Source organism: Macaca fascicularis, chromosome 1 (genome assembly GCF_037993035.2).
Source record: "Macaca fascicularis isolate 582-1 chromosome 1, T2T-MFA8v1.1".
In the NCBI taxonomy this organism is placed as follows: Eukaryota; Metazoa; Chordata; class Mammalia; order Primates; family Cercopithecidae; genus Macaca; species Macaca fascicularis.
In genome coordinates this window covers 108,779,182-108,837,321 of record NC_088375.1, presented here as the reverse complement: position 1 = coordinate 108,837,321, position 58,140 = coordinate 108,779,182, and the positions used below count along the sequence as shown (strand labels likewise).

The 58,140-nt window shown below is 39.8% G+C and overlaps 1 protein-coding gene and 2 long non-coding RNA genes across 3 annotated transcripts; 2 read left to right on the top strand and 1 right to left on the bottom strand.

Moving 5' to 3' along the window:
- The first annotated feature begins 2,647 nt into the window (after window positions 1-2,647).
- On the top strand, window positions 2,648-13,731 carry LOC135971056 (uncharacterized). The gene is made up of 2 exons (XR_010587120.2): window positions 2,648-4,752; window positions 6,644-13,731. It is a non-coding gene; the product is annotated as an uncharacterized lncRNA (long non-coding RNA).
- A 2,725-nt stretch (window positions 13,732-16,456) lies between these two features.
- Window positions 16,457-46,677, top strand: LOC123567167 (uncharacterized). The gene is made up of 3 exons (XR_006689969.3): window positions 16,457-16,577; window positions 42,271-42,344; window positions 45,002-46,677. It is a non-coding gene; the product is annotated as an uncharacterized lncRNA (long non-coding RNA).
- Window positions 30,558-40,977, bottom strand: FLG2 (filaggrin 2). The gene is made up of 2 exons (XM_074028291.1): window positions 34,541-40,977; window positions 30,558-34,452 (listed from the first exon to the last, which is right to left on the bottom strand). Exons 1-2 carry the CDS (start codon window positions 38,461-38,463, stop codon window positions 30,558-30,560), a joined length of 7,818 nt encoding a protein of 2,605 aa, XP_073884392.1. The 5' UTR covers window positions 38,464-40,977.
- Window positions 46,678-58,140: the final 11,463 nt, after the last annotated feature.

Sequence of the window (58,140 nt, the reverse complement as noted above, 5' to 3'; positions counted from 1 at the left end):
TAATACATTTGTAAGAACTTGAAATTCAATTTATGATAGGAAAACATCACAAGCATCTATATATATGTTCCTTTTTAATCTATGAATTCCATCTTTGGGTACTGAAAGAACTTGCCATGAGATGAATGCTATCTTCTAGAAATTATGGTCAGTAGATGATAGGCAAATTTAATTTTAATTTTTCAAAGCAGAGCAAGAATGTGAACAATTGAGTTAGAAGTGGTGATCACTAGGAGCATGAGTTTATTAGGCAAGACTCATTAGTGTAATTTTACTTTGTTTTCAAGGTTATTACATCGAGGCATCAGAGACATGTTCCACATACTCTTCCTACTTAAACCATGAATTTTCTCATTTACTGCCACAAATATACAGGGAACTCCTATCCCTGGTCTGTCTTATGATATACACACTGTTATGTTGAGCAGATTGCATCTCCATGTGGATGTCCCATGGTTATCTCAATCCAGTGTTGAAAACTAAACTTACATTTTGCCTCCTACCAAAATATACTATCCTCCAGAAGTCCATATATTGGTAATGATGCCCCCACACACTGCTTGTCTCAAGCTAGACACAGTCATTTTCATTTTTCCTTTTCCTTAATCCCTCATGCTCATGTCACATCATATCAATTCTATTCAGACTTATATTTTGTTATGTAGGCCTATTCTTTACCTCCAGTGCTATAATTTTAGTTCTGGACCTGACCATCTTTCAACTGGGTATTGGTAAAGAAAAAAAAAAGTGTCGTAACTAGCCTCTCTTTCTACTATTAAGCTGGCTAATTCATCTTACCATCTTATGTCATTTGCTGTGCTGGTTTCTTCCTGCCTGCAGAATTCCAAATTTCTTTACTTGACACACATGCCCCTTTACAATAGGCATGGATCTTTCTCCTTTCAATTGTCCCCTTATTACCTGTGTCTCATGGAAAAGTCACTCTAGAGTGAGCAATATTTCTTGGATGAGCCTGTATTTGTCCACTACTGTTTCAAATCTTTGCGTGCTATCCTCCACTACCTTAACTTGAGAGACCCTCAACCTTAACTTCTCTTTATCTTTTAAGATTCTTCAAAATTACCAACTCCTGCATAAAGTCTTACCTGACATCTCCAGATTTATCACTGTTCCCTCACATACTCTGTATTTACCTCTCGATAGCACTGGTGATATTTTAAATTAATTACTTATTAATATGTGTGCCCCCTGCCCCCTGGTGCCTTGAATCCTGTGTTTCTTCTCACCCTAGCATTGACTGGGTCTGAGTTATCCTTTGTGTCCTTGGGCCCTATAGCAATGCCTGGAACATGATCAAATAAGAGATGCAAGGGTGTGCCAATCTTGTTCAGAGTCAAAGAGATAAAAATACGCCCGAGTTTTTAAAACTGTGTTTAATGTCCTCATTCTTAACCTTATTAGACCATTGATTCTTTCTTTTGTGGAGTATCAGTTAACACCTATAGAACACAGATATTCATTTTCTCCTTTTTTCTTCTTGGGTTTAATTTTTTTTTTTACCAGTAGTTATTGCACTTTTGTCTCTACCGTGATGTAATAATGATAGTAATCTATATTGTATACTCATTATGTGCTAGGAATGTGCTAAGATTTTGCATGTATTAATTTTAATCATCAGGACAACACTTTGAGGTCATTATTATTCCTCTATTTTAGAGATGAGGGAGTTGATACTGATAAGGCACCCAAGGTCACTAAGCAAATAAGTTACAGAACTAGGATTTAATCTGAGGTTATTCAGACTCCAACTCCCACATTATTTCCACCATGGCATATTGTTCTGGGTGTGAATTTTATCCTTTTTTGTTAGCCTTATTTATATTTTTAATGTTTTAAACAGTGATTTCTTTCAAAGTACCCATGTCTTGGATAAACTTAACTGTGGAAATCATTGCATGACAGCAGAAAGACTAGACCACGGACTATGAGTGAGTGAAGAAGGTAGAATCGAGAGAGCGTCAAGAATGAGGCAATCTTGGATATGACCTTTTAATGGCCAGAAGACCCCAAATCTTGCAGAATTATGTCAGTATGGAGGGCAGTGTTTAGTGGTCTTCTCTAGGACTTTTTTCCTGACCATGTTATGCTCATTGTATTTTATCAATAACTTGGGTGAAAATTTGGATGGGTGGCAAATATTTTTAGGATAGACTGAGGATTCAAGAATATTTTACCATGTTGCATCAATGGCTGAAATCTGATAAATGAATATTATTGAAAAAGTAAAATTCTGACTCCAGTTCCAAATTACACTTTACAAGGCTAGGGTAGAAGACATGAATAAAAGAAGCAGTATTGTGGCAGTGGCAGAGTGATGCCATAGCCAAAAAGGTAATGCGATATTAGACTGCATTAAAAGAAACACATTAGCTGGAACAAAATAGTTGGTGATGTACTTCGCTCAGCATTTATCAGACTATTTCTGTAGTTCTTTGTTCAGTTCTGATGACCATTTTTCGTTTTTTTTTTTTTTTTTTTTTTTTGAGACGGAGTCTCGCCCTGTCGCCCGGGCTGGAGTGCAGTGGCCGGATCTCAGCTCACTGCAAGCTCCGCCTCCGGGGTTTACGCCATTCTCCTGCCTCAGCCTCCCGAGTAGCCGGGACTACAGGCGCCCGCCATCTCGCCCGGCTAGTTTTTTGTATTTTTTAGTAGAGACGGGGTTTCACTGTGTTCGCCAGGATGGTCTCGATCTCCTGACCTCGTGATCCGCCCGTCTCGGCCTCCCAAAGTGCTGGGATTACAGGCTTGAGCCACCGCGCCCGGCCTGATGACCATTTTTCAATAAGGATATGGACAAATTGCTATGTGTTCTGAGTAAAGTAGATAGAATGATTGTCTAGATGAGTGGCAAACAACTCAGTGGGATGGATGGATGGATGGATGGATGGATGGATGGATGGATGGATGGATGGCTGGCTGGCTGGCTGGGAATGCAATATCTGACTATATGAGTGGCTGTTATACAGAAGAGGGGTTACACTTGACTATATAATCTCAAGGCAGGTAGAACTCAGATAAATATTTAGAAACTATAAGAAACCATGTTTTGGCTTTATATAAAGTAAGGACTTTTTAATAGAATTGTTCAAACATGCAAATAATTATTTTTGGAGATAGTGAGTTCCCTATTATTGCCTAGAGAATTTTGAAGTGGATGGAATCTTGGCATCAACTAGTTTAATCTGCTCACATTGTAGCTGAAGACTAGAAGGTCCAATGTTGCACAGCTGGTAAATTAAAAAGTCAAGGCCCAGGCCTCCAACTCAGGGCTTTTCACTCCAAAATCTCTTTATGTTGCATCAGGTTGCATCAGTTTGCATCAATTACAGGGAGATGAATATGAGAAAGGGATAATTGGGATGGAGTTAGGTAGAGGAACATTGGATAGATGTCTGATAGATGCCCCTTTCAACCTGAGAGCTACTATTCTATGATTGAAGTAAATTTCTTTGCTTGACTCAGTTCAGCTCAGTTCAGATAGTTATTTGATCTGGGCAGTTTAATAACTGCAGGGGTAACAGAATTTTGAACTTCACATTATGCTGCAAACAGGAGGATAGTTCTTGGGTTTTCATGCCCCACTTCCTGCCAGTCTGGCTGATTCCACTTGCATGCTAGCTTTTTACCCTCAGAATCTCACAGGAATTTTCCCCCCTAAGTCTTTAAAATTCTTGGTTGTTGAATAGTGAACTCTGTGATGTGGCATGTCTTCTGTATCTCCAGAGAGATCTTATTATCCGTATCATTGTTGCCACATAAATGCTTTCAGAGGTGTTTTAGGTGTCTGTGGTTACATATTGTGGCTGCCAGCATTTGCTAAGGAGTGAAGAGAACTCCCCCATGGCAGGAGTTATTAACAAATAATAAATTACAGGATTTCAATTATAATCATTCAATTGGTTGTCCCTCCCTTTTCCTACCCAGTAGGCTGGAAAGGCATTGTGTTGCCATCTGGCCTCTGGGCTGCTGATGTGGGTCAGATTGTCACGATTCAAGGATCAGCCCTTTGAGATGTGTGACTGAGGCTGTAGGAGTGAAGGGGAGTTGGAATTTGTGGTTAAATGATTTCCTACAGGAGCTGTAGTCATCTTTTGGGAGGTGCTGTTTGGGGTTAGAATTTTTCCAGGTTGAATATTCTCTTGAATTCCGTGGCATACTTGAAGCTGATATTCCTGCTTCATTAGCCATACAGTGGTGGAGCAGTATCTGGCTAAAACACTTCCACTTGCAGCTTATTTTTGCCAGGACAATGGTGATGAAAAGGAATCTTGATCCCAAGCAAACAAAATGTTCAAATTACCATTGATGCCCTCAGATGCTGGTTTCTTTATAGGCAGTCTCTCTCTCTCTCTCTCTCTCTCTCTCTCTCTTTCCGTCTCTCCCTCTCTTTCTCTCTGTCTCTCTGTGTGTGTGTATGTTGTGTGTGTGTGTGTGTGTGTGTGTGTGTGTGTGTGTGTGTGTGTGATAGAGACAGAATGAGAGAGAGACAGAAATACAGAGAGAAGGAGGTAAAGGGTGTAGAAGGAATGAGTGTGAGCGATAATAAGGCTTTTCCAGATAAAAGCAAGCCACTTTATGCCAATGTGGATTGTCTTTCTGTTTTTTTATATGCCCAGCATTTTCATTCTCAGGTACTCATTAACAGTTTCTTTGAGATTTGGAGAAGAGGAAATCAGGATGACTGGCAATGTTGGAAATTGAGAATAGAATTGAAAGAAGCCTGTGACAAAGGTATGTGTGTGTGGTGGGGAGGTATATGTGACACACATGTTATTCCAGCTACTACAGATGCAGAAGTCACTGGTCACACACACACACAGACTCAGAATGTATGTGAGAAGAGATAGACAGATATAGAGAAAACAATGATCAAATATGAGTTTTTTGTATAGTGAAGAAATATTCTCCAGGAAATGCTTATATCAAAGCTAATTTTCCCCAAACTTATAATGCTTTATTAAACCTCTCAAGTACAACTACAGAGATGGCCAGAGGCATTCTAAGGTGTGAAGGGAGGGGCGTTTATGTAGTAACTGTGTGGTATGAAAGTATTCTCTAACAATTAAGGACAAAAGTAATAACAAAAAATAATAGATAAAACAACTGATCATCCCATGTAGTTAAGGGAGAAAGCCTTCATGACTTGACGCTTAAATGGTTATAAACAGAGAGATTGTGAGATCTTTAGGGTGGCTATTTCAACAACGACTAGTATCAGCAGTAAAGGATGGACCATTCACCATTTCATGTTCCATAGAAATGAACAGTGAGGACTGGTGACAGAGTGATGCAGCATCATGAAACTGGAAAAAAAAATCCAGGAGCAAGCCAGAACAGAGACATGATAGCTATTCATGCCAAGAGCTTCACCAGTATTTTCTGTTCAGACATGGTCTAACATAGGCCAGTAATTATAGGAGAATGTAGATCAGGAGGGACTAGAACTGGGAATAAGCTTCTACTCTTCTTTCTCACCTGTTTCCTTTGTATATAGGGATATTAGAGATATATAGAATAGATAGACAGACAGAGAGATAGACAAGAATATTACAGAAGGAAAATTTCTGCAGGTAACTGAGGGAAATTCAGACTAAGAGGTCACAGTATTTAGGGATCATTTATTCATTCAAGAAACATTTCTTGCCAGTGACTACTTGCCAGTCACCATGCTTGTCACAGAACTGTAAGTGAAGAAGGCATGCTCCTTGTCATCCAAGAGTTTATAATCTAATGAAGAAAGCATACATATAAACAATATGATATGTGTTATAATAAAGGTATTTGTAAATACCTTTAGAAATACCTTAGGTATTAGTAAATAGCTTTTCTTGAGGAAGCGAGTTATTTTCTTTTAGAGAGGTCAAGGGGAGGTATTATTTGAGCTGAACTTTAAACGATGCATTTATTGGATTGTATGGGAAAGAACAGGGAGAGGCAGGCCTGAAAGGTCATATGGAAAGGCCTTGGAAGGCTTGGAAGCTTCTAAGTGATGTAGATATTATTTATATTGGATGGCAATGGAAGGGTTTTTAAGTGGAAAATTGACAGGAGCAGATTTTCATTCAGTAAATGTAACTACTAGAAGTATGGATGGTGGATTAAGCTGGATACAGGCAATTTATATAAAAGAAGGAAGAGATAGTAAAGTCTCAAACTAAGGCGTTGGCAGTGGGATTGAAGAGAAGATACGTTTTAGAAGCAAATCTTGGTGATGCATTGGAGGCGGAAGATGAGAGAAGGTGAAGAACAAGAGGTAATAGGTTAGCATCCTGGCAAGCAGCTGATGTTGGGCAGGTTAGGGAGGGCAACCCAATGAAGTGGGCCTGACAGGTGGACTGAACTCAATGATAGAGAAGGCAGGAATAGGAGATTTCAGTGGGCAGTGCGTAATGGGGAGTGGTATCAACAATATCATGTCACTAGGTAGCAGGACCTTAGGGCTCATATTTTAGGCCAGGACTTTAAACTTGGAAGTAAGGAAGACTAAAGAACAAAGGTTTCTATCATGACCAGGCAGAGACTTTTATCATAACTGAGAAAGATCAAAATCATACTAGCAGCATAGTTGAACTGATGCTAATTTGTGAGCTTTACGTAACTTCTTAAATTCCTCCTGCTGAAGATCAGTACTTATTGTGGATGATGGGGACCCTCACCAAGTACCTGAAGACCCCTCTGTCTACCAGCACTAACTTTTTATCAACTTGGACTTTATTCTCTCATTGTAAGTCTCCTGGTTACTCATTCTTCATAATTCACCACCTACACCCTGTAGATTAGGCAGATGTTTGATTGATAATCTCCATGACTATTGGTAAAGCACAACACCAGACTGCACCACACTCCTCTTACCCAGGTGTAGTTAGGGGAGGGCTCAGAATAGTATATGTGGTTTAGCTGTAGGAGCAGAAGGGTTGCATAATCAAGTAGTTTGAAAACTAGATGAGTTCAGAAGGTGAACATCAGAACCACTCTGGAGTTGTATTTACATGTTATTTACAATTTCTGCTCATAACAGAAGTTAAAAAAATTATTCAAGACCCTAAACTACCATATTTCCAGAAGAATCACTGAGACCTAAGGCTCCAAAGTCCCTCAAATGTTAATTTTTGAGACTAATGATGCTCTTTTTTGTTAACCTAATGGATTCTCACATCAGTGGTGACCTTGTTGAGGTAGAGGTGGACTCACACCACCAACATTTCCACTCATTTTATCAGCATTCCTTAAAGTATGGCTTCCTCCATTTCTTAGAGCATTTGTTTCGAGTGATTTATGTTATTTTAGGATATCCAGACAACTTGGAGCCAAGTCCTCACAGCTGGATCAGACAACTTTTGGTGACATCTCACAGTGTGGATTATCAAGCCAATGTATTAGTCTGGAGGCTAGTTTTTTTGCCTTTAGCTTTGCTCGGGATGACTTCTGCTCTTCTATGGCAATACTTGAGAGGGTAAGGTAGTTTTTGTTCTCATTTTTTGTTTCATCATTTTAATCCATGTTTCCTAGAATCTACCTCTTTCTTTACCTCATTCTATCATTTTTCTAATCAGGCCATCAGTTACTTACTCTTGCAACGTGTACTCCAGCACCATTTCATGTATATGCTTAAACTAATTCATAGAACACTATTACTATTAATATTTGCATTTCTTTTCACGGTATGCATCTAGAAATCCTCAGCTATTTTTTTGTTTTCTTCATGAAATTTTTAATTCTAGGAACTTTTCATATGAGATACAAAAAATGGTTAAATTCAAATAACACCATGTCCACCATATTGGTTCCCTAATTAGAGCCAAGATCACAAAATCCATGATACAGTGTTGAGAGCACAATCTCACATACCTCACAGACTTGCCTTTGACTACTGGCTCCTCCAGTTGCCAGCTCTGTGACTTTGAGCAAATTTCTTAACCTTTCTGGGTCTGTTTCCTCATTTACAGAGTGGAGATAATAATACCTCATTTTCATAGTTCTTCAGTGGATTAAATGTCAATGGTCTATCACTTTGCCTAGCATGATAGCAAGGTATTCAGTATATGCTAATTATTAGTTTTATATAACTATGAAGTCTTACAGAATTGGTGAACTAAATATGTGACACACTTATTGTGATTGAATTTTTGCATATGTGTTTGTTTCCATCAAGAGAGAAGAGCAAGAAACATACAACTTTTCCTTTTTCTTTTCCAAGATTTTTTAAAAATTGAGTACCTCTCCCTGAGATTATGGAGGTTTTAAAATGTCCTTTAGGGTTCAGTGTGATCATCTGGATTCCTTTACTCACTCTAGAAGATCGGAGGCAGATTTTCATCTGTTTTAGGAGAGTAACCTTAGGAGAATGTTGAATGTTGAATACAAGTACTACTAAAAAGTAGCAAAAATTGCTCTAGGTACATTTATTGTTTTCTTCCATTGTATACATTCCACTTTTTTTTTTTTTTTTGTGGCAACAGTCCCTGATTTTCATTTAGGAATCCAACCATTGCCCATTCTTACTCCTTGTGGTCAGGGTGAAGGGAGGAGTTTATCTCTGACTTAGGAGGGTAAAGAATGTTGCTTGGATATTAGTGGACAGGGATGGGTGAGCATGTGACCTGGGATGTCTAAGGCAGGGTGAATCTCAGGACTATTGTGGGAACTACCAGTAAAGAGATAGCATTCCTCCTCCACTTCTTCCCCCAACCCCGTGGCCCCTGCACCTTGAGATTTGAACAGGGGAGAATGTAGGCCGAGCTGCTACAGCCAGCTCACGACTATGTGTCAAAATTGGAGTAAACAGAGAGAAAAGCAGAGCTGAGAGATTGAGAGACTCACCCAATCTTGATGATATCCTTTGAGCCTCGGAGTGAGGACAGCCTGCTATCCCCATTTCAAGACTTTTCAGTTACATGAACCAATACATTCTCCCTTTCATTTAATAAGGTTTGAGTTGTTCTATTACTTCAAGCAGAATTAGAACTGATATAATTGCTATTTACTTTTTGCTGTGTTCTGCATTCATAATAAATATAAAAAACATAGCAAGATAACCAGGGGTATATTAATGAAAGGGTGGTAATAGAGAAAGGGGAGGAAGAGGAATAACAAGCCCTCCCCTTGGTCCTTTCATGTCTCCTCTTTTCCTTCAGATCAAAGATCAGATCCCTTAACCAGTATTATCACATTATACTTTCTAAGTTTTATTTTGTTTTTAATTAACATCTAATAATTGTGCATGTTTATATTTAAGTGATGTTTCTTTTTTTTTTTTTTTTTTTTTAGGCGGAGTCTCGCTCTGTGGCCCAGGCTGGAGTGCAGTGGCGCGATCTCGGCTCACTGCAAGCTCCACCTCCCGGGTTCCCGCCATTCTCCTGCCTCAGCCTCCCGAGTAGCTGGGACTACAGGTGCCGCCACCACGCCCGGCTAATTTTTTTTGTATTTTTAGTGGAGACGGGGTTTCATTGTGTTAGCCAGGATGGTCTCGATCTCCTGACCTCGTGATCCGCCCGCCTCGGCCTCCCAAAGTGCTGGGATTACAGGCTTGAGCCACCGCGCCCGGCCTAAGTGATGTTTCTATACACATTTACATTATGTAATGATCATATCAGGGTAATTAGCATATCAATCACTTCAAACATTTGTCATTTCTTTATGGTGAGAATATTCAAAATTCTCTCTTCTATAAATAGCTATTTTGAAATATAGTATACGATATTGTTAACTATAGTTACCCCACTGTGTAGTAGAACAGCCAGATAAGAGGAACATTACACTTTTAAAAGGATAAATTCTTTTGGGGGCAAGAGCAGGGTCCTGGTTAAGCACATGAGGCCTGGTTGGGTGCGGTGGCTCACGCCTGTAATCCCAGCACTTTGGGAGGCCGAGGCGGGCAGATCACGAGGTCAGGAGATCGAGACCATCCTGCCTAACACAGTGAAACCCTGTCTCTACTAAAAATACAAAAAATTAGCCGGGCGTGGTGGCAGGCACCTGTAGTCCCAGCTACTCAGGAGGCTGAGGCAGGAGAATGGCGTGAACCTGGGAAGTGGAGCTTGCAGTGAGCCGAGATTGGGCCACTGTTCTCCAGCGGGGGTGACAGAGCGAGACTCCGTCTCAAAAAAAAAAAAAAAAGAAAAAAAGTACATGAGGCCTGCCTGAGGAATTTCTATGGAAACAGGAGTGTGTGTCTGTGGCCCTAGGCCAGCTCAGCATTGGAAACTGCTTGGCAGTCTGAGCATGGCTCCTCCTGTAAACTAAAAATAAATCCTAAAGTCCTCAACTGACTGAACAAACCCTCCCCACCCCAATCTTGGCCAAGTGGACCCTAGATAAATCTTAAAAACTGAGTTCCCAGCCTTGATGGGACAGGAAGTCAGACATATCTTCTTATATCTCCTCCCTTTTGCAGGGTTTAGACACAACTGTCCAGCATTGATGTGAAAACAGAGAACGTAAGGCTGATAGAATAGAGTCTTTGTGGCAGTAAGATACCAAATTGTAAACAGGAGCTAAGACCATGCCAGGCAAAAGTTAAGTCACACACTTCTGCACTTAAAGAATAAACTATGTTCTAAATGCCATCAGGTTTCTATTTTTCTTCAGTAGCTAAACAAGCACTGGCCTCCAGGTAAGCAATATGAAAACAATTTGTAGCGTATTCACTGCCAGACACTGACTCCATCCCCCTGTTCCACAAACTATAGCTACAGCTTTGATTAGACAAGAAGCTATTTCAATAACTTTCTCCTGATAAGAAGACGACAGACCATGGACGGATTCTGGCCAGTTTTCAAAGGCTGCATATGTGAGTGCCTTTATGTCCTGAAAAGACCTTATAAAGCCTAATTATAATATATTTAAATGTTAAGTCTCCACCCCAAGGTGAACATTGGTCAGATGTAACATGTACATTTATTCAGTATGTGTGCATTAGCAGGACCATGAATATTCATGGCTCCTTCTGCAACCCATTGAATATGTTAGTCAACCCGTTCAGCATAAAACTCCTATCCCAATCCCTCCTCCTTCAAAATACCTGCCTTTCTGGCATCAGCCAGAGTCCATGTCAGAGGCTTGTCAGAATTTGCCTGTCACCTTTGTGACTGTAACCCTTTATAAGAAATATAGCTCTCCTTTTGAAATTTATAAATTGTGTAATTTTTAAGTTAACACCCCTCTAGAAAATGATTCAGTTTTCCTTGTCTTCCTTTTCTTTTGTCTTCTGAAGTCAGAAATCCAGAATCTGTTTGTTCTTAGGTCTCAGCCCTTTTATTCTCTCCTATTCTTTCACCAAGGATGTTCTATTGTTGCAGACAGTTATGTGAGCTTGCAAAATTAACCATTCATAGACTTTGGCCCCAGACTTTTTGCTGACTTGAGACCATCAGCACTCAGGATATCAATTTTTTAAAAATCCTTAGTACAGAGATTTGAGTTAATCATATTCCTTATTTCATGGCACATTATAATTATTGAGCTATGCAGATTCTTCTGTGGAAGAGTTGGTTAACTTTCATCCCCATTCTTTATTCCCAGTCCTCTCCTCCTCCCTCACCAGATAATTATTCTGATGAGTTTACTGTGTATCTCTTAATTTGTACAGGTGCTTATAAAGTATGTATTGTTACTTTTATGTTCATAGAGTTTTACTTTTATGTAAGTGCTATTTTTTGTTAGATCTCATCTTTTTTTCATTTAGTATCCATGTTGCAGTATGTATGTCTAGTCCATTGCTTCTAATTGTGCTGTTGTTTTGCATCTACTCAGTATACCTCTGCACTTCCCTGGTGATGAACGCTCAAATTGCTTCTAATTAATTCCTCAGCACTAAAAATAATGTTGTGATGAACATCCTTTTACATATGTCCATTATGGATCTCTGGGAGATATTTTTGGGGATCATAAACACAGAAGTAGAATTTCTGGGTGATAGGCTATGTGTATACTTGATATTGACTAGATACTGTCAGATAACTCTCCAGAACAGCTTTACTTTCTTACCAGTAGTACATGAGATTTCCTAAGCCCACATCCCAGCCAACACCTAGCAATATCTAGTTTCCTAACTTTTTCCAGCCCATTTCACTGTTACTTTGATTTCCCTTATTCATGAGTTTGAACATCTTTATGTATATTTGTAAGTCATTTTGATTACCCTATTCTATACATTGCCTGTTCAAATACTTTGCCCATTTTTCTGTTAATTTTTTTTTACTTTAAGAAGTTCATTGTATGTTCTAGATATTAGTACGTTGTTATTTTTAGACACTGCAAATAATTTCAATGTGTCAACTGTCTGTTAACTTTGTTCATAATGTCTTTCACTGAACAGAAATCTTTAATTATAATGTAATAAAAGTCATCACTGTTTTTGTATTATGTGTGCATGTAAAGTTCTGTCTACAGTGTTCTTTCCTGTGCTGAGATTACTAGGATATTTTGGCATATTTTCTTCTCTTTGTTGTTTTAAGCTTCATATTCAGATATTTATTTCATTTGAAGTCTACCTTTCTATGTGATTTTAGGTGAAGATCCAATTTTGTTTTTATCTACGGCATGAGCCAGGTTTGCAACTTCTTCTATTAATCTGTCCTTTTCCCGTTGATATATGGTACCCACTTTACTATATGTTAAGTTCCCATATAAACATACTTAATTTCTAAGCTCCTTATCATGTTTCATTGATCTGCTTGTCATTGCAATAATATCACATTGTTATTATTACTTGACTATGTAGTATGCCTTAATACTCGGAAGGGCAAGTACCCACTCTTTGCCTTTTTCTTGAAATGTTGACTCACCTGTTCGTGGATGTTTATTCTTCCATAAAAACTTGAGGTTATTGAACTTCTCAAGAAATTCAACACCAATATTTTGAAGTATTTGTGATTGTATTGAATTTATAGATTAATTTGAATTAACATGTTTATAATATTAAGTCATCCCACCCAAGATATGGAATATCACTCCATTTATTCAGATGATCTTCTATGTCATTTATTAGATTTAAAAATTTTCTCCATGGAAGTATTATATGTTGTCATTATTTTCTAGTTGTTTTACAGTTTTTGTTGCTGTCCTGAATGATATCTTGTTTTTAAATACATTTTGTAATTGGTTATTGTTGGAGAGAAGAGCTCTTTTAATTTTTGTAACTTGATCATTTCTGATAAACTTGCTGAATTATCTTATTAGTTGTAATACTTTGTTGATTAGGTGCTTTTTTCTAGCTAGAGACTCATATTATCTTATTTGCAAATAATGTCATTTGTTTTCTTTTTTCTTTCAACCAGTGTATTTATTTCTCTTTCTTTCCTTATAGCTTTGGGCAGGGCACCCCACTATGTTAAACACTAATAATTGTATTGCTCCTGATTTTGCTTCTGAAGGGAATGCCTCTAAGATTTCTTCATTTATTATGAGATATACTGTATTTTTTGATATGTAACACTTACCAAATTAATAAATATCCATTTATTTCTTGTATGAGTTTTTTTCTTTGATATGTATTGAGATTTGTCAAATGTATTTCCTGCATTAATTGAGATGAACATGTTATTTTAATTTTTTAGTATATTAATGTGACAAATTTTAAAGATATATTATATGATTTTTAATAGTTTTTGCATCCTGTTATCAATCTGAATAATCATTATATATAATGATTATAAATGTAATTATATATAATATGTATATAATTATTAAACATTTATTTTGTAGACAACATGTTGAATCTTTTTTGTAGTTTTTATCAACTATAAATGTCTCTGTCATTTCATTAGTTAGTTTTGGCTATTTACATTTTTGAAATTATGTTATTTTAATTATGTTCATTTAACTAACATAGTATTTCTACCATCTTATTTCATACTTTGCCTTTTCTATAGGTTGTTTAAATGTTTTCTTAAAGATAAAATGATTGGCTAATTTTTTCTATTAACAGATAAACTCCAATTGAATAAACAAACAAACAACCCATATTTGACTGTATATTGTTTATTAAAAACATACCTAAAACAAATGACAAAGTAAAGATTTAAAGAGAGGGATGTAAAAGATATGGTAGGTAAACACTGATACAGTTAACGGCAGATTAAAATAGAATTAAAGGTAAAGCATTTTGGTAATTAAAGGCATAACGTATTTTGCAACCTTTTGTAAAGGGTTAAAGAGCAGTAAAAAGTAATAAAAATAACTACAGATAAACTAATGATTTAAAAATAGAATATTATCATCAATTATCCCTCCAAAAAGCTGAAAAAATTGAGTGTTATGAACAACTAAGTATCAGTAAGATTGAAATCAACACAAAATGGATGTTAGTAAGAAAATGTCAGTTGCCAAGGAATCTATATCTGACTTTCTATTTTCAACCATGAAAGACTGTTTCAAACTCCAAAGTCAGGAGGCCCACTAGTTTTAGCTAGATATACCAAAACTTTAAGAAATCCACATTTTGCACGAACTATTCCAGTGCACAGAAAAGAATGAAAATTTTCCAACCAACTTTATCAGGCTAGTATAACCTGGTACAAAAATTAGATAGTGAAAGCCCAAGAACATAAAACTATAGATTAATTTCACTTATAAACACAGAATGCAAATATCTTAATAAAATATTAGCATATCAATTCCAGGAATGTCCCAAATTTATTTCCCAAATACAGTTTACCAAAAGATTGCAAGATCAGTTTAGCCTTTGAAAATCAAACAACATAATTTAAAAATAAATGAAAAAATATATAATCCTTTCAGTAGATTGAACAAGACATTTGATAAAATTTTAAACTCATTTGTAGTAGAAGTTTTCAGTAAACTAGGAATAGAAGGGAACTTTCTTAATCTGATATTGGCTATCTAACAGAAATCTATAGCAAACATTATACTGTACTTCAAATACTGAAACATTAGAACAATGCCACTGAAGTCCGAAAGAAGACAAGGATGCCTACTATGAGTACTAATATTTAGACAGTCCTAATAAATAAGAAATGAGATAGCAATTCCACTTCTGGGTAGTTATCCAAAACGATTGAAAGCAGGGACTTGGGCAGATATTTTTTGACCCACGTTCATAGCAGCATTATCGACAATAACCAAAAGGTGGAAATAACCTAAATGTTCATTTTGTTAATGGATAAACAAAATGTGGTATTTACATACAATGAAATATTATCCAACCTTAAAAAGGAATGACATTCCAATACATGCTATAGCACAGGTGAGTCTTGAAGAAATTATGCCGAGCAAAAGAAGCCAGACACAAAAGGACAAATTTTGTATTATTGCACTTAGATAAGGAACCTAGAGTAGTCAAATTCATTGAGACAGAAAAGAGAATGATGGCTGCTGATGGAAAGGGATAATGGAGGATTATTGTTGAATGGGTACAGAGTTTCAGCTTGGAAAGGTGTAAAATTTCTGGAGATGGAAGGTGATGATTGTTACACAACAATATGTATATACTAATGCTACTTAATTGTACACCAAAAATGATTAAAATGATAAATTTTATATGTGTCTTACTGCAATAAATAATTAAGAAATGTGGAATCAATGTTGAAAGAAAGATAATTTGCTCATCAGTTTCAGACAAAATTGACCCCCCAAAATTAATTGACAAACATTCGAAGATAATAAGAGTGCAGCAAGATAGTCAAATATACAATCAGAATGAATAAGTTCATAACTTCCTATACAATAGAAATCACCAATTCAAAAATATGATAGAAAAATTCTATTTTTATTAACAACAAAAATAAACCCCCAAATAAACCTAATGAAAAAGTGAAATACCTTTACAGGAAAAAGAAAACGTATAAAAGGATATAAAAGAAAATCTGAATAAATTGTGAAATACAGCATGTTAAGATGAGCAGTTGTCTGAGCCAGTTTGGAAAATACTATGGGGGTCTTAAAAAAAATGGAATTACAATATGATCCATCAACTTCACATCTGGGTGCATAGCCAAAGGAATTAAAATTGGTATTGAAGAGATATCTGCATTCCCACTTAGACATACCACTTAAAAATGTACACTAAAATTTAGGTGTTTTCTGTGTGTACATATGTGTCTATAAAATATCTTTAAGTTGTCTGGAAAGAATCAAACCCTATTCCTCAGTGATTATTCCTGGGTAGGGAAAATAAGTTATTGGATTTGGGATGAAGGTTAGAGGAGGCTGTAGCATATATCTACAAATATTCTAATTTTTCAAAGGAAGAATGTATTTCTGTATCATTTCATAATTAAAATCAATTTTTAAAATGTTTTTAATTTGCTGTATGTTTTTGTTGAAAGAATGCATGGTATGAGCTAATAATGATGTGTTCAGTAATTTTTATGCATATAATTAATAGGAGAACAGTTTTGATGTCAATTTTATTTATTTACAGTAATATATTGGCTTATTTTACTAGCAGGCTTCCATGTCTGTTTGTTTGTATTTAGAGACTGCTTCTCTGTTGCCCAAGCTGGCGTGCAGTGGCACAGTCATAGCTCTCTGCAGCCTTCAACTTCTGGGCTCCAGTGATTCTCCCACCTCAGCCTCCCAAGTAGCTGGGACAACAGGTGCAGTACACCAAACCCAGATAATTTTTTGATTTTTGTGTGTATGTGTGTATAGATAGGTTCTCACTTCATTGCCCAGACTGGTCTCAAACTCCTGCCCTCAAGCAATCTTGCTGCCATGGCCTCCAAGCCGCCATACCTGGTGCATGTTTATGTAATGCGTCTATATTAAAAAATAAGAAAAAACATTGATAACACTTAAAAAGATGGGCTATCATATTAAGTCCTCCTTTAACTTCAGCTATACCTACACTAACCCATTTCCCTTTGGTTCTATTTCCAAAAGACAACATGAGATGGTAGGAAAAGCCCTAGACTGGGATATGGTATGCAGTGTTTTTCTGATTAAACAGTTGACATCTATTGGTTGTGTGACATTGGAATTCACTTTTTTTCAAATGAAATATAATGGGAATATCATGGGGTTCCTAACCTGGCAATATCTATGAGTGTACTTTAAAGAGTCTGTGAAGTCCCCAAAATTATAAGGAAACATTTGTAAGTGAGTCTCCGCATTTTTTTTTTTTTTTTGAGGGGAAGGGCATTTGGGAGAGAGATGCTCAAATAGTTCTGAAACAAGAAAACAACAAAAGGTTAAGAGCCATTGACCTAGATGATCTTCAGTGACCTTTCAGCTGTGAAATTCTGTTAAAAGTAATCCTTGAGGCTTGAGGCTCTTTTTTCACCCTGTCCTATCTGTTTCTCTTTCCATTTATCAAACTCCTAAACACAAAACCAAAAACAGTTATCACGTTTCATTAACTATAAAATATATATTTGATTACCAAAGTTAATATGATTATTAAATGGAATAATTCATGTAAAGCCCTTTACCACTGTCTGGCACATAGTAAACAAACAACAGATAATTTTTTAAAAAAAGAACTGTAGTGGAATTTTTGGTGTTACAACAACAATTTTAAATCCCTAAGCCAGTAGGCTAGGCCTGTGATTTTTTTAGCTCATCGGAGGAAGGTGATAAACTTTGAAATAGTCAATGATTAAGGCTGGAAAATTCTTTGAGTTCTGAGAAAACCAGTAGAAACTCAATTAATTGAGAGTTTTAGCTTTGTCCAAAACCTGGAAAATGATAGGCATTCAATTAATGTTAGTTTCTTCTAAAATTTGGCCTCATATTCCTCACTTTTTATCTTTTTTCTCACCTAGAGGGTCGAAGGCCTAGAATGCTTATTAAAGACCTTGCAAAAAATAATAGAGTTACACTTTTTAAAGTTCTTACTAGAATTTTCTATAGCCGTGGTTCTCAATATGTAGTCTTGGGGTACATGTGAAGTCAAAACTACTTTCATTATAATACTAAGATGTTATTTGTCTTTTTAATTTTCAATCTCTCACAAGTATCCAGTAGAGTTTTCTAGATGTGTGATGTCACAATAGCTTGAAAGCAGAACTTGGTACTATAATCTAGTTGTCTTTTATTAAGCTAGGCATCAATGAGATTTTCAAAAGGGTAAAACAATGCCACTCTTCTCATTAATTATTTGTTTTCTAAAAATAATTACATTTTAATAAAAATATGGTCTGTTAATATGTAATGGACTTGTTAAATGAATAAATATTTTAAAAATTTCTCAGTTTTAGTTTCTAATATGGAAAATATTGATAGATATAATCCCCATAAACAAAAGCTCTTCATGTTTCTCAGTACTTTTTAAGAGCAAAAAGGGGACTTGAGGCAGAAATCCTCAAGAATCACTTCTGCTGATTCTACTGAGAATTACTTCTCTGTAGAAATAATTGTTCATTAAATGGATAAAAAATTTGGAGAAAACTATGGTTTACCTTCATCCTGGACATAGTCATCATGCTCAATTTCTTGTTTTTGTGAATAACTTTTAACTTTTTTCTGTAAGTGAAATGGACTTTTTGCAATCACATTTTTTAGCTAGAAGGCTGACAAGAGCCAAATTCATAATAGAAAACTGATCCTGTACACCAGAAATGCTGACCAAAGCTTGGAGATATGCCACACAAAATAATTCCATTTGGGAGTTTTTCATAAAAATGCTTGGATCACCACCCAAGTTAGATTTTCTTTTTCTGTACTCTCTGATCATGTTAACACTTTGCCTCCTTCCAGCAGAATAACTTAAGCTTAAGTCTCGCTCTATTGTATGACTTTGATGACACATTTCTTCTTGATATGACCTCTCTTTGTTTGCCTGAGTGACCTTGCTTTCCCAGTTCCCTGGAGCAGGAGTTATTCTTCGTCTATCTGGATCATGTTCTTTTGCTCCAAAGTCTCTCTGTCTATACTCTGTGTGAGTGTAAACATATGAGTTGGTTTATATTTTATTTTAGTGACTTTTTAAATTTGAAAGAATGAATGCTCCTTAATTATAAAATAGTCTAGCAATATAGAAATTGTAATAGAAGATAGCAACAAATCATCACGAATTCCATCATATAGAAATAATCAGTGTTAACTTCTGGAAAACATTATTTCAGATTTCTTTGTATGCAGCTGGATGGAGAGTTAGACAAAATTTATTTAACACAATGGAATCATACCATTTATGCAATGTTAAATAAAAAGTTAACAATTTTCCATAGTATCTTAATTTTTATTCATATTTAACATGCTATAAAAGATTCCAAAGAAACTTATCTTTATTTTCATTTTACAATCTTCCCATGCCTATTACTCCAACATCATTTCTTGCTATGCTTCCACATACAACCTATGTCTTAGCTATGCTGGATTATTTTTAGGTTCCCTGAACTCACTATGGTCTTTCTTACTTTAAGACTTTATGTACACTTAACAAATGCCTGGAGTAGTTAGGCTCCTCAGATAAACCTGAATAACTGCTGACCATCTCTGGAGACCCACTGCAAATTCTCCTCTTTCCTTAAGATTTATCTGAATCCTTCCTTCACTTTTAATCAGGGTTAGTTGATCACTTTACTGAAAATGGAGGATCATCCTGTGGTTCCAAATTACTTAGATGTGTTTCTGGCTTTACCAACTTTTTCTAGAATTAAAGCTTTAATTATTGGCAGATTGTCAGTTCTTAAGTAGAACATAGAAATGAAGGGGGCGAGAGGCAGTTTTGCATACTGATCATACTGTGGCAAGTGCTATAATTGACATGATCAATAATAGTTTCTTGATTATGTCTTATTTGATCATGTCTATTATAGCACTTGCCACAGTATTCATATCGGTTGTTTTCTCATGTGTTGGTCTCCTTGATGAACATATAAAGAAAGGAACAGGGACAGTGTCTTCTTATATTTCTAATTTCAGTATCAAGCACATTATCTGTCATTTAAGTTGTTATTAACTTCCCTCCAATGAATAGATGAGTGAACGAGTGACCCTGATGTTGCATTGACAACACCCATATTATCTGGATCATCTGGATTCTGTCATTAAAATAATCATAGAGAGATTGCTAATCAGCCTAGCCCACATTCTTGGATTATATGTTGCAGGAGAGCTGTAGAAATATGAATGTTTGGTCACACATAGGTGGAGCTCAACCATCTATTCTTTCAGGCCTGACAAAACTAGTCAGGAAAGATATTAGGAAGAATGGGGCAATTATTGTAAAGAAAAGAGCACTAGGAACTAGCAGCAGGAACTAGTAATGTTGCTGAAAAATGAAGCCTATTGAGTATTCCCCTAATCTGCAAATATTCAAATCTAGAGCCTATGTGGTACACTTTGGGAGACAACATCACCCTTGTCCAGCCTCTGAAATTGCACCAAATGGAAACAATTGCAGGCTTTAATACATTTTTTTAATGCTATTTGAAAAAAATTAGTTTGGATGAGACATGATTTTATTTGTTTACTGGTTGATTGGTTTTTAAGGCATTTAACTAGCCTAGCAAGGCAACAAACAACATCAGAGCTGTCAAAATGTCATCTTGAGAATTTAAGGAAGAAGCAGAGGGTTGAACTACTGTCCTATTAAAACTCTCTTGACAAAAGATAAAGAATGATACTACTGAGTGAGGTATGGAAACATTTTAACATTTAAAAAATTTTAAAATATATTTAAAATCAATTATCTATCTATTAGTCTATCTGCCATCTATCTATCTCTATCACCTATCATTGATCTACCTACCTAGTCTATTGGTTCTAAAAGAGGAATCATAAAGTGATTTTTAAAGGAAAGAAAGTGAGGGAAAGCAACATTTGATATGTATTCTCTGAGTGTTAGGATTTTTTTTTTTTTAACCTCCATGACTTTCAATTTGTCAGTAAGGTATAATTAATTTTTTACTCGCAAGGTTGTTTTAGAGCAAGTGTCTGAAGCAGAATGAGTGGGCATTCAGTAAATTTTAATTTTCTTCCTTTAATCCAGAGTGGAATAAATAACACAAATATTGAATATTTTGTATCAAGTTTTAGAAAACAACAACCAGTAGATGGAAACAGGTTTTTCTGTTTGTTTGTTGTTGTTGTTGTTTAATCAGCCTCAGAGGAATCTTGAAGTAATGACTTTAAGCTAGGGATAATCTGTCTGTAATTGTACATAAGTTCGTGAGCTCCTTAGATCTTGTTCTTGTAGCCAAAACAGATCATCCTATTTGTGAATTTCAGGGTCTTTCTATATTTCCTCTTCTCTAATACCCTCAGTATGTGAAAATGCCTCTCCCACCCTTCATTTCTATGTTCTAATTAAGAACGGATAACCTGCCAATTCTTAAAACTTTAATTCTAGAGAAAGTGGTAAAGCCAGAAACACATCTAAGTGATTTGGAACCAGAGGGTGTTCTTCCATTTCATCCTTTTCCTAATTACTGCACTTTATTTGTAGAGAGTAAGAGGATGTAAGATTTTTATTAATGTACACTGTGGGGAAATGAAAAAAAAATGAGACAACTTAACATATCTAAATAATCTTTAGAAAATGAACACATTTTTCCTTGCAAATTTCATACTTCTTTGGGTTGGATGACTTTATAATGCAAAAAATACACTTGTGAGCTTCTACTGGTAATTCTATGCACTTCTAAGGAGAGCTTCACTCACTTCCACTTACCATGTTTTGCAAAGATTCAGTAATATGTTGCTTAAAACCAGTTTCAAAATCTGAGTTAGTGGCCTTTTAATTGTGTCAAATCATTATTAGAGAGGAAGCTTCCCTCTGTTTCCTGGCTTGATTAATTTCCAACCAAATCCAGAATTGCCTCAATCTTTACTTTTTAAAAATTTTCTACTCTCTTGCTCATTTCCCTACAGTTTACATACTCACCTTTGATTGTGTTAGAGTGCTCCACAAAGGTTGCACTCAGCATGTAGTATTAGAAAGTCTTCTCTGGTTATCAAGGACTCTTGGAACACAGGGACTGTGTATTACACTGCAACAGAACAGCCAGTGCATGCAGTGTGTCTGGTACAAACTGACCTTCAATTTCCCTCATTCAAAGGTCATCTTTATCTAGAAAGTTTGCAAGAAGAGGGATTTTATCTTTCGTTCCTCCCATTTCGGCCACCCAGAGTTCCTCTTCAGTGCCATGTACTCTCCATGACAGTCTCAGCCATAGTTTGACATCACTGGGTATTTCTTGGCACAGAAATGCTTTACCTATAGATTGCTAGCACACAGATGGTAGTAGAGGGGAAATCTCTAAGTGTGTGTACCTATGACACTTCTTTCTTTCTAGCATCTAAGAAATTCAACTGTTCACAGAGGTTTCACAGGGGGGCACCACAGTTTTTAACTTTTTCTTTGTAGACCATACCTGATGTTTCATTTTTATCTTTTATCTTAGAAAGGAGATGTGTAACTCTCTTTGAGTTATTTAATACTTCTGGTGTAATTCATAAGGAACAATTGCCCCCTGTTTGATTAAAACATATTATTGAGAGTTTTAGCAGTGTGGAATATATTATATTTAAATTTCAAATGAGTGTGGTCAAGGGATTATGGGGGTCATTTATGTACATAACCTATATATTTATATATACACACATACATATTTACACACACATACAATAAAGGCACATTAATGTTTATTCAAGATACCAGTGAAACTTTAGACATTTGTAAATATATTCTTAGAGAATAAAGGCTTTCTTTCTTGTAAACGCTTTGGACAGTGATTCGATCGAGGGAAAGATTAGATGTTGAGTTTTACCTTCTTTGGACTCATTATTAGTCTCTGAGTGCTTCACTGCCTTCTAGCGGTGGAATGTGGAATTACAGATGTATGGAATGAGTGCAGATGCCCTGACACAGAGCGAGCTTTGGCTTGAGAATCAGAAACCTATACCTTGGTCATAGCAGCACTTCTAATTAGCAAGTTAATCTCTTCTATTGTAAATAAAGTAAATCCATAGATTTACTTTACTGTCATCTAGCTGTGCAGAGGTAGAATGAAAATCTATGGATTTCTCTTTTTATTATAGGTATAGACTTACTTTATAATAGAAAGAGATTAAATATCAAATTTAAATTTCTAATTGTTCTTTATTAGTATTTATTCAGTGAATAAATGGTGATTGATAGATTGGTATGAATTGGTTACTATTTAGGGTTAACTTCTATATACACAGTAATTTTGCTATCATTAATAGTATAACTGTAGCTTTTTCACTAGTAAACTAACAGACTAGTATTTTGTTGATTACATAGCATGATTTAAAGTTCAGAAAGTACAAGTCCTTCTTAATATTAAAATTTAAAACCCAGATTAGATAGATATATTATGAGTCTAATCAGAAGAATGAGCCTGTTTTTTTTGTTGTTGTTGTTGTTGTTTCAAAAAACTTCTGCTTCCAATAGGGGCTTGTGATTTTGAACACTCACTGATGAATTTCAGTTTAGTTTGAATTCCAAAAGTGAAGGTGGAGGAAAAGTAGCTTGATTTTTGAGTGAAAAGAGGATAAATTTGGATAGCACCAATTTAATGGAGAGAATTATCACTCTTTTAATTAAGTATGGTGTGCTTGGCTTTTTTATTTTTACTTGCAAATTAAGGAAGTAATCTTTAAAGTTCTTACTAGTTCTGACATTCTGGACATTTTATTTGGGTTTTTTTTTTTTTTTTTTTTTTTTGAGACGGAGTCTGGCTCTGTTGTCCAGGCTGGAGTACAGTGGCCGGATCTCAGCTCACTGCAAGCTCCGCCTCCCGGGTTTACGCCATTCTCCTGCCTCAGCCTCCCGAGTAGCTGGGACTACAGGCGCCCGCCACCTCGCCCGGCTAGTTTTTGTATTTTTTAGTAGAGACGGGGTTTCACCGTGTTAGCCAGGATGGTTTCGATCTCCTGACCTCGTGATTCGCCCGTCTCGGCCTCCCAAAGTGCTGGGATTACAGGCTTGAGCCACCGCGCCCGGCCTTATTTGGGTTTTATAGTAGTAAACTTTCTACTGAGGATAGTATATTTTGTACATTATTCTTCTACTAATCATTACTTCCCTCACTGTTCATAATAAATTCATGTATTTTCTCCTTTTAGGCAGGAATAATGTATTTTAAATTGTTTTTCTTCTACTGGAAACTTCAGGACAATCAGCTTCTATTGAGAGTGATTCTTCCATTAATATCTTTGACAGAGAAAACCCATGGTGTATAACTCTTATTTCCAGAGCTTGGGTTGTCTTAGAAAGTAGCTACTTGGGATTATGTTTGATAACAATTGCTGTGATGATCATGATAAACTAGAACACCTGAGGTCAACTCATCAGTATAAAGCCTTTCTGTAAATGCTTTACAGAAGCATTGGGCAGCAATTAGATTGAGGAAAATATCAGATACAGTTGAGTTTTGTCTTCTTTGGGGTCCTTATTATTAGTACCCGAGTGCTTCACTGCCATCTAGTTGTGTGGAGGTAGAAGAAAACTGCATCTGATCCCACGGCAGGAAACTGTTTGTGTTTGTGGAGATGGAAGAGGAGAGAAACTATAACTTGATGAAACGTTTATTGCCAATTTTTATGAAGTACAGTTTTCTGGATCCTATATCCAGAAGGCCATGACAATAAATTTAAACATAGTTGTACAGAGTTCTAGTAGTGACACAAAAAGATGCAAATATTCTGAATATTCATGTGGGAAACTACTACATATTCTTTGTTCAGGATGGGATGTGTTATAATGTTTCTAGAGACATTTTGGCTCCTAAACCATGTCATTTAGCTCCTTGGATAGGTTTGTCAATAATTAATTAAAACAAAATCTGGAAAATCCAAATTTTGAAACTCTGAAATTTTTTTAAACCCTAATTTTATTCCCAACCACACAAATCTCACTTTATTATATAGTTCTGAAAGTAGCCCCAAATGATGTTTATTTTTTTTCTTCCATTCACTTTTTTCTTTCTTTCTTTCTTTTTTTTTTTTTTTTTTTTTTCTGAGGTGGAGTCTTGCTCAGTCACCCAGGCTGGAGTGCAGTGGTGCGATTTCGGCAACCTCTGCCTCCTGGATTCAAGCAATTCTCCTGCCTCAGTCTCCTGAGTAGCTAGGATTACAGGCACCCGCCACTGTACCTGGTTGATTTTTCTATTTTTAGTAGAGACAGGGTTTCACCATGTTGGCCAGGCTGGTCTCGAACTCCTGACCCCATGATCCACCCTTCTCGGCCTCCCAAAGTGCTGGGATTACAGGCGTGAGCCACTGCGCCTGGCCCCATTCACTGTTTTTTAACCAAGGAGTTCAATGAATGTGGAGCCTTACAAAAACACCTGACACCAAACAAAAGTAATATAGTACAGAACTATAGTTAAAATGAAAGAACAGACATATACCCCAACTACCAAAGCAAGAGATCATGTTAAATACCTTAATTTCATGTATGTGTCTCATTTCTTCTCTGGGTTAGTTCTTATCTTGGGCTAGTTTGTGTTGGCTTCTTATTCAAAGTAATAACTCCTTTGTTCTTGGACATACTCATAAAGTGGGGTGTTGCTATCTACACAGAAGGAACCAGAGCCTGTTCTTTCCTTTCTGTGGTAACCACTGGCCTCAGAGCCTCTTGTCTGTTTATTGCTCACATCCTCACTGTATATTCTGATACCTCCTGACAGACTTGATTCTGATTCTTGCCTTTGTCTCCCCCACTGCATGTGGTTGTACTGCTTGATGAATATCTATACCTATACTCTTCAATTCCTGTAGGCTGTCAAGAAAGTGACTGAAAATGTATCTTTGACTTTTGCTGTCATTTGACTGCTTATAACTGTCATTTGATTGGCCATTGCTATATACTTGTCTTTCATTGGTACTGAATCCAGATTGACCCTGGACATCTCTTGATGGCCCATGACTTGATACCTATCTGGCAAAACCTGTGCTGGATCTTACCTGCCCATGAAAAGTTGTGTCTCCCAAATGTTGCTGGCTAGATCCGTGTAAAACTATTGTATTGAACTCTAACTTCCCATGCCTAGATCCTAATTGCTCATGAGTGTCTTTCTCCCAATCTTCCGAATGCCTTTTATTATCAGTATGGGATTGCTGTTTTCTGATTGAACTAGATTTTGAATGGACATGAACTGATATGGATTGTCCACGGTCAGATCCAAGATGGTCATTTGACTGGCTATAGGTGCATCCCTCCCTTCTGGCTGTGTTATATCTAGGTTGAACATAGGTGTTGTTTGACTGTTTATGAGTTACTACAGAATGTCCATGACTAGATTCCTGACTTCTTATAATGGGTCTAGACTGATACTGAAAATCAATTGAATGTTCATAACTTATCATTGACTGTTCATGATTTAAACCGTGTCTTCCTGTTCCTTTAGTTGCTTTGGATACTATCAGGTCAGAACTAGAAAATGATTGTCAATGTCTAGACAGTTGCTCGTTTGTGGCGCTATCTATTGACCACGAAAGGTGAGAATTACAGATGCTTTTTCTGCGGCCACCAGAAGGCCCATACCCAGTGTGTCCATAGTCATATTCCGCAGGTCCATAACTGCCATGTTTCCAAACGTCACTTGATCCATGCCTTTGCCTTTCACTACTATGTGACTGAAAATGACTTGTTCTAGTAGATCTGGAACCTGTCTCTGTGGATTGTCCATAACCAGAATGGCCATGTCTAGTGGTATCTCCTGTCTGTCCATGAGTAGTTTCCAGTCTCCCATGAATGACAGATCCTGACTCTCCATGTTGGGATCCGGCTTGGCCATGAGTGTGTCCTGAATGTGTGTGTGAGCCCACTGAGTGCCCTTCACTGTCACTGTACTCACTGTGGCCATATTCCCTTCTTCCAGCTGTCCTGGAACTTGTCTGTATGGACTCTCCATGACTAGACTGGCCATGTCTAGTGGTATCTCCTGTCTGTCCATGTATGGTTCCTTGTCTCCCATGAACGGCAGATCCTGACTCTCCATGTTGGGATCCGGCTTGGCCATGAGTGTGTCCTGAATGTGTGTGGGAGCCCCCTGAGTGCCCTTCACTGTCACTGTACTCACTGTGGCCAGATCCCCTTCTTCCAATTGTCCTGGACCCTGTCTGTGTGGTTTGTCCATGACTAGAGTGGCCATGTTCAGTGATATCTCCTGTCTGTCCATGAGTAGTTTGTTGTCTCTCGTGAACTGTGGATTCTGACTCTCCATGTTGAGATCCGGCTTGGCCATGAGTGTGTCCTGAATGTGTGTGTGAGACCCCGGAGTGCCCTTCACTGTCACTGTACTCACTGTGGCCAGATCCCCTTCTTCCAGCTGTCCTGGACCCTCTCTGTGTGGATTGTCCATGACCATAGTGGGCATGTCTAGTGGTATCTCCTGTCTGTCCATGAGTAGTTCCCTGTCTCCCATGACCTGAGGATCCTGACTCTCCATGTTGAGATCCAGCTTGGCCGTGAGTGTGTCCTGAATGTGTGTGTGAGATCCCTGAGTGCCCTTCACTGTCACTGTACTCACTGTGGCCAGATCCCCTTCTTCCAGTTGTCCTGGACCCTCTCTGTGTGGATTGTCCATGACCAGACTGGCCATGTCTAGTGGTATCGCCTGTCTGTCCATGTATAGTTCCCTGTCTCCCATGAACGGCAGATCCTGACTCTCCATGTTGGGATCCGGCTTGGCCATGAGTGTGTCCTGAATGTGTGTGGGAGCCCCCTGAGTGCCATTCACTGTCACTGTACTCACTGTGGCCAGATCCCCTTCTTCCAGCTGTCCTGGACCCTCTCTGTGTGGATTGTCCATGACCATAGTGGGCATGTCTAGTGGTATCTCCTGTCTGTCCATGTATGGTTCCTTGTCTCTCATGAACAGCAGATCCTGACTTTCCATGTTGGGATCCAGCTTGGCCATGAGTATGTCCTGAATGTGTGTGTGAGACCCCTGAGTGCCCTTCACTGTCACTGTACTCACTGTGGCCAGATCCCCTTCTTCCAATTGTCCTGGAACCTGTCTGTATGGACTCCCCATGACCAGACTGGCCATGTCTAGTGGTATCTCCTGTCTGTCCATGTATAGTTCCCTGTCTCCCATGACCTGAGGATCCTGACTCTCCATGTTGAGATCCGGCTAGGCCATGAGTGTGTCCTGAATGTGTGTGTGAGACCCCTGAGTGCCCTTCACTGTCACTGTACTCACTGTGGCCAGATCCCTTTCTTCCAGTTGTCCTGGACCCTGTCTGTGTGGATTGTCCATGACCAGACTGGCCATGTCTAGTGGTATCTCCTGTCTGTCCATGTATGGTTCCCTGTCTCCCATGAACGGCAGATCCTGACTCTCCATGTTGGGATCCGGCTTGGCCATGAGTATGTCCTGAATGTGTGTGTGAGACCCCTGAGTGCCCTTCACTGTCACTGTACTCACTGTGGCCAGATCCCCTTCTTCCAATTGTCCTGGAACCTGTCTGTATGGACTCTCCATGACCATAGTGGGCATGTCTAGTGGTATCTCCTGTCTGTCCATGTATAGTTCCCTGTCTCCCATGACCTGAGGATCCTGACTCTCCATGTTGAGATCCGGCTTGGCCATGAGTGTGTCCTGAATGTGTGTGTGAGACCCCTGAGTGCGCTTCACTATCACTGTACTCACTGTGGACAGATCCCCTTCTTCCCGTTGTCCGGGACCCTGTCTGTGTGGTTTGTCCATGACCATAGTGGGCATGTCTAGTGGTATCTCCTGTCTGTCCATGAGTAGTTTGTTGTCTCTCGTGAACTGTGGATTCTGACTCTCCATGTTGAGATCCGGCTTGGCCATGAGTGTGTCCTGAATGTGTGTGTGAGACCCCTGAGTGCCCTTCACTGTCACTGTACTCACTGTGGCCAGATCCCCTTCTTCCAGCTGTCCTGGACCCTCTCTGTGTGGATTGTCCATGACCATAGTGGGCATGTCTAGTGGTATCTCCTGTCTGTCCATGAGTAGTTCCCTGTCTCCCATGACCTGAGGATCCTGACTCTCCATGTTGAGATCCAGCTTGGCCGTGAGTGTGTCCTGAATGTGTGTGTGAGATCCCTGAGTGCCCTTCACTGTCACTGTACTCACTGTGGCCAGATCCCCTTCTTCCAGTTGTCCTGGACCCTGTCTGTGTGGATTGTCCGTGACCAGACTGGCCATGTCTAGTGGTATCTCCTGTCTGTCCATGTATACTTCCCTGTCTCCCATGGACGGCAGATCCTGACTCTCCATGTTGGAATCCAGCTTGGCCATGAGTGTGTCCTGAATGTGTGTGTGAGCCCCCTGAGTGCCCTTCACTGTCACTGTACTCACTGTGGCCAGATCCCCTTCTTCCAATTGTCCTGGAACCTGTCTGTATGGACTCCCCATGACCAGACTGGCCATGTCTAGTGGTATCTTCTGTCTGTCCATGTGTAGTTCCCTGTCTCCCATGAACGGCAGATCCTGACTCTCCATGTTGGAATCCGGCTTGGCCATGAGTGTGTCCTGAATTTGTGTGGGAGCCCCCCGAGTGCCCTTCACTGTCACTGTACTCACTGTGGCCAGATTCCCTTCTTCCAGCCGTCCTGGAACTTGTCTGTATGGACTCTCCATGACCAGACTGGCCATGTCTAGTGGTATCTCCTGTCTGTCCATGTATGGTTCCTTGTCTCCCATGAACGGCAGATCCTGACTCTCCATGTTGGGATCCGACTTGGCCATGAGTGTGTCCTGAATGTGTGTGGGAGCCCCCTGAGTGCCCTTCACTATCACTGTACTCACTGTGGCCAGATCCCCTTCTTCCAGTTGTCCTGGACCCTGTCTGTGTGGATTGTCCATGACCATAGTGGGCATGTCTAGTGGTATCTCCTGTCTGTCCATGAGTAGTTTGTTGTCTCTCGTGAACTGTGGATTCTGACTCTCCATGTTGAGATCCGGCTTGGCCATGAGTGTGTCCTGAATGTGTGTGTGAGACCCCTGAGTGCCCTTCACTGTCACTGTACTCACTGTGGCCAGATCCCCTTTTTCCAGCTGTCCTGGACCCTGTCTGTGTGGTTTGTCCATGACTAGAGTGGCCATGTTCAGTGATATCTCCTGTCTGTCCATGAGTAGTTTGTTGTCTCTCGTGAACTGTGGATTCTGACTCTCCATGTTGAGATCCGGCTTGGCCATGAGTGTGTCCTGAATGTGTGTGGGTGACCCCTGAGTGCCCTTCACTGTCACTGTACTCAGTGTGGCCAGATCCCCTTCTTCCAGCTGTCCTGGACCCTCTCTGTGTGGATTGTCCATGACCATAGTGGGCATGTCTAGTGGTATCTCCTGTCTGTCCATGAGTAGTTCCCTGTCTCCCATGACCTGAGGATCCTGACTCTCCATGTTGAGATCCGGCTTGTCCATGAGTGTGTCCTGAATGTGTGTGTGAGACCCCTGAGTGCCCTTCACTGTCACTGTACTCACTGTGGCCAGATCCCCTTCTTCCAATTGTCCTGGAACCTGTCTGTATGGACTCCCCATGACCAGACTGGCCATGTCTAGTGGTATCTTCTGTCTGTCCATGTATAGTTCCCTGTCTCCCATGACCTGAGGATCCTGACTCTCCATGTTGAGATCCGGCTAGGCCATGAGTGTGTCCTGAATGTGTGTGTGAGACCCCTGAGTGCCCTACACTGTCACTGTACTCACTGTGGCCAGATCCCCTTCTTCCAGTTGTCCTGGACCCTGTCTGTGTGGATTGTCCTTGACCAGACTGGTCATGTCTAGTGGTATCTCCTGTCTGTCCATGTATGATTCCCTGTCTCCCATGAACGGCAGATCCTGACTCTCCATGTTGGGATCCGGCTTGGCCATGAGTATGTCCTGAATGTGTGTGTGAGACCCCTGAGTGCCCTTCACTGTCACTGTACTCACTGTGGCCAGATCCCCTTCTTCCAATTGTCCTGGAACCTGTCTGTATGGACTCTCCATGACCATAGTGGGCATGTCTAGTGGTATCTCCTGTCTGTCCATGTATAGTTCCCTGTCTCCCATGACCTGAGGATCCTGACTCTCCATGTTGAGATCCGGCTTGTCCATGAGTGTGTTCTGAATGTGTGTGTGAGACCCCTGAGTGCGCTTCACTATCACTGTACTCACTGTGGACAGATCCCCTTCTTCCCGTTGTCCGGGACCCTGTCTGTGTGGTTTGTCCATGACCATAGTGGGCATGTCTAGTGGTATCTCCTGTCTGTCCATGAGTAGTTTGTTGTCTCTCGTGAACTGTGGATTCTGACTCTCCATGTTGAGATCCGGCTTGGCCATGAGTGTGTCCTGAATGTGTGTGTGAGACCCCTGAGTGCCCTTCACTGTCACTGTACTCACTGTGGCCAGATCCCCTTCTTCCAGCTGTCCTGGACCCTCTCTGTGTGGATTGTCCATGACCATAGTGGGCATGTCTAGTGGTATCTCCTGTCTGTCCATGAGTAGTTCCCTGTCTCCCATGACCTGAGGATCCTGACTCTCCATGTTGAGATCCAGCTTGGCCGTGAGTGTGTCCTGAATGTGTGTGTGAGATCCCTGAGTGCCCTTCACTGTCACTGTACTCACTGTGGCCAGATCCCCTTCTTCCAATTGTCCTGGAACCTGTCTGTATGGACTCGCCATGACCAGACTGGCCATGTCTAGTGGTATCTGCTGTCTGTCCTTGTGTAGTTCCTTGTCTCCCATGAACGGCAGATCCTGACTCTCCATGTTGGGATCCAGCTTGGCCATGAGTGTGTCCTGAATGTGTGTGTGAGCCCCCTGAGTGCCCTTCACTGTCACTGTACTCACTGTGGCCAGATCCCCTTCTTCCAGTTGTCCTGGACCCTGTCTGTGTGGATTGTCCGTGACCAGACTGGTCATGTCTAGTGGTATCTCCTGTCTGTCCATGTATAGTTCCCTGTCTCCCATGAACGGCAGATCCTGACTCTCCATGTTGGGATCCGGCTTGGCCATGAGTGTGTCCTGAATGTGTGTGGGTGACCCCTGAGTGCCCTTCACTGTCACTGTACTCAGTGTGGCCAGATCCCCTTCTTCCAGCTGTCCTGGACCCTCTCTGTGTGGATTGTCCATGACCATAGTGGGCATGTCTAGTGGTATCTCCTGTCTGTCCATGAGTAGTTCCCTGTCTCCCATGACCTGAGGATCCTGACTCTCCATGTTGAGATCCGGCTTGTCCATGAGTGTGTCCTGAATGTGTGTGTGAGACCCCTGAGTGCCCTTCACTGTCACTGTACTCACTGTGGCCAGATCCCCTTCTTCCAATTGTCCTGGACCCTGTCTGTGTGGATTGTCCATGACCAGACTGGCCATGTCTAGTGGTATCTCCTGTCTGTCCATGTATGGTTCCCTGTCTCCCATGAACAGCAGATCCTGACTCTCCATGTTGGGATCTGGCTTGGCCATGAGTGTGTCCTGAATGTGTGTGGGAGCCCCCTGAGTGCCCTTCACTGTCACTGTACTCACTGTGGCCAGATCCCCTTCTTCCAGTTGTCCTGGACCCTGTCTGTGTGGATTGTCCATGACCAGACTGGCCATGTCTAGTGGTATCTCCTGTCTGTCCATGTATGGTTCCCTGTCTCCCATGAACGGCAGATCCTGACTCTCCATGTTGGGATCCGGCTTGGCCATGAGTATGTCCTGAATGTGTGTGTGAGACCCCTGAGTGCCCTTCACTGTCACTGTACTCACTGTGGCCAGATCCCCTTCTTCCAATTGTCCTGGACCCTGTCTGTGTGGTTTGTCCATGACTAGAGTGGCCATGTTCAGTGATATCTCCTGTCTGTCCATGAGTAGTTTGTTGTCTTTCGTGAACTGTGGATTCTGACTCTCCATGTTGAGATCCGGCTTGGCCATGAGTGTGTCCTGAATGTGTGTGTGAGACCCCTGAGTGCCCTTCACTGTCACTGTACTCACTGTGGCCAGATCCCCTTCTTCCAGCTGTCCTGGACCCTCTCTGTGTGGATTGTCCATGACCATAGTGGGCATGTCTAGTGGTATCTCCTGTCTGTCCATGAGTAGTTCCCTGTCTCCCATGACCTGAGGATCCTGACTCTCCATGTTGAGATCCAGCTTGGCCGTGAGTGTGTCCTGAATGTGTGTGTGAGATCCCTGAGTGCCCTTCACTGTCACTGTACTCACTGTGGCCAGATCCCCTTCTTCCAATTGTCCTGGAACCTGTCTGTATGGACTCGCCATGACCAGACTGGCCATGTCTAGTGGTATCTGCTGTCTGTCCATGTGTAGTTCCCTGTCTCCCATGAACGGCAGATCCTGACTCTCCATGTTGGAATCCGGCTTGGCCATGAGTGTGTCCTGAATTTGTGTGGGAGCCCCCCGAGTGCCCTTCACTGTCACTGTACTCACTGTGGCCAGATTCCCTTCTTCCAGCCGTCCTGGAACTTGTCTGTATGGACTCTCCATGACCAGACTGGCCATGTCTAGTGGTATCTCCTGTCTGTCCATGTATGGTTCCTTGTCTCCCATGAACGGCAGATCCTGACTCTCCATGTTGGGATCCGACTTGGCCATGAGTGTGTCCTGAATGTGTGTGGGAGCCCCCTGAGTGCCCTTCACTATCACTGTACTCACTGTGGCCAGATCCCCTTCTTCCAGTTGTCCTGGACCCTGTCTGTGTGGATTGTCCATGACCATAGTGGGCATGTCTAGTGGTATCTCCTGTCTGTCCATGAGTAGTTTGTTGTCTCTCGTGAACTGTGGATTCTGACTCTCCATGTTGAGATCCGGCTTGGCCATGAGTGTGTCCTGAATGTGTGTGTGAGACCCCTGAGTGCCCTTCACTGTCACTGTACTCACTGTGGCCAGATCCCCTTTTTCCAGCTGTCCTGGACCCTCTCTGTGTGGATTGTCCATGACCATAGTGGGCATGTCTAGTGGTATCTCCTGTCTGTCCATGAGTAGTTTGTTGTCTCTCGTGAACTGTGGATTCTGACTCTCCATGTTGAGATCCGGCTTGGCCATGAGTGTGTCCTGAATGTGTGTGTGAGACCCCTGAGTGCCCTTCACTGTCACTGTACTCACTGTGGCCAGATCCCCTTCTTCCAGCTGTCCTGGACCCTCTCTGTGTGGATTGTCCATGACCATAGTGGGCATGTCTAGTGGTATCTCCTGTCTGTCCATGAGTAGTTCCCTGTCTCCCATGACCTGAGGATCCTGACTCTCCATGTTGAGATCCAGCTTGGCCGTGAGTGTGTCCTGAATGTGTGTGTGAGATCCCTGAGTGCCCTTCACTGTCACTGTACTCACTGTGGCCAGATCCCCTTCTTCCAATTGTCCTGGAACCTGTCTGTATGGACTCGCCATGACCAGACTGGCCATGTCTAGTGGTATCTGCTGTCTGTCCTTGTGTAGTTCCTTGTCTCCCATGAACGGCAGATCCTGACTCTCCATGTTGGGATCCAGCTTGGCCATGAGTGTGTCCTGAATGTGTGTGGGTGACCCCCGAGTGCCCTTCACTGTCACTGTACTCAGTGTGGCCAGATCCCCTTCTTCCAGTTGTCCTGGACCCTCTCTGTTTGGACTGTCCATGACCATAGTGAGCATGTCTAGTGGTGTCTCCTCTCTGTCCATGAGTAGTTCCGTATCTCTCATGAACTATGGAATCTGACTCTCCATGTTGAGATCCAGCTTGGCCGTGAGTCTGTCCTGAATATGTGTGTGAGCCCCCTGAGTACAATTCACTGTCACTGTACTCACTGTGGCCAGATCCCCTTCCAGTTGTCCTGGATCCTCTCTGCGCGGATTGTCCATTATGATAGTGGGCATATCTAGTGGTATCTCCTGTCTGTCCATGAGTAGTTCCATGTCTCTCGTGAACTGTGGATCTTGACTCTCCATGTTGAGATCTGGCTTGGCCATGAGTTTGTTCTTGTGAATGTGGTCTATGTGAGCCCCCTGAGTGCACTTCAGTGTCACTGGACTCACTGTGGCCAGATCCCCTTCTTCCACTTGTCCTGGACCCTATCTGTGTGGACTGTCCATGGCCAGAATAGCCATGTCCAGTGGCATCTCCTGTCTGTCCATAAGTAGTTTCGTGTCTCTCATGAACTGTGGATTGTGATTCTCCAAGTTGAGATCCATCTTGGCCGTGAGTGTGTTCTTGTGAGTGTGGTCTATGTGAGACCCCTGAGTGCACTTCACTGTCAGTGGCATCACTGTGGCTAAATCTCTGTCTTCCAGTTGTTCTGGAACCTGTCTGTGTAGATTGTCCATGACCAGAGTGGCTATGTCTAGTGGTATCTCCTCTCTGTCCATGAGTAGTTCCTTGTCTTCTGTGAACTGTAGATCCTGACTCTGGGTAATGAGATCCAACTTGTGTGTCAATGTGTTCTGAATGTCTGTGTGAGACCCTTGAGTGCACTTCACTGTCAATGTTCTCACTTTGGCTAGATCTTCGTCTTCTACTTACCCTGGACCCCGTCTGTGTGTATTGTCCTTGACCAGACTGGCTATGTCTAGCGGTATTTATTGTCTGACCATGAGTAGTTTCCTGTCTCCCGTGAACTGTGGATCCTGACGCTACTTGTTGAGATTCAACCTGGCCCAAGCCAGTCGATTGACCTGAGCCTGAACCATATTGGCCAAATCCAGTGGACTGATCTGAGCCAGATATATGTTGTCCAGAACTAGAGAAATTGTCTGAGCCAGACACATGCTGTCCAAAACCTGTGGTTGGACCTGAGCCAGACTCACGTTGGCCACAGCCAGATGATTGACTTGAGCCAGTACCATGTTGGCCATAGCTAGACTGACCTGATCTGTACTCATGCCGTGCAAAGCCAGAGGATTGTCCTGTGCCTGACCCATGCTGTCCAAAGCCAGAGGACTGACCTGAGCCCAATCCATATTGGCCAAAGCCAGAGGATTGACCTGAGCCTGACCTGTGTTGTCCAAATCCAGATGTCTGTCCTGAACTAGACCCATGTTGACCATAGCTAGATGACTGACTTGAGCCAGAGCCATGTTGGCCATAGCTAGATTGATGTGATCTAGACTCATGTTGTCCAAAACCAGAGGACTGTCCTGAGCCAGTCCCATGTTGTCCAAAGCCACTGGACTGACCTAAGCCTGATCCATGTTGGCCAAAGCCAGAGTACTGACCTGAGCTTGACCTGTGTTGGCCAAAGCCAGTTGTATGTCCTGAACTAGACCCATGTTGACCATAGCCAGATGACTGACTTGAGCCGGAACCATGTTGGCCATAGCTAGACTGATGTGATCTAGACTCATGCTGTCCAAAACCAGAGAATTGTCCTGAGCCAGTCCCATGTTGTCCAAAGCCACTGGACTGACCTAAGCCTGATCCATGTTGGCCAAAGCCAGAGTATTGACTTGAGCTTGACCCCTGTTGTCCAAAGCCAGATGTCTGTCCTGAACTTGACCCATGTTGACCATAGCCAGATGATTGACCTGAGCCAGAACCATGTGGGCCATAGCTGGACTGATGTGATCTAGACTCATGCTGTCCAAAGCCAGAGGATTGTCCTGAGCCTGACCCATGTTGTCTAAAGCCAGAGGACTGACCTGAGCCTGATCCATGTTGGCCAAAGCTGGAAGATTGACCTGAGCTTAACTCATGTTGTCCAAATCCAGATGTCTGTCCTGAACTCAACCCATGTTGACCACAGCCAGATGATTGACTTGAACCAAAACCATGTTGGCCATAGCTAGACTGACCTGATGTAGACTCATGTTGTCCAAAACCAGAGGATTGTCCTGAGCCAGACCCATGTTGTCCAAAGCCACTGGACTGACCTAAGCCGGATCCATATTGGCCAAAGCCAGTGGATTGACCTGAGCCTGATCCATGTTGTCCAAAGCCAGATGTCTGTCTAGACCCATGTTGACCATAGCCAGATGACTGACTTGAGCTAGAACTGTGTTGGCCATAGCTAGACTGACCTGATCTAGACTCATATTGTCCAAAGCCAGAGGATTGTCCTGAGCCAGACCCATGTTGTCCAAAGCCAGAGGACTGACCTGAGCCTGATCCATATTGGCCAAAGCCAGTGGATTGACCTGAGCCCAACCCATGTTGTCCAAAACCAGATGTCTGTCTAGACGCATGTTGGCCATAGCCAGATGATTGACTTGAGCCAGAACCATGTTGTCCATAGCTAGACTGACATGATCTAGACTCATGTTGTCCAAAACCAGAGGATTGTCCTGAGCCAGACCCATGCTGTCCAAAGCCAAAGGATTGACCTGAGCCTGATCCATGTTGGCCAAAGCCAGAGGAATGACCTGAGCCAGACCTGTGTTGTCCAAAGCCAGATGTCTTACCTGAGCTAGACCCATGCTCATCATAGCCTGAGGATTGACTTGACCTAGACCCATACTGGCTACAAGTTTGACTTGAGCCAGCTACTTGTTGTTCGAAGCCAGAGGACTGACTCAAGCCTGTTCCATGTTGTTCACAGCTAGTAAACTGACCTGAACCAGACCGATGTTTACCACATTTGGAAAATTCATTTGAACTAGAAGAGTTTGAAAAGCGGCCACAGGAACCATGTTCATGTTGACCATTACTACAAGACTGGCTACCTCCAGACTCATATTGTCCACAAAAAGAGGACTGACTTGAGCCTGTTCTCTGTTGTCCTCCACAGTTTTGTGGTTGGCCATTTTCTCGAGCTCCGTATCCCCTCTGACTATAGGACTGACTACAGGAGTTAGACTCAGGTTGACCACATCCAGAGGGCTGACCTCCTGAGACACAGTCATGGCCTTGTCCTCCATTAATTCCTGACTGACAGCCTGACTGAATATAGCTAGATTGATTTACTTGCCCTCCAAATCTATGTGACTGACAAGAATTTGAAGCATTTTGTGGCCTTCCGCACCCACTTGAATTGCTATAACCACATGCATGACTTTGCCTCCGACTATCTCCTGAACATGAACGGCTAGACCCAAGCTTTTGTCCTCTACTTCTTGACTGAGTAGAGTTTGATTCATGCCCACTAATCTCCAATCCACATGACAGACCACCATGACCTTTCCTTTCCCAACTCTTTGATCCAGATCCAGATTCATATTCTTCCCCAAATTCCCTAGAAGGGCTAACATGTGACTTGTTTATTCTTTCCCTCAGTTCTCCAGAGCTGAAACCATGTCTCTCTTTGCCACTACTCCATGAGTGACCAGAGCTGGACCTGTGGTACCTTTTCTGAGATCGCTCTTGGTTTCCAGAGCTGGATAAATGACCTTGTCTTCCTAGCCTCCTGGAGTTGGACCCATGTCTACGTTTCACAGTTCCCCTTGAGTGCCCAGAACTATATCCATGCTCCTCTCCCTCACTCCAACTTGAATGTCTGTAACCTGATTTATGTTCTGGGGTATCCTCTTCATCCTCTTCTGTTTCACTTTCTTCCTCTTGGTGTCGGTGACCACGCCTATGCTTCTTTGACCCTGAAGCTTTGCAGTATTCTTTGCTGAGGACCTTGTTGCAGGCCATAGTCAGCTTGAATATCATCAAAAGAAACTCAGTAAAGTCCAATCTTCTGTCATGATCTCGATCCAGCATGTGCATGATGACATCCACTGTGTCTGGATCATCTGGGTTCTGTATATGAGTGACATACCAAGGGAGACCTGGTCAGCCTCACCTGCATACTCAGCCAACACATTCAAATAGTGCTGTGAAATTGTGGATGTTTGACATGATGTAGTTTTAGTCCAATGGAGGATTACTTTAGGTTAATAGAACCCAGTAAATGTTAAGGGTTAATAGAAAATAAAGACTACTGGGATCCTCAGAAGAAGACATTTCAAGGATTTAAGCTAAAGGATTAAGTGCTTAGGTAAGGCCTACAGGAAGGAGTGGAATAAACTAAGTTCAGTAACTGATATTTCTAAGTTTTACATAAATTGTAACTATTACATGATTACATGTTAATATATTCCATGTTAGAATTTATCATATATTATTTTGAAGCTAGTAACTGAGTCCTTTTTTTTTTTTTTTTTGAGACAGAGTCTCACTCTGTAACCCAGGCCAGGGTGCAGTGGCACGATCTCTGCTCACTGCAAGCTCCGCCTCCTGGGTTCATGCCATTCTCCTGCCTCAGCCTCCCGAGTAGCTGGGACTCCAGGGGCCTGCCACCACGCCTGGCTAATTTTTTGTATTTTTAGTAGAGACAGGGTTTAGTAGAGACAGGGTTTTAGGGTTTCACCGTATTAGCCAAGATGGTCTTGATCTCCTGACCTCGTGATCCACCCGCCTCAGTCTCCCAAAGTGCTGGGATTACAGGCGTGAGCCACGATGCCTGGCTAACTGAGTCCTTTTTAAGTAGATGGAATAAAATGCTGATATTTTATTTTTGATTCTTAATCATAGCTATTTTGTCAGCTTGCCATGTAGATGATTTCCCTTTCTATACTTTTTTTTCCCATTTGATAAGATAATTTATTCATTCGTGTCCTAGCACAAATTTATTTTCTGCTTTTTCTAAGGAAAATCCTGGGTATATAAGAAAGTCTGAGAGTCTATAAGGTAGGAGTGCATAGGTGGAAAAGTGAGGATGAAACATTCACTTTCTTTAAAATATATGCTGCTTTAACAGACTTTCTGGCATCCCCAAAATACTGCTCATAGAGGTTGCTTAGAGTCTACTGGGGCTGTGCACATTTTAGCTGATCTGGATCATATAACAGAGCATGTACAGGACTCCAGGAGCCTTCAGTTCTGGCACATGTTTCTCACCTTCAGAACTGGATGAAACTCTTTCTCCAGAAGTTCCTTTAGTTCATCCTTGCTCAGTGTGCCACACTCCCCATCTTGCTTGGTGTATTTGTAGAAAACATCAATTACAGTGACAACACTTCTCAAGAGGTCGGTCATCTTTTTGCAAGTTTAAGTGAACCTGGACACAGAGAAACAAAGAACCCTATTATTCGTATTTTCCCCTTTTAACTTATCAGCAATTTTCATTTTAATAATAACCATCATGATTTTTTCAACTTCTTGTTTCTTTTTTTTTTTTAATTATACTTTAAGTTCTAAGGTACATGTGCGCAACGTGCAGGTTTGTTACATATGTATACGTGTGCCATGTCTCTTGTTTCTTTTAAATCTCAAAAAGTAAGAATGGGCCAGGGATGATACAACACTGTTGAACACAATGAAAATTAACTTTGTTAACTTTGAGTTACTTTTCTATGATCAACTCTTGGCATGTTACTGTTTCAACTGAGTATAGACCTCAGGTCTCTATATTTCTTGTCATGGGTTAAGTATAGTCTCTACATAGTATCTCTACACTTTGAGTGTGTTGTTCTAAGGCTTCCAAAGTTTCCAGAACCAGCCAGACACCATGGCCTCAATCTCTCTTTCTAGTTTCACTGCTTTTCTTGAGTCAAAAGTGACAGACCTTCCACCATGCACTCTGTTTATCCTATGGGCACCAGAAGCTAAACTGGACCCTTAAGGCCTTCAGCAAATTAAAAATGGGTGAAGGGGCTCAAAGTAGCTTGGTGTTTTAGAGGCATGAGATAGCCCTCAGTAGAGCTTAGGAACTCTCTTAATGTCAAGCACTTGACCAAACACCCTTCTCTTTAAATAATCAAGAAGAAGAGCTCAGCAATGCAAGCAGCAGTTTAACTAGTGGATAAGTAGATCTTGGAGCTCTGGGAACCAACACTGAACAAGGAAGGGACTCTGCAACAGTCCCAGCTGCCTCCCAGTTCGAGCTGGACAACCCAGAAAAGAGAGCATGGAAAAAGACTGGAACAGAGTGTGGAATGGCCTAGAGGAAGGCGAACTTCTACTTGCATTATTCTTGTCCATAAAAATGAACTTTTTCCAAAAAGGCCCCAGAATAAACTAAACTAACCAAACAAATAAGCAAACAAAAAGAAAAGAAAATGAAAGAAAGAAACAAAAAAGAAAAGAAAGGCAAAATATACATGAACTCTGCCTTAGTTTTTATCCCTAGACTTCTACTATGGACAGCACCAAATATTCATAAATGTAGCTGGATGAATTATCTCTCACCTGGTTCACCAAAGGAACAAGTAGGATAAAGCCTGATGCAGCTTGCAGGGTGACGATGGATTGGGATAATGACCCTTATATAGCTTGTAGTGATTATAGTGAGTGAGGTGACTCATTAAACCTAACTCCACCTCTACATATTTACCTTCCTCCTTCACATTCTCATCTACAGATGATTGCAGAAAGGCTAGTACCAGCCCCACCTTCCAGTATGAGGACATGGTTGCAAGATGCCTTTTTTTCAGGGTCATATACATGTGAAAAGCACAGACTTTGTTTTAGAGGACTCATGTTATACATTTCTTTTATCTAGTACCCACAGAAAGTAGCAGAGTGTAAGATGTTTGCAAGGTGCACAATAAATGCTTATTTAATTGAAAATTAACCTGAGTCACTAGGTTCACCTAATTCACGTCTTTTTTGTAATAACGAAAAGTGACATTTATTGAGAATGTACTATGTGCTAGATAGTGTGCTGAATACTTTAAACATACCATCTCAATCTTTACAATATCTATACTTTTAATTACGGGTGCATAGTTGTGTATAATTGTTGGGTACATGTGATGTTTTGATATGGGCATACCATGTGTAATGATCAAATCAGAGTAGAGTAATTGGGGTCTCCAGCATCTCAAGCATTTGTCATTTCTTTGCGTTAGGAACATTCTAATTCTACTATTTTAGTTATTTTAAAATATACAATAAATAGTTAACTATAGTTACCCTATTATGTTACCAAACACTAGATCTTATCACCTCATTTAATCTTCACAACCTTCCTACGAGATAGGTATTTATTATCCCATTTTACAGAGACAGGTTGTGGAAGCATAAGGTTCTTCTCCAAGGTCATAACTAGTAGGCAGAGAAACCAGAATTTGAACCTGAATCTACCTTATTGCAATGCCATTGCTCTTTACCATCATACTAGCTTACTTCTGTGTATTTATCACATAAAACTATCATGCAAAAATCATGCACCATTTTGGGAGTGTAAGGCCCACTCAAACACAAATAACATAAAAAAGTAACATACAGAGTGCTGTTAGGAAGAGGGGAAACATTCTCTGACTTTGTGAAGGCTCATTTCTAGGCTAGAAACGTGCAATTGGCTATATATAAAAATAATGTTTTCAGATGTGTTCAGGGTGAATTTAGAGTGGGCTTTCTTCCAGCACTCTGCTACCCACTAGTAGTCTGGCATCTTTAGGGCCTGGACCCTTGGGAAAATGTTCACTTATATACGGAAAGTATATCAAATATACTTGAGGGCAACAAAAATAATCAGAGAGTTGCAAGTCTTAAGTATGGAGAGCCAATTCTTCTGTACTTTGCTACCAGGTGATAATGGTGATGACGATGATGAGGATAGCAGCTACCATGAAGTGCTACGTGCTTACTATCTTCTATACATGGTAGGTTTACATACTTATCTATTTATTCCTCAAAATAACCCCACTTTATAGATAAGGAAATGAAAGCCTAGAGTAATGTAAACATTTGTTACAAATCACAGCTAGTCAGTAGCAGCACTAGAACAGATACCCATGCTATTTGATGCTAAAGCCTAGCACTTAAGCATATATATTCTACATATATGGAGTCAATAAACTCCTATCTGGGCATTCCTTTGGGGCAGTCATCATATCTTATTCATTCTACCATCTAGGAAGCACCTACAGCTTGGTAAACACTAAGAATGAGTGTCTGTTCACAAAATGTTAATGAATATGCCCTTGAAATATGTCAATTGCTCACATAGCTGAGGAATCCTAGACCAAAACAACCACACAGAAAGTTATGTTTGCTGTTGGATATTATGGTCATCTTCAATCATATGCATCTTTTGGAAGTGCATTTTTGTTAAGATGACTGCTGCGTCAGAAAGACTTTCAGGCCCCAGATTCCACACTGAGACAGAATTTTAAAGCCATTTTTGCACTGTCATTCCAGCATTATAGTTGAGAACTCTGAAACTCCTCCATAGTTCAGAACTCCATTATTCACTCTTTTGTATTCTTTGCATTTAGGTCTCTCTTCCTCTTCTCACTTGCTTAGCATAATGGATAAAATTATAGTCGGAAAGACCTAAGTTCTAATCTCAGTTTTGCCTCTTACTGTGTTTCTTGTACAATTATCTAATCTTTTCAGCTTCAGTCTCCTAAATTATAGAATGGGAACAATAACACTTACCTAACAGGCGGCAATTACTTAACATGAAATTGCTTAGTACCCGCCTGGCATATAATACATTCTTAGTACACTATATAATTACTGCAAACTTATTTTGCTAAATATTTCATATAATCTATCACAGCATTTTACACAAAGAAAGTACTTGATAATGTTTGATAAAAATGAGTTAGAAGCCACTAGTAGTCTTTTAAATGTAGAAATACTACGTCTCTGTCAAAAGTGTTGCCTAGAAGGTAAGTCATGGTTTTGGACACGTACCCTAGAATATAAAGTATAACGAAAAGAAAAACAAACTAAACCACATTTTTTGGGATATAATTCACATATCATAAATGTCAACCTTTTAATCTGTTTTCTGTTTGCCCCCAGAATACTGTGCTGGCAGTAAGCTGTACTTTTTTTCCCTAATTGGGAAATGGGTTAAAGTATACAGTTCATTGTGTGTGTGTTTATACAGAGTATGTGCAATTGAGTTATTGTTCTTACGATGTCTATGTCCTTAAGTGAGTTTCCTCACTTCTCAATGCCTTAGTTTTCCCTCTGTAATAATCATAGGTGTTATTAGTGTCAGGTTCCAACTGGACAGATGGCAGGTCATTTCAGCAGCAATTTTGGAGAATGATTATTGTTCCCATTTCACAGAAGCCTATGCACTCTTTGGAAATAAATCCAAGTACTGGTTTTAAGTACTGAATTGATACCTGCAGAAACTTTTGCCCTCCTGGGTTCTGAAAGATTATTTAGTTCAACAAAGCGGAGGTCTGAAGTCCAGAGGAAGGGCACAGTCAGTTACACCATTTCTCTGTATCTGGGCCTTCTTCCTGCCTTATTCTACTCATCTCATCACCTTCTGCTCATTCCATGTCTACATTGCTCAGGCTCTAGACACTACCAGACTCTTTGATTTTAGGCCCATTTGGTGAAGCTTATGCACTGTTGGCCACTGGATTCTTGAAGAGGAAGCTATACCTTAGAATGTTAAAAGTAACTTTAACTGGACCTGTGAAAGTTCCAGTTTTTGGCTTTTCCACTGCGTGCCAGATGAATTTTGTTTCTACATCTCATCTTTTTTAAAATTTTATTTTTTAAAAATATTTATTTATTTATTTTGAGACAGCGTTTCACTTTGTTACCCAGGCTGGAGTGCAGTGGTGTGATCATGACTCAACACAGCCTCGATTTCCCAGGCTCAAGTGATCCTTCTGCCTCAGCCTCCCAAGTAGCTAGGACGATAGATACGTGCCACCATGCGTGCTAATTTCTTTTTTTTCATCATATTTAAGGTGGTGGAGGTTCTCCAAGTTAAAATAATCTGTTTTGCTTCCTGTCATGTTCAAATTAAGAACTTGCCCTAGGGCCCAAGTGGGTCTTTGTCTATCATAAGAACCAAACATTTTCTCTATGTTGTAACTATTTGGAACTCCTGTTTGGGGGGTTTTCAGTGAACTCAACTTAGAGCTGATACCTGAGAATTGATTCAGGGACACTGATGTGCAGTTCTGTTTTCTGTAAGAACAGTTTAGGGAGATGTCCTTGGCTTGCAGTATGATATGGTAGAAAAAACATTGACTTTGCAGTAAGACAGATAGATCAATTTGTATTACAGCTGCAACACACACTGCCTGTAATATCTTGGGAACATTTCTAAGTCTGTCTCTGTTTTCACACCTGTGAAATAGGGACAATTACAGACACTTTAGAATTCGATAACATTAGGATAATGCTTAGCACATGATAAGACTTCAATATATTTTCCTTTCTTTTCTTCATACTGTCAAGTTTAATCTGACTTAGAAAATTATCAATAAATTTTGGGCCTGATAGTTCATAAAGATGATTCTTAACTCTGTTCCCTCCTTGTGGTCTCTCTTCTTAGGTGAAATTGAAGGCCAGCTTTTGGAACTCAGCCTTCCAAGGAACTTAAAATTTCTGTTATGAAGAGTCCCTGAGGAAACTGGATCCACTAGCTACACTAGCTGAGAATGCCCACACTCCAGGATTTCATTTTTATTTTGCCACCTTATTGTTGGTATCTTAAGATCAATGTACTGGAGCAGCGGGGTCTCACAAAGAGGATACCTGGTAACACACCCAGGCTTTCAGAATGCACCATAGGGCTTTAGTGACTTGTCCAGTTTCAGCTGAAATGTGTCTTCTGGGACCTACTAATGCTTGTTGAACTTTACTGGATCTCAGAAGCTGGGTATCAGAAGCTCAGATGTTCCTTGGAGCTACAATATCAACAACCTGTGATGACAGAGAGAAGGTTGCTCCATGATGGATTTGGAAACTTACTGGCTAGCTAAACCTGACTGAATGGGAAGGAATGTGGATAGCTTTGGAACTCTAGTTTCACTAGATGAGCTGGAATTTGTATTTTGACAAATTGCAAGTTATGGCTATTAAGTAATGCAACTGATTTTTTTTCCCTTAAAACAAACAATCTAGAATCTGTGTAATCAAAATAATTTCTCTAAAAAGGCTGCAAGTATACACTTAAAATGTTGGGGCATTCAGAGCATTTGGAACATTACATTTTTTTGAATATTAATTGGTAGATGAAAATACCAACTTTTAAGTCATATGTTTGAATTTTTGAAACATTAATATGCATTTAGAGTTTGTAAGTCAAGTGAGTAAGGTAAAAACTGATAAGGTAAAAAAAAAAAAAAGAGGGAGTTCCTTGCTGAGTGTGAATTTAAAGTAACTAGACTTCCTTTTGTCCAGTGGCTCTCAATAATTTACTTCAGCAGGCATTTTTTTTTTGAGGATATTCTATGATATCATGACCCTTCTTGTAGGAGCGTGCTTTCAGTGGTGAGGCAGTCTGAGAATGTGTGAAGCAGTGTAATGAAGCCAGACCAAGATTGAAGCTTGGCCTGGGGTTTGAGCATTAGGAAAACTGTTGAAGGGTTATGTATACATCACACACACACACACACACACGCACACACACACACACACTCTCTCTCTCTCTCTTCTCCATACTCCCATAACAATGTATAGTATTTACTATACATTGCTGAAGATCTATAACATGGAATGTCTAGTGCTAAGTGCAGTGTCCTTAATGAAATTATATTGGTTTGGAATTATTTATGAGTTTGGGATTATTTGTCAGTACCCTTAAATGATCTTGACACTCACCTATTTGAAAAGATATTGAGGATTTGCCATTTGATATTGACCAGGGTGTATTGTGCACAAAAATATTGTGAATATACATCTGTCTGTCCTTAAATCACTGTAAGTTTTAACTGGAATAGATTTGCTCCACAATATTCAGTAGGGCTGATATTTCATGCCTTCTGGATGAGAAAAGAATTGGCAAAAATTATATCTTGGGCTGCCTCGCACATCTTTGAACAGGATAAGGGAAAAATAAATATAAGACCTATGAGTTATGGCATCAGGCTTTAACTTTAATTTATGAATTAAACCAACAATATTATTGATTATTGCAATTATCTATGTTAATTTCACTTGTTCTCCTTTGAAAATTAATTATGTTTATCTTACTTATTGTGAATAAAGTCACTCCTCTCATGTGCTTATTTCTTGACTCTGGCACTAATTATTCTTCAGTGCCTAGATTTCCTGGAACAGCTCATTTTAAGTAACTCCTGAACATTGGACTCTGAGAGGAAAGACAGTAAAGTGGGATCTGTGGAAAAACACATCTGCAAATGTCTCATTTTTTTCTCCAGGGTTAAGTTTTCTTCCTTGGAGACTCTTGTCTTGAAACAGTGATACTAGATCACCAGCTTAGCAAGATAATTACAAAAGGCAGATAGAGTAATTATTTTACATAACTATTATAGGGTGACTAAGATCTCAGGGAATGACTGTGTTCTGTAATCCACTTGCCCCACTCAATACCCTGAGTTTTATACAAGCCAAAGACACTTGGAACAGAATCTGACACCTGAGGCTCTAGGGCCTTGGCCTAGGGAAACTAATACTTAACTTTTTAAGTGGTCATTGATGACATCCCACTCATTTCTGAGATGGGTATGGTTTGAAAAGCAGGTGTATTCATGGAGAGTAGGGCTTGGGACCTTTGCTGCAAGAGGAGAAGCTATTAGCTTAGACTTTTCTAGTAGGGACTTTCTCACACCTGTTTCCTAGATCTGGTTGACATAGAAGAAATCAGGGAACACACAGGGTAGGACTCCTAAAGGAATATGTTTTTTGGCTTTTTCCTAAAAACTAAAACAAAAACATTCATAGCAAAGCAGTTTATCCCAGTGACTAGTAAGAGTACAGACATTGGAATCTGACAGATCTGGATTGGAATTCTGCTTCAGCCATTTACTAATTATGTAACTTCACATCTCTGTGAATGGGGGAAATTTTCTTTGCAGGGTTGTTACAAAGCTTAAAAGAGTTAAGTCAAGTGCCTAGAACAGAACAGCCATTCAATAAATGGTAGAAATTTTTGTTTTTACACAAATTTTTAAAAAGTACTGTTTTTTGCATTTGTTAGAAAGACTATATTTTCTGTTAGTGAATGACATCATCATCATAAAAAATTACTTTTACAAGTTTTGTTTTGAGAATTAAAATCATATATGAATCCCAATCACATTGTGTTGGGATTAATCAACATCTCTGTGCATCTAACACTGTATAAAAGTGGCCTGTGATTGTTCTGCTTGGAAGTGGATCTTGGTTCTGGCTCAGTTGGCTGGTGGGCCACGTTGATTAAAAATGATTACAGTGCCAATAATCTTGATATTGTTTATGATGCTAATGATAATGATGCAAACTCTGCCTATGATGAAGAAAGAATCCTCAGATCACACCCTCTTATTTTTAGGGCAGCAGGTCAAAGCATAGGCCCTGAATTTGCCTGCAGGATACATAGATTCTCTCCTTCTTTCTAGCCCATTTAGTCTATGACTGCTTCTCTGGAAGCAGGGGATTTATAGTATATTTATCCAGTTCTCCAATAAATAATCTTATTTGCTCTGGTTGTACTCTAGCCCCTGTAAGCCTCCTCTTGGTTGTCTGTGGTTCTTAGTCACCTCATCCTCACTAGGAAGACCTACTTGTCTCAGATATTAAATCTATGGAATCTTTTGGAGTTTTATAAATAGAAGAAATTTTCTGTTCCTTCTCTTTTATAAGGAGCCAGATTACCAGTAGTTTTTAATGGATTATAGATCTCCTGACTTCTCTACTTCCTGGCTCTTGCCTTCTTATCCTATAGAATTCTGACTGGGAGTAATAAATGGTTCAGGTTGGTCTAAGTAGCAGGGAGACATTTGTTGACTGAAGGTCTTGTATGAGTGTATATTCTGCAGCTTTAAACCCTTCCTCTGCCTAAATGTAAAGCTGACGTATTAATTTCGGCTGCTTCTTTCTCCAGCCAGCTTCTCAAGGCTACCAGGAGCTGCAGTTCAGCTGAAGCAAAGCCCAACCAAATTAGGTCTTTGTGTGAAGCCAGAGGCAAGTTGAGGCAGGTACATACCAGCCAAGTTTAGAACTTGCTTGCTGTAGGACTGGTTCCCTCACCTATTAGTTCCACAACCCAGCAATCTGGAGTCTAGGCTGAGCTGCTTGTCAAATGGGATTGTGGGTCATAAGGCAGGCTGGATCTCTATTTTGAGAATGGTAGTAAAGGGAAGGCCCTTTAGATGTTAATTTAAATGTAGATTCCATGGCCCCTATCCTAAGAAACACAGAGGTTGGCTGTTTGATCCACATCTCCACCAAACCCACTTTTCAACTTGAAAAAGGAGTCTCATATGCTTTAATTCTTACACCCAATAAGTTTTCACAGGAGCTAATGTATGTTGGATCATTGGGAAAGGAATAGGAGAAAAAACATTAAATATACAACTGCTCATTCTGTAGCAGCAATAATATGAGAGCTAACCCCCAGACCTTTTTGCCAAACACAAAAGATAAATAGTATGGTACAATGCAAAAGACACTAGATCTTTCTTAAGTTCTTTTTTCCTCTCATCCTCAGAGGCAAACTGTTAGTAAATCCTACCAATTTTATCTTCAGATTATAATCAGAGTCTTTATCATCTCCACTGCATACTTTATCATCTCCACTGCTACCATCCTGGTCAAACTGCCATCATTTGTTGCTGGTAGTACTAGCCTCCTGACTGACACAACTGCTTCTACTCTTACTACCCCACAGCAGGGTGTCTAATCTTTTGGTTTCCCTGGGCCACATTTGAAGAACAATTGTCTTTGGCCACACATCAAATACACTAACCCTAAAGATAGCTGATGAGCTAAAAAAAAAAAAAAAAAAAAAAAGCAAAAAAAAAAAAAAATCTTATATTGTTTTAAGAAAGTTTCCGAATTTGTGTTGGGCTGCATTCAAAGCCATCCTGGGCCGCGTGTGGCCTATGGGCTGCAGGTTGGACAAGCTTGTTCTACAGTCTACTGTCAACTCAGTAGACAGTGAACATTTTAAAACAGAAGTCTGAGTCTGAGCATGTCATTCCCCTGCTTAACACCCTATAGTGGCTTCCATCTTGCTCAGAGTAAGCCACAGGCCAGAGAGGGACTAAAGGATCTCTGATCTCATCTCTTGTTATTCCCCTCATCCTCTCTAGCCACACTGGCCTCTTTGATGCTCCACAAATGTGCCAGTTACATACCCATCTCAGAGTTTCCTCTTTCTGGAGTGCGCTGTACCAGATATTGCCCCCTTATCTCTTTTAAGTCTATGCTTAGTTATTGCCTTCATGATTCTCTGGCCAAGATGGAGTAATACGGATTGGATTTACCCTCCCACTTTTGTCACTTAAAATAAAAAAAAAGTTTCCACCCACTGCATTACAGGAAAGATAAATGAAGGAAGCAAAACAATTTCCCCAACTTAAAGCCTGGAGAAAGTTTCCAGGTCACAGCACAGTAGAGGGAATCCAGGCAAGGACACCTTATCAAGAGGACCTTACAATTCTAAGAAAAACTGATAGAACTATGAGAAGAAATAGTCAATTATCATCAGAGATTTTAAAACCCATTTCTCAATAATTGATAAAACAGAGACAGAAAATCAGTAATTATATAGAAGCATGAAGAACACTATCAACTAATTTGACTTAAATGATATTTCTAGAACACTCCACTCAACAGTGGAATATACTTCCTTTCAAGTGTACATGGAACATTTATCAAGATAGAAAAATTCTGAACCACAAAACAAGTATCAATAAATTAAAATTATTCAAATCCTACAAAGTATGTTATCTGATCACAATGAAATTACATTAGAAACAATAGAAGGAAATGTGGAAGCTCAAATATTTGGAAACCAAAGCACACCTAAAAATGATTTATGGGCAAAAGAAAAAATGAAAGAGGAAATTAGAAAGTATTTTGACTGAATAGAAATGAAAAGATAAACATATCAAAATTTGTGAGTTGCAGCTAAAGCAATACTTAGAGGAAAATTTATAGTACTAAAATGTCTATATTAGAAAAGAAGAAAAGTCTTAAATCAATGACATAAGCTCCTGTCATAAAAACTAAGAATAAATATGAGCAAACTTTGTCAAAAGTAGGAAGAAAAGAGATAATAAAGGTAACAGAATAAATCAGTGAAATAGGAAACAGAAAAATAATAGAAAACCAGTTGAGGCAGAATGTGGTTCTTGGAGAAGATCCATAAAATTGAAAAACATTATTTGACTCAGCCATCCCATTACTGGGGATATACTCAAAGGATTATAAGTCATGCTGCTATAAAGGCACATGCACATGTATGTTTACTGCGCCACTATTCACAATAGCAAAGACTTGGAATCAACCCAAATGTCCTTCAGTGACAGATTGGTTTAAGAAAATGTGGCACATATACACCATGCAACACTATGCAGCCATAAAAAAGGATGAGTTCATGTCCTTTGTAGGGACATGGATGCAGCTGGAAACCATCATTCTCAGCAAACTATCGCAAGAACAGAAAACCAAATACCGCATGTTCTCTCACTCATAGGTGGTAATTGAACAATGAGATCACTTGGACACAGGAAGGGGATATCACACACAGAGTCCTATTGTGGGGAGGATGGGGGAGGGATAGCATTAGGAGATATACCTAATGTAAATGACCAGTTACTGGGTGCAGCACACCAACATGGCACATGTATACATATGTAACAAACCTGCACGTTGTGCACATGTACCCTAGAACTTAAAGTATAATAAAAAAAAATTGAAAAACATTTAGGCACAGAGAGAGAGATGATACAAATTTCCAATATCAGGAACGAGAGAGGAAAAATCACAATCTGCAGATTAAAAGGATAATGAGGGAATATTGTGAATAACTTTAGGCCAGTAATTTCAACAATTTAGATGAAATGAACAAATTCCATGAAAGACACCAACTAGTAAAGCTTACTGAAAAAGAAACAGCTAACCTGAATAGCCTTATGTCTAATAAATAAATTAAATGTGTAATTAAAAACTTTCTCACAAAGAAAACTCTAGGCCCAGATGGCTTCACTGGTGAATTTTACTAAACATTTAAGGAAGAAATGATACCAATTATACGGAAACTCTTCCAGAAAACTGAAGAGGAGGGAATACTTCCCAACTCATTCTATGACAGCAACATTACCCTGATACTAAAATCAGACAAAGAGATTATAAGAAAACTATGGACCAATATTCCTTGTGAAAATAGGTACCAAAATTCTTTAAAAATTTTGGCAAACCACATTGAACAGTGTATGAAAAACATAAGTTACGACAAATGGGGTCTATCCTGGGAATGGAAGGTTGGTTCAACATTAAAAATCAATCATCATATCAAACTAAAGACAAACTATACTATCATCTTGATAAATGCAGAAAAGGCATTTGATAAATGTCAACATCCATTTGTGATAACGAAATCTCTTAGCTAAACAGAAATTAAAGGGAACTTTCTCAACCTGATAATGGGCATCGACAAAATTCCTATAGCTAGCATCTTACCTAATGTTGAAAGACTAAATGCTTTACCTCTAAGAGTAAGAGCATGGACCAGGTGTAAAGGCTTATGTGTGTAGTCAGCACTTTGGGAGGTTAAGGCAGGAGATCACTTGAGGTCAGGAGTTTGAGACCAGACTGGGTAACACAGCGAAACCCTGCCTCTACAAAAAATAAACAGATTAGCCAGGTGTGGTGGCACGTGCCTGTAGCTACTTAGGAGGCTGATGTGGGAGGATCACTTGAGGCCCAGAGGGGCCAAGGCTACAGTGAACCATGATTGCACCACTACACTCCAGCCTGGGAAACATAGTGAGACCCTGTCTCATAAAATAAAATAAAATAAAATAAAATAAAATAAAATAAAATAAAATAAAATAAAATAATAAAAAAGATTGGGAACATAAATTTCCTTGCTCATACTCGGCATCATAGTGGAGATCCTAATCAGTGCAACGAGACTATAGGTTAGAAAGGAAGAGGTAAAACTCTCTTTATTTGCAGGTGACATAATTATCAATGTAGAAAATAACAAAGAAATGTAATAAACACACACAAAAACTACTAGAACTAATAAGCGAGTTTATCTAAGTACATAAGGTCAGCATACAAAAGAATTAATAATATTTCCATATATGATCAATAAACAATTGGAAGCTAAAATTAAAAGTACTGTGTATAATAGCATCCAAACCATAAAGTATTTAGGTATAATTCTTAGAAATATATCCAGTATATATGTACTGACAACTACAAAGCACTGATGTAAGAAACCAAGAAAAAACTGAATAAATGAAGAGTCATCCTTGTTCATGGACTAGAAAACTTGATATAATTAAGTTGTCAATTTCCCCCCCAATTATTAGAAATGCAACAGCATCCTAATAAAAATTCTAATGGTCTTTTTCTTTAATGGTCTGTTTTGTTGTTTTTTTTTGGGGGGGGGAGATTTTCTTTTAATTTGGTCAGTATTTTCCCTCTTCCTTTTTTTTTTTTCCTAGGGTACATGTGCACAATGTGCAGGTTTGTTACATATGTATACATGTGCCAAATTGGTGTGCTGCACCCATTAACTCGTCATTTACATTAGGTATATCTCCTAATGCTAACCCCCCTGCCCCGCCACAATAGGACCCGGTGTGTGATGTTCCCCTTCCTGTGTCCAAGTGATCTCATTGTTCAGTTCCCACCTATGAGTGAGAACATGCAGTATTTGGTTTTCTGTTCTTGCGATAGTTTGCTGAGAACACAAACTCATCCTTTTTTATGGCTGCATAGTATTCCATGGTGTATATGGGCCACATTTTCTTAATCCAGTCTGTCACTGAAGGACATTTGGGTTGATTCCAAGTCTTTGCTATTGTGAATAGTGCCACAATAAACACACGTGTGCATGTGTCTTTACAGCAGCATGACTTATAATCCTTTGGGTATATCTCCAGTAATGGGATGGCTGGGTCTAATGGTATTTCTAGTTCTAGATCCTTGAGGAATCGCCACACTGTTTTCCATAATGGTTGAACTAGTTTACAGTCCCACCAACAGTGTAAAAGTGTTCCTATTTCTCCACGTCCTCTCCAGCACCTGTTGTTTCCTGATTTTTTTAATGATTGCCATTCTAACTGGTGTGAGATGGTATCTCATTGTGGTTTTGATTTGCATTTCTCTGATGGCGAGTGATGATGAGCATTTTTTCATCTGTCTGTTGGCTGTATGAATGTCTTCTTTTGAGAAATGTCTGTTCACATCCTTTGCCCATTTTTTGATGGGATTGTTTGTTTTTTTCTTGTAAATTTGTTTGAGTTCTTTCTAGGTTGTGCATATTAGCCCTTTGTCAGATGAGTAGATTGCAAAAATTTTCTCCCATTCTGTAGGTTGCCTGTTCACTCTGATGGTAGTTTCTTTTGCTGTGCAGAAGCTCTTTAGTTTAATTAGATCCATTTGTCAATTTTGGCTTTTGTTGCCATTGCTTTTGGTGTTTTAGACATGAAGTCCTTGCCCACGCCTATGTCCTGAATGGTATTTCCTAGGTTTTCTTCTAGGGTTTTTATGGTTTTAGGTCTGACATTTAAGTCTCTAATCCATCTTGAATTAATTTTCGTATAAGGAGTAAGGAAAAGATCCAGTTTCAGCTTTCTACTTATGACTAGCCAATTTTTCCAGCACCATTTATTAAATAGGGAATCCTTCCCCATTTCTTGTTTTTGTCAGATTTGTCAAAGATCATATGGCTGTAGATGTGTGGTATTATTTCTGAGGGCTCTGTTCTGTTCCAATGGTCTATATCTCTGCTTTGGTACCAGTACCATGCTGTTTTGGTTATTGTAGCCTTGTAGTATAGTTTTAAGTCAGGTAACGTGATGCCTCCAGCTTTATTCTTTTGGCTTAGGATTGTCTTGGCAATGTGGGCTCTTTTTTGGTTCCATATGAACTTTAAAGCAATTGTTTCCAATTCTGTGAAGAAAGTCATTGGTAGCTTAATGGGAATGGCATTGAATCTATAAATTACCTTGGGCAGTATGGCCATTTTCACAATATTGATTCTTCCTATCCATTAGCATGGTTTGTTCTTCCATTTGTTTGTGTCCTCTTTTATTTCACTGAGCAGTGGTTTGTAGTTCTCCTTGAAGAGGTCCTTTACATCCCTTGTAAGTTGGATTCCTAGGTATTTTATTCTCTTTGAAGCTATTGTGAATGGGAGTTCATTCATGATTTGGCTCTCTGTTTGTCTGTTACTGGTGTATAAGAATGCTTGTGATTTTTGCACATTGATTTTGTGACCCGAGATTTTGCTGAGGTTGCTTTTCAGCTTAAGTAGATTTTGGGCTGAGACAATGGGGTTTTCTTTCTTTCTTTTTTTTTTTTTTTTTTTACAAATTTTTTATAGGTTTAAAATTTCTCCAAAGTTTAAAAGTGAGGGGTTTTCTAAATATACAATCATGCCATCTACGAACAGGGACAATTTGACTTCTTCTTTTCTTTACTGAACACCCTTTATTTCTTTCTCTTGCCTGATTGCCCCAGCCAGAACTTCCAACACTATGTTGAATAGGAGTGGTGAGAGAGGGCATCCCGGTCTTGTGCTGGTTATCAAAGGGAATGCTTCCAGTTTTTGCCCATTCAGTATGATATTGGCTGTGGGTTTGTCATAAATAGCTCTTATTATTTTGAGATACATTCCATCAATACCAAATTTATTGAGAGTTTTTAGCATGAAGGGCTGTTGAATTTTGTGAAAGGCCTTTTCTGCATCTATTGAGATAATCATGTGGTTTTTGTCTTTGGTTCTGTTTATATGCTGTATTACATTTATTGGTTTGCATATGTTGAACCATGCTTGCATCCTAGGGATGAAGCCCACTTGATCATGGTGGATAAGCTTTTTGATGTGCTGCTGGATTTGGGTTGCCCTGTATTCTATTGAGGATTTTTGCATTGATGTTCATCAGGGATATTGGTCTAAAATTCTCTTTTTTTGTTGTGTCTCTGCCAGGCTTTGGTATCAGGATGATGTTGGCCTCATAAAATGAGTTAGGGAGGATTCCCTCTTTTTCTATTGATTGGAATAGTTTCAGAAGGAATGGTACCAGCTCCTCCTTGTACCCCTGGTAGAAGTCGGCTGTGAATCCATCTGGTCCTGGACTTATTTTGGTCGTTAGGCTATTAATTATTGCCTCAATTTCAGAGCCTGCTATTGGTCTATTCAGGGATTTAACTTCTTCTTGGTTTAGTCTTGGGAGAGTGTACGTGTCCAAGAAATTATCCATTTCTTCTAGGTTTTCTAGTTTATTTGCATAGAGGAGTTTATAGTGTTCTCTGATGGTAGTTTGTATTTCTGTGGGGTCAGTGGTGATATCCCCTTTATCATTTTTTATTGCATCTATTTGATTCTTCTCTCTTTTCTTCTTTATTAGTCTTGCTAGTGAACTATCAATTTTGTTGATCTTGTCAAAAAACCAGCTCCTGGATTCACTGATTTTTTGGAGGGTTTTTTGTGTCTCTCTCTCCTTCAGTTCTGCTCTGATCTTAGTTATTTCTTGCCTTCTGCTAGCTTTTGGATGTGTTTGCTCTTGCTTCTCTAGTTCTTTTAATTGTGATGTTAGGGTGTCAATTTGAGATCTTTCCTGCTTTCTCTTGTGGGCATTTAGTGCTATAAATTTCCCTCTACACACTGCTTTAAATGTGTCCCAGAGATTCTTGTATGCTGTACCTTTGTTCTTATTGGTTTCAAAGAACATCTTTACTTCTGTCTTCATCTCGTTATGTACCTACTAGTCATTCAGGAGCAGGTTGTTCAGTTTCCATGCAGCTGAGCAGTTTTGATTGAGTTTCTTAGTCCTGAGTTCTAGTTTGATTGCACTGTGGTCTGAGAGACAGTTTGTTATAATTTCTGTTATTTTACATTTGCTGAAGAGTGCTTTACTTCCAATTATGTGGTCAATTTTGGAAGAAGCGTGATGTGCTGAGAAGAATGTATATCCTGTTGATTTGGGGTGGAGAGTTCTGTAGATCTCTATTAGATTCGCTTGGTGCAGAGTTGAGTTCAATTCCTGGATATCCTTGTTAACTTTCTGTCTCGTTGATCTGTCTAATGTTGACAGTGGGGTGTTAAAGTCTCCCATTATTATTGTACAGGAGTCCAAGTCTCTTTGTAAGTCTCTAAGGACTTGTTTATGAATCTGGGTGCTCCTGTATTGGGTGCATATATATTTAGGATAGTTAGCTCTTCCTGATGAATTGATCCCTTTACCATTATGTAATGGCCTTCTTTGTCTCTTTTGATCTTTGATGGTTTAAAGTCTGTTTTATCAGAGACTAGGAATGCAACCCCTGCTTTTTTTTTTGTTTTCCATTTGCTTGGTAGATGTTCCTTCATCCCTTTATTTCGAGCCTATGTGTGTCTCTGCATGTGAGATGGGTCTCCTGAATACAGCAAACTGATGGGTCTTGACTTTTTATCCAATTCGCCTGTGTGTGTCTTTTAATTGGACCACTTAGTCCATTTACATTTAAGGTTAATATTGTTGTATGTGAACTTGATCCTGTCATTATGATATTAGCTGGTTATTTTGCTTGCTAGTTGATGTAGTTTCTTCCTAGCATCGATGAAGTTTACATTTTGACATGTTTTTGCAATGGCTGGTACGAGTTGTTCCTTTCCATGTTTGGTGTTTCCTTCAGGATCTCTTGTAGGGCAGGCCTGGTGGTGACAAAATCTCTAAGCATTTGCTTCTCTGTAAAGGATTTTATTTCTCCTCTTATGAAACTTAGTTTGGCTGGATATGAAATTCTAGGTTGAAAATTCTTTTCTTTAAGAATGTTGAATATTGGCCCCCACTCTCTTCTGGCTTGGAGAGTTTCTGCCGAGAGATCTGCTGTTAGTCTGATGGGCCTCCCTTTGGGTGTAACCCGACCTTTCTCTCTAGCTCTCCTTAACATTTTTTCCTTCATTTCAACTTTGGTGAATCTGACAATTATGTGTCTTGGGGTTGCTCTTCTCGAGGAGTATCTTTGTGGCGTTCTCTGTATTTCCTGAATTTGAATGTTGGTCTGCCTTACTAAGTTGGGGAAGTTCTCCTGGATGATATTCTGCAGAGTGTTTTCCAACTTGGTTCCATTTTCCCCATCACTTTCAGGCACACCAATCAGACGTAGATTTGGTCTTTTCACATAATCCCGTATTTCTTGGAGGCTTTGTTCATTTCTTTTTACTCTTTTTTCTCTACACTTCTCTTCTCACTTCATTTCAATCATTTAATCTTCAGTTGCTGATACTCTTTCTTCCAGTTGATCGAGTCAGTTATTGAAGCTTGTGCATTTGTCACATAGTTCTTGTGTTATGGTTTCCATCTCCATCAGTTCTTTTAAGGTCTTCTCTGCATTGATTATTCTAGTTATCCATTCATCCATTCTTTTTTCAACGTTTTTAGTTTCTTTGTGCTGGTTACATAGTTACTCCTTTAGCTCTGAGAAGTTTGATTGACTGAAGCCTTCTTCTTTCAACTCGTCAAAGTCATTCTCCATCCAGCTTTGTTCTGTTGCTGGTGATGAGCTGCATTCCTTTGG

Excerpts from the sequence above, each read along its gene's own strand:
- FLG2 (XM_074028291.1), bottom strand. The coding sequence starts at position 38,463 with ATGCACATGCTGGATCGAGATCATGACAGAAGATTGGACTTTACTGAG. Across the intron at positions 34,453-34,540 it reads GCTGGATCTCAACATGGAGA|TCCAAACAGAGAGGGTCCAG; the intron begins GTCAGATTCCAT and ends GGTCATGGACAG.